General features: G+C 42.5%; 2 protein-coding genes and 1 non-coding gene across 4 annotated transcripts; all 3 read left to right on the top strand.

The window, feature by feature from the left end:
* Nucleotides 1-3,352: 3,352 nt before the first annotated feature.
* On the top strand, nucleotides 3,353-3,425 carry trnaa-agc (transfer RNA alanine (anticodon AGC)). Its single transcript has one exon. It is a non-coding gene; the product is annotated as a tRNA-Ala (tRNA).
* A 350-nt stretch (nucleotides 3,426-3,775) lies between these two features.
* Nucleotides 3,776-18,016, top strand: LOC139641474 (tRNA (carboxymethyluridine(34)-5-O)-methyltransferase alkbh8-like). The gene is given in 13 exon segments (XM_071515888.1): nucleotides 3,776-3,910; nucleotides 4,532-4,665; nucleotides 4,994-5,094; nucleotides 5,520-5,651; nucleotides 6,136-6,231; nucleotides 6,662-6,766; nucleotides 7,564-7,634; nucleotides 9,911-10,017; nucleotides 10,431-10,591; nucleotides 11,398-11,602; nucleotides 11,604-11,676; nucleotides 15,986-16,135; nucleotides 16,577-18,016. Coding segments are annotated over 13 exon segments (2,415 nt in total). The 3' UTR covers nucleotides 17,522-18,016.
* Nucleotides 18,017-21,338: 3,322 nt separating this feature from the next.
* On the top strand, nucleotides 21,339-54,444 carry cwf19l2 (CWF19 like cell cycle control factor 2). Of its 2 annotated transcripts, none has more exons than XM_071515887.1 (19): nucleotides 21,339-21,431; nucleotides 24,210-24,320; nucleotides 24,510-24,638; nucleotides 26,469-26,591; nucleotides 28,586-28,705; nucleotides 29,035-29,128; nucleotides 32,741-32,856; nucleotides 34,237-34,903; nucleotides 35,287-35,533; nucleotides 37,763-37,880; nucleotides 39,381-39,482; nucleotides 43,985-44,116; nucleotides 44,890-45,027; nucleotides 51,710-51,922; nucleotides 52,182-52,298; nucleotides 52,496-52,651; nucleotides 52,820-52,900; nucleotides 53,015-53,116; nucleotides 53,920-54,444. In XM_071515887.1, exons 1-19 carry the CDS (start codon nucleotides 21,423-21,425, stop codon nucleotides 54,058-54,060), a joined length of 2,916 nt encoding a protein of 971 aa, XP_071371988.1. In that variant the 5' UTR covers nucleotides 21,339-21,422; the 3' UTR covers nucleotides 54,061-54,444. The 2 variants fall into 2 exon arrangements, with proteins under 2 accessions (XP_071371988.1, XP_071371987.1); XM_071515886.1 differs by lacking the exon at nucleotides 21,339-21,431 and adding an exon at nucleotides 22,958-23,050.
* Nucleotides 54,445-55,301: the final 857 nt, after the last annotated feature.

Raw genomic sequence — 55,301 nt, forward strand, 5'->3', positions numbered from 1 at the left:
TTTCTGCACTCACCTGGCTGTTTCATCACCTCAGCTTTACACCGAGAACTTTCTCCAAGAACAGACGGATATCTGCTTACACCGAGCCCCTGGAGAGCGGTACAGATCAGAACCACTATTTTAAAAAGCGGGATCTGGTTTCTGCGGAGTGCTCTCTCTTGATCCCTCCGTCTCCGTCCCTCTGTCTCCAGCTAATTAGAATACAAAGATGTCAGCTGCAGGAGTTTGGCCCCCGGCTACCGGTCCTACATTTCAAACAGTGGTGGCATGCCTCAGGGCATACACATGGTTCCACTGCAGTTCTCACCACTGCGCTGCTTTTTTTAAAGCTTGGCTCTGTGTGGGCTGAGGCTGCCCTTGAGCACTGACAGGGGAAACATCTTCCAAATCCCCTGGTCGTAACCTTAAAGTGATATTTCCCTTTGGTCGAACATTTACATTCATTAGTGCATGTGCCTTCCCTAGGAGTTCATGAATGGTCAACTGCCATTGAACGCATAGTTTAAAAATATGTTTGCACTTAAGAATATATGGGAAACCTCCTGAATGTCTGTGGTGACACCAGATCTTCGGGGCAGTTCATTGAAGTTTGACTGCTCCTGAACTGCTAAGAAGATATACAGTACATGCTGAAAGGGGAAAGTATTCCACCAAAGTGAAATGTCATCTAAATCTCAACCTCAAATGGCCTCAAGCCATAAGTTTTCACTTTTTGAGATTTCAAAGAAGCTTGGAAATGTGAGTGGGGTGATGAGGTTATTAGTGCGGGCTGTTTAGAGAGGAGAGAGAAGTTGCATTGCATGGCAAATGTTTTTGTTGTGAATGCTAAGAATGGGTGGATGGGCTTTAATCAATTCCCAAAACCAAAGCAGAACAGTGTCCAGGGGCATCCGCTGCTCATAGAGGAGTGATTATGTGTTTAGACTGTTTTTAAAATCAAAATGGAATAGACTGTTATAATGGAGGAGAGGGCAGCCGCGTGCTCTCCTGTCCGAACAGCTGTTGTTTTGTCGACTGAACTAAGCATGCTGTTAAAACGAAGGGTTCCCACTGGCCGGCCCAGCTCTGCACTGTAATTACTGAGATGGCCGAGGACAGGTGAGGACTTTATTATACAACACACGCACATTTACATATGCATGCACACAAGCGTGCATGCGCACACACAAATACATACAGCCTGCACATGCACACTGGAAATACACACTCACACCCACAGGGCTGCAGAGTCATTAGTCTAGCAGTGGTGGAATCCAAACACAGGATCTGCACTAATTGGCTCCTTTGAGAGCGAGGAGGCCTAGACTGGGCAGCGACTACAGCACAGCACAACGGAAACAGAACGGCGGGAAGAATTGATCAGTTAAACCAAGGCCCATCAAGCTTTTCTGCTGATCACTGACATGCATGGACAGAGGAGGGGCACCCAGCCGAGGATTAGCAGTCTAACTTCACTGCTAGCAGGCTGTAGAAAGGCACCCTCTGATCTGCACCCCTACGACCCACCCAGCTTCCTTTCACCACCATCTCTCATTATAACTTACAGCCAAATATGTCTCCATTCCAACGAACTCATGCCTCCATGCAGACTAACACTTCCTTATCTAAGCATATCACTGCAGGACAGATGCAGGGTTTTACATGGCTTTATAGCCTAAATAATGGGTTCTCTAACTCTCTCAGAGTGGGACCCAAATGAGAGATTTAGGTTCTTACGCTGGCACCCAGAGTTATGCAATGCACCCAACCTGACCAATCGTTCAAAGAAATCAGGGCATGCCATTAAACTGTGCATTTGATGAGGAGCAGCTATCAGCAGTAATGGGAATTCTTTCCACTGCATTTACATATGGCAACAGTATTTTTCATCCTGCGTTAATGCAAAGTTATCCTCACTTGCCAGAATTTGAAGAGGGCCCGATGATGAATGAATGAATGAAATGGAAAACGGCAGGGCAAACAGTCTCCCCAGGATAGCAACCCCATATCCTTAAACTTCATGCCTTAGTATTGAGTTCACCAGGCCTACTGAATTCTCCATGGAGCATTTATATCTGTCTTTTGTTGGGAGATTAGGGAGGCATGCAGCGTGGATTTGCCATCAGGGTATAGGGCCTATACAGTGAAACCACATAGCGAAACAATGCTGTGACTTCAGCGAGGCATGGATGCCAGGTGAGAGATGGGTTGGTCAAAACAGAAGAGAGACAGAGAGCAGAAACCAAAAGCAGGGAACCTTTACAAGGAGAACAAGAGTAATCCTATAGGAATATTACCCATAAGAGATAAAAATACCATAAAGCTTTATAAGGTCACTATAAACACACTACTGAGTACCACAGACACACTATAAGTCCCTATAGGAGCATTATAGGTCCATATACCAGGAGTGTCAAACCAGAAGTCATGGAGGGCCGACAGTATGCAGATTGTTATTCAAACCAAAGACTTCAGCAGGGCCCAGTTTTTCAAAATTTATCGGTTAGGATTTCAGTAATCATATTGGATTAAACCTGAAAATTGGGTTTTTCAAAACAGGTAAATGATCTGATCATTCAGATTTGAATTTGGTAATCCAATCGTACATTTAATCCAATTTAAATGTTGTTTCTGCTTTTTTCAAAACTCAAAGGCAGAGATTAGGAGAATTTTGATGCCAGAAATCAGGATCATCTTGATCCCACTGAAAGGGTGGTTTCAGGATGGATTTAGAGACATCAAAGGCATTATACTGTATGTAACCAAGAAACTGTGATGTAACTGCCGAGGAATGCAGGCTATGCATGCTGAATATATATAAAAATTAGTATTCAGTGTTCTATTCATGAACAAAACCATCAAAACAACCATGATGATTAATGAGAGATTCTCTTGTGAACCATTATTTTTAAAAGGATCCTTGAATTAATTAATTCAAAACAGTTTGGAGAGAAAGTTTTTCTTTTCAAAATCTTTAATTATTTTTGACATCCAATGGGACATTGCATTTTGTCTCTATGTTTCTATGCATTGTATAGCCTACTTGTGCTGATAAATGAATGAATGTAACATAACTGCCTTTTACACTTGACTCGTGTCTTTTTGGCCTAACATGACGGTCTGTGGTTATAACATTAATTGTCCAACATGGCGAGATAGAGGTCTATTGAAAGACTGCAAATGTGGATTCTGTAATGTTGATTTTGAGGTAGGCCTATATGGATCAGAATGTCTGGCACATACACAACATTTATTATATCTTTAAAAATATGTTTTTCCCATCAATTCTAACCAGCCCTCAAATCTACTGAACAATAGCCCACCGTAAGAGACATCACCTAAGTTGATCCTGTCAGCCTTACTGGCGCCTAGAGGGGAATTAGCTCAAATGGTAGAGCGCTCGCTTAGCATGCGAGAGGTAGCGGGATCGATGCCCGCATTCTCCAGTGACCGTTTTTGCAGAGTAGACCCTTTGTGAACTGCTAAAACTAACAGACAGTTTGATAGATTGCAGAAAATACTAAAAATGACAAACAGTACAGTGGGAAGTCAGTGGCCAGAATGACCACTTTCGGAAAAATAGACTAACCCTTTTCCTAGAAATACGAAAGACGGTCAAAGAAAATATTTGAAAGGGGCACGCTCTTGCTAGTACAACACTTGATTCAAATCTGTGCCTGAAATAAACCCAGAGACTACTAAACTAAAAAGTTAAGGACCCTACTGTCCTAGCGTTTAATTAGGAACTATCAATCCGTACTTCTTGTTGCACCCGGACAAAATGTACTGAGGCACCATGGACACAAGTGTGGAAAACGTGAAGGCTGCTAAAAGGAGTAAAGAGGAGAGGAAACTTCTCCGCAAACAAATAAAAGCCAGTCACACTTTACTGAAACATGAGGGCATCAGTACAGCACCGCAGCCTACCAAGGTAAAGGAAAATAATATTTATAATCAGGAAGCTGGTAGCAGGCAGTGAAGCAAGCTAGCTAACAGCTAATGACAGCAACCCCTCTCCAGCTCCAAGTAGAGTTTAACCTTCCTGTATAATAGACGAGATAAAATCCGAAGCAGGGTTTTTGTCAGCCCAGGTGAGATAACTTTTAAAAGAAGACACGTTAGCCAGTTAGTTTCATGATAATACAATTATTGCTTTACTGTCAGCGTGCAGCAACTGACTGTGGAAAGATATTAATAGACATTAACAGCAGAGATGTTTTACTGGTGCTTGTGTGTGTTGGTTGGGTTAATTATGTTAATACATAACGGTAATGAATTTCCCAATTACATAGCCCAGTTGCCATGCTCCTTACCCAAATAACCCCCTGTTTTGTCACAACAGTTACATAATATTCAATGCAAGTCTCATCTCCTAAGACACAGTTTACTATCCTGGTGATGTTATTGGTTCAGATTGTTTTGGATGTCATCTTCTCTTCGTATAGTTCTTGTCTCTGTTCATTGTATATGGTCTAATAAAGTAGAAATGCCATTTATAAAATGAACCTGTCATCCTCTGTTAAAAGCCATATCTATCTGTTGTCCTCCACAGAGTTTGGTGGTGGCTAATGGCGGGCTGGGGAATGGGGTGAGTCGAGAGCAGCTGGCTGCAGTGCTGAAGGAGCTGGGAGAGCTGGAGACTCTGGTCATGCCTCCTCACAAACCCTATGCCTTTGTCACATACAGGTACGTATGATGGATGGGCAGTAGCTTCAGCCAAGGCGTGCTGTACTATCTTACTGACAAGGTCTCAGCTTTTCTGCAGCTCTTAGGTCAGGTGTATCCTCATTCTGAGGCTGCGTATTGAACCAAGGCTTGTTTGATGCCTTTAATCACAGTAGGAGATAATTCAAGAGCAGGGTTAACTCAGTTTTTGCCTTAAACCAAGGTTTGCCTACTTTAGAATGTCCTGGTATGAAACACAGCCTAATAATTCTTGTTCTTCTTCTTGCTACTGTTGTTGTTTCTTGAACTGTAAGTCCTGTGTGAGGTGTCATTGTTATTCTGTCTCCAGATCAGAGGAGAGCGCTCAGAAAGCCCACGTCCTTCTTAACGGCGAACAGCTGCAGTGTGGAGAGAATAGTGTCACACTCTACCTAAGCTTTGTCAACTCAGGTACCTGTCTGAAACATTGGCACACACACACACACACACACACACACATTGTATTGTAAATTGTTGATACCTTAGCTGCTATTGGTACCAGTCTGCCTGTATGTGCATGTGTCTCCAAAGGTTTGCCAGTGATGCTGAGGTGTGTAGCGTATGTGTGTATGTGTATTCCGATGCAGGACCCAAGAAACCTGACGCCAATGTGTGTGTGTGTGTGTGTGTGTGTGTGTGTGTGTGTCAAAAAAACAGGGTCACACTCACAGTGAGGGTATCTTAAATATTTATTTTATGACAGACAGATGTTTTTGGCAGACCCTCCTTAATCAGTGACTGTGAATAAGAGGTCCACCTCCATCTTAAATTTGACTGTGTGTATACTGTATCTCCATGCAGTAGCCAGTGAACCTTATTTACATGTGTTCATGCAGTAGCCTGTGAGGCGGATGCGTGCGTCTCTTTGCCGGAGGGCTTAGTCTTGGTGGAGGACTTTGTGTCTGCAGAGGAAGAGGCTTTGCTGCTGGCTGCTGTTGACTGGTCGTCCACTAATGGTGATGTCACTGGTGAGGGGCTACATAATGCGTTTTGTCAGATTATGTGTCGTTGTTATGTTCTGGTCAGGCTGCTATGCCAGAACCTCTTAATTATAATTATATATATATAATTCTAAATCATACCTTACCATCAGTGGAAAATAGAGTAGAATTGATGGGAAAAATATATTTTTAAAGATATAATACATTTTGTGTGTGTGCCAGACAGTGATGTTTCTTTTCATCGAGGCTATAATAATAATGAATTATAATTTCCAAAATGACAGTTATTATAGAAAATTATAGTAATTATATAAATTCAAAATTGCGAAACCAAACTCTCCCATTAAACAATAAGAAATACAAATCTTAATGAATCGTTAATAATCATGTTTCAGTCTGGATCATTTTGATGTTATATGAGATTAAATTATTCAGAGATGATAAGTAATAAATAATATAAGTTATCTGCCATTTTGTTGGTTTGTCACGTTCATCCTCTCATGTCTTTCAGCTCAGAAAGCTCTGAAGCATAGAAGAGTGAAACATTATGGCTATGAATTTCGCTACGACAACAACAATGTGGACAAAGACAAGCCATTATCCGCAGGTGAGTTGAGAAAAAAATCAGATCAGTTTTCACCTGCTTATTATATCAGAGAGAATGACCTGTTGTTTTCATTCTCTTTAACTCTACTGGTACATGGCATGCTAATATGCGTTTGGTTGAAAATGACACAAACGAAAGCAACTAAAATCTCAAAGATTGAATGAGTTTCTTTATTTCTCATAAAGAGAAGATTTCTCATTATTTCTGTTTTCACCTAAAATTCATTTTTAGCACAGAACATTGTTATTATAGATTATACATAGTCATTATCTCTCATTGTCTTTGTAGTAGTGGGGGTAATGGTACGTCATTGGGGAATGAATAGGAACAAATTGGCTGGAAATAATAGCGGCACTGTTTCATTTTGCAGATTGCGTCAGTGTAATATGTGTGTGTGTGTGTTTGCATGTTTGTGTGGCATTGTGTCCAGGTCTTCCCGAGGAGTGTATGCCTATATTGGAGCGGTGTGTGAGGAACAGACACATCGACATCATGCCAGACCAGCTGACTGTCAACCAGTACCAGTCAGGACAGGGTGTGTTATTTACATAATCTGAATGGGAGTGCTGGACTGGTTCCATTTCTATCAAACTTGTTAGAGTGGGAGTGTGAATCATTGACCAAGTCTCTTAGAGAGAAAGTTAAAAAAAAACAGTAGTACTCATTGGCACTTTGGACCAAATGATTTAAGTGTGGTCACAAAATTAATGATCAAATATGTAACCATATGTTTTCATACAGGACTCTCCTATGAGGGAATTTTTCTAACAAAATCAAGGAAGGCCTAGTAGGATGTACTGATTTTCACCACAAGGTGGCAGAAGAGTTTTACCTTCCCAACATGCCTTGATTAAGAGATGCAAATTCCTCTGTGCCTGTTAGAATCTGTTGATGATAGATCTAGTGCGGTGGTTATAAACCCTTTTCAGATTGGGACCCACATAAGAAATTTGTTCCTGCATCTGTGATCCAGGCTTATTGAAACATATTGCTACTACTGTCATGTTGGGATCTACTAAGACTAGCGGTAAGCTTCTGACCCATTTTGTGTCTTAACCCCCATAGTTAAAGCAACCAAGCTATACAGGAATGGTCATTTATTATGCTTGTTTTTTGATTATACAAATAAACTCATTCTCATTCTTTAATCTCAAGTGAGATTTTCACATCCCAAAAGGGACGAGGGCAACCAGCTGCACCGCAAAAAGAAAGCTGAACTTATTCTACTAAACGTACACAAATATATATTTACAAAAAAAAAAAAAAAACTTGATGCATTTTCGACTTTGCTGTAAAGTGTTTCATCTTATATGTGTGTTTTAATGTTTTCAGGTATTCCTCCTCATGTGGACACTCACTCTGCCTTTGAGGACACCATCCTCTCACTGAGCCTGGGGGCCAAGGTAAGGAGTCAGTCTGTCACAGTTAGTCAGGAACTTAAGGATTTTGGATATGTTTATTTGGGGCTCTATCTTTTTAACATCTACACCAACCTGATGGTGAAGATAATTTGGCCTGTGGGTTAGTAAAATATCCATCCAAGCAATTCATCAATCAGTTTGTATAGCGACTATTGAAGATAGTGCAGAGTGTAACTCAAGTTATTTTCAACAAGAAGAAACAAGAACAACATTAAGAACAACATCAGTAACACATTGAAAGATAAAAAAGTGATGATCTGATTAATACATTTCTTATAATACAGTGAAAAGGCAAAGAGGTGGATGCAAATGATGCAATGTGCAATGTTTTCAGGCACGTTTTTGTTTCTGTGTCAGGATTAAATCAATCAAATTAGTGTCACTTCACTGACCAGTGTGATTCATCCATCTCAGGGTGCACAACTGACAGAGATGAGTGTGTGTGTGTGTGTGTGTGTGTGTGTGTGTGTGTGTGTGTGTGTGTGTGTGTGTGTGTGTGTGTGTGTGTGTGTGTGTGTGTGTGTGTGTGTGTGTGTGTGTGTGTGTGTGTGTGTGTGTGTGTGTGTGTGTGTGTGTGTGTGTGTGTGTGTGTGTGTGTGTGTGTCAGTAAATTTGGATTTTGTGTCCTTGTGAATTTACTGAGAACATTTTGTCATCTTGCTTGCTACATCTTATTCTCTCTCTCTCTCTCTCCTCTCTCTCTCTCTCTCTCTCTCATACACACATAGTTACACTCTCTCTCACTTATTGTGGCCTTCCAGTTCATTCAGTATGTTGTTAATAAAAGAGAGAGACAGAGAGAGTGAGGGTGATGGGAGTGTGTGTGTGTAAACCATAAGTGGCTCATATTTTAGTTTCAGCGGGTATTACTGTGCCCTTGTGTGTTGTAGGTGTGACAAGGGGACTGATTTAGTCGCTGCAGAGTGATGTGGGACCGATTTAGATGAACACCCATCTGTCCCTGCTTGTCTGAAACACAGAGGCCCCATTAACAAAAGCCTGTCATCTGTCACGGCATCAGTCATACACACAGACTGACAGACAGCATGCGGGCGTGGCGCACATTATAGATCAGCTGTAGTGTTTTTCATGGCAGATTTTGTGTCATGGCAGGACGGTTTGGAATTTGTCAGTATGTGTCTCACTGAAATGTGTAAATGGACACGTCGCCTTTTCATATGGCAGAACAGAGTGAGAGAGTTGGCTTGTCATTATGATAAAAATGGGGGGAAAGAAGAGCGGGAAAGACGTGATTGTGTGTCCGCCTGTAGACGTATGTGTACATGTGTGTGTGTGCGTGAGAGTGAGAGGGAGAATGATGAATAGCGGAGTCTTGTAGCAAAGTGTAGCTGCCAGCATCACCATCGATTTGGTCACATTCCACCGGTTTCTTTGATTGGCTAATACTCCTCAGATGGGAACAGCGCAACCCTGCCATTACTGTATGTGTGTGTGTGTGTGTATAAGTGTGTGCGCAATTTCACTTCAGGAAAGATTTGATAATTCTCTGGTGTTGTATGTACATCTCTCTCTCTCTCTCTCTCTCTCTCACTCACACTCATACACAAACACATTTCTCTCTGTCCCTCTCATTCACTCACGCACACACACACACACACACACACACACACACACACACACACACACACACACACACACACACACACACACACACACTGTTCCAGTTCACAAAATCCAATTTTCCTGCTGTCAGGAGTGGGAGAGATACAGTTTGAAGTTGTGTAGATGTAATTTCCCAACAGGGCTCATGTTGTTATGCACTGTAAGGACACATTAGGATCAAACAAGAATGTTGGGATGCAGATGCCTCTGCTGGTTGTTGGTGAGATTGCAAGCAGAGGAAGTTTTCTCTCTGGGTGATGCCAGTCAAAACTGCTGAGCTAGCGGAAGAAACCTTCACGTTTCAAGTTGTTTTCAGTTCAGTTGTAAAGGAACAGGTTTGATAGTAAAGACAGATTGTCTGACTTTTGCTCAATAGCTAATTCAGTACAATTACTAATTCTGAATCCTACCTGAACAATAATAATGAATGTCTTACAATACACAGCTGACTGAGGAACATTAAAAATGCCTAATAATCGGTTATATGGCTGTATTATCCCTAGCTTCAATGCTGTGTTATTGTGCTGCTGTAGCCGGAAACAAAGGGCTTTCAGCACTTGGCCTTGACTTCTTCCTCCTGCCTTTTATTAAGAAGTAGATGTGTGAACCATGTGTGTGTGTCTGTGTTGTTACAGACGGTGATGGAGTTCCGTCACCCTGATGGTCGTATGGTTGCCGTAGTGTTGCCGGGGCGGAGCCTCCTGGTGATGAAGGGAGAGAGCAGATACCTCTGGACCCATGGGTGAGTGGGATTGTGTCAGGTGGATATGTTTCTCCCTCTAGGAGTCTGTTCTTTTATTGTGTGTGTGTTTTTTTGTTTTTTTTTAGATAATTTTTTGGCCTTTATTATATAGTCCAAAGTAGAGAGAGACAGGGAGAGAGAGGGGGATGGCATGTGACAAAAGGATAAGAATATACTCACCTTTCTCTGGGCTTTTTATATTGTACACCCAACTCTGTCTCTGGGCTTTTTTTTTTTAATCCATCATTTTCCTCTGGTGCATATAGAGTATACCCATGTCTTACTCAGGGTGTAATGACATCCGCACCTTCTGTCTGTTAACCACTTAAAGTATATACATACATTTTACAGCTTAATTGCTGTCAATTTGTATTTAATGATCGACTGCAACACAACTGCTCGTCTCTTCTCAGGATTACGCCTAGGAAGTTTGACATGGTGCCAGCCTGCGAACCACAATCCCCTACTTCCGCAACTTCTGACCTCAGTTACCATAGCAACCTCACCTTGAACAAGAGGGGCACCCGCACTTCTTTCACTTTCCGCAAGATCAGACATGCGCCCTGCCACTGTGGTGAGATTCTAGTATAGTAATAGTAATACAAAACTGTGTGTGTGTGTGAGAGAGAGAAGACGTTGGCATTGCTACTATCAGTAGAATAAATACTTTCGGTATCTGTGGTCCTTCTGGGAATTAAACCTCCAACTCTGCCACTGTTTGTTTCATGCTCTGCTCAGTGAGCTACACAAGAGCACATGCTCACTGTGTGAATCTATAATCTTACATAAATTACATCAGAAATTTCAGGAGGTGAACAGTTTGCGTTTTAGGCTATATTATGCAAATTAGCATGGTCAAGGCGCAAGACCCAGTCACATTCTGGCAAAAATCCAGTTCTCAAATACTCCTAGTTATTAAATTGTGTTCCTAGCATCACTTCATCAAATGGAGGAATTATTATGGTTTGATCAGCATTATTTTTTTGTTTACAACATGTAGCTAACTATATCCCATATCCCATCACATCCAAATAGCTGTAGCCACTTAATTTCAAGTTTAGGTTTTCCAGACATATGATTATGGATAATATTTAAGCAAAATAAAATGAAGAAAATGCTAAATACAAAATATGTTGACATAAACAAATAATGCTAAACAAACCGAATATTTGCTCTGATGCTTGACCACTGAAATACTGAAAGGACTTTTGATATTTTGAATCGATGTACAGCACAGTGGCCGTGCTTGGTCTGCATATGAGTGTTGGTGTATGAATGTGTACATGTATGTGTGTGATGCATTTGCTAACCTTTGTGAATGCCCCATTGACCATTCAACCCCCCTCCTCCTCCTCTCTTCCTCTTCCTCCCTCTCTCCAGCCTTCCCCTCTGCCTGCGACAGCCAGGGAGCTCCCTCAACCTCCTTGCCCTCTCCTCCATCTCCCCCCTCACTTCCACGTTGCCATGCCGACGCAGCCCGTCTGGAGGAGGTGTACGTGCACCGGGTGTACGACGCCATCGCCTCCCACTTCAGCAGCACCCGCCACTCCCCCTGGCCCCGCGTCTGCCACTTTCTGTCCTCGCTCCACCGGGGAGCGTACTGGCCGACGTGGCTGCGGGAACGGAAAATACCTGGGCGTCAACCCACAAGTGACTGCAGTGAGTATGCATTGTGTGTTATAGTAATAATATTGCGATATTCTCTTTTTTCTTTCACACCTCTAGAGGGAGGTCAGCGGTCAGGGTCAGGGTCAGCTACAGAACAGCAGCCCTTGAGCCGGTAGGGATTCAGTGTCTTGCTCAAGTACACTTCAGCAGGTTGGACTCTTGACAACACAGGAGCTTGAACCTGAGCCCTCCAGTTGAAGAGCAGTCTTTCTACTCGCTAAGCCACACTACTGCCCAATTTATCAGTGTTCCATGGTGATAAGAGACTGATTTGAATATGACAAGGTGATGGAAGGGCTCCTCTTGTCCACAGTCGTGCTCATGGCAGGTGTAATGAGTCGAGCCAGTGCTACTTGGATTATCGCCATTATGATATGAAATCCATGCATTGTCTAAAACACACAGCAGTCCTCCTTTTGCTCATAAAAAGACTAGGGAGGGCAAGACAGAGCTAGAAGCCTGTGGTGTTAACACAGAAAAAACCCCAAATAAACCTTGCTGAAGCCTGGACATACACATAGGCAAGCGCTAAGTACTGGCTTCGCATTCTCTTGTCCTACCAGGGGAAATTTAGGTTACAGCCAGGGTTGGAAACAATACAGTACACTCAACCACATCAAAATGTGACATGTCACTCGAGACGCATGGACAACAAAACATGTCAAGTGAATGAGTAGTAGCAGAACAGTGCAAGAGGAGTTGACGTACAAAAGGAGACGGCAGTGTGTCAAGTGTGTAGGGGAAATTTCATGTTCAGCAAATCTAGCCTGGTCAAAATTGTGTTTGTGGATTTTAGCAGTGCGTTCAACACCATCCAACCCCACCTGATGGTGGGCAAATTGGTGGATCTTGGAGTAAATCCCAAGATTATTTTGTGGATTAACAACTTCTTGACTGACTGCAGTCAGCAAGTCAGATTCAATTCTGCTACCTCATCCCCTAAAATCATCAACACAGGTGCCCCCCAAGGCTGCGTTTTGTCCCCCATCTTATACACTCTGTACACCGATGGCTGCCAGGCATCTGCTTCAGCTCACACTTATTTTAAATATGCAGATGACACAGCATTGGTAGGGTCCTAAAATCTGACAATCTGGTGGAGGGTTTTGAGAGGGAGACACAGGGTTTATTCAGTGGTGTTCAGATAATTTTCTTAAGGTCAACGTAAAGAAAACGAAAGAGATGGTCATAGATTTTAGAAGGAAACAGACAATATTTCCCCCCTCCAAGATTAATGGTGAATTAGTTGAGTGGGTCTCAATTTACAAGTATCTTGGAGTTGAAATTGATGATTGCTTAAGATTCAATGAATGTGCATGGAGTAAGTCTAAGAAACTACAACAGAGGCTGTTCTTTCTTAGGAAATTGAATCACTTTAGAGTAGACCGTTGCATCCTCCAGATGTTATACAAATCTGTTCTGCAGAGCGTTTTGTCCTTCGGCCTGATCTGCACCTTCGGAAATATGTGTGTTCAAGATCATGCCAAACTGCAGCGCAGGCTGAAGACAGCAAGTAGGATCATTGGGGTTGATCAGGTGTCTGCAGCACAGCTGTACAACGACCTTATTTTAAAAAAGGCTGATCAGATCCTCGATGATCCTACCCATCCTCTCCACCTGAAATTCCGAAGGAGTATCAGGTCAAACGACAGAATCCTGCAGCAGAAAATTAGAACAACAAGGTACAGCAAATCATTTGTGCCTACAGCAATTAGATTACTAAATGAGAGATAGATGTGCACCTATATTACTAGGTCTGGGTATCTGATTGTGTATATTGTACATTTAGATTGTATTTTGTTTGTGGGTATTTTGATTGTGTATATTGTATATTTAGATTATATATGATGTATATTTTGTATTGCCAGCATCGCTCAGGATATTCTGTTGGTGTGTGTGTGTGTGTGTGTGTTTGTTAGTGCATGTACAGTGTACCTCTGTGTTTTAAACGAGACGTGTGTGACCACATGAATTTCCCCTTATGGGATAATAAAGTTTACTTTGACCTTGACCTTGATGTTCAGCAAATCGGTAACAGCTGAGACAACAGAGACCCTGGATTTTCCTCCGAGCTAAAAGAAACGACAGCCTGAAAGCAGCGGCTCAAACAGCTTCTGGAGGGGTCAGGTCAGTCCAAGATGGCACCGGCCTTCTTCGGACCTGTCTGCTGTGAACATGAGCCTGACTCACCCCGATAACCCTAATAATAGCCTTACAAGTCACTCTGACAAGGCTACCAAGCCTGCTCTTGTCGACCAAGGTGAGGTTCCCAAACCTGCAATACTAAAAAACAGAGTTGTCATTGCAGGACACACATTAAAAGAATTCAGTTTCCTCAACAAACATAAATGTTGATGTTGATTATACATTTAGGCGTTTAGCTGATGCTGTTATCCAGAGTGACTTACAATTAGCTCAACAGTAGATTAAGCTTCGATTCCCATGTCACAAAAAGTACAAAGCAACCAAAAATAAGTGCAAATGTCAGGACCTCAGTGTCTTTACAAATATATAAAACGAAAAAGGTAACAGAGTTGCTGTGTGCAAGTCTTACAGATGTTATTGTAATCCAGGACTCTTTCTGTACCTGATATGCTAGATTTAAGTTTGCCACAGTGTTTATATCAGTATTGATTGATTGACAAAACCTTTCCCTCACCTCATTAGGCTAGGTTCTTAATTAAGTGAAGAAAAAGACAAAGGCTTGCATCGTTACATTTGCCTTGAACAAGAAGCTACTGTTTACATACTGATATGAGTCATCTTGGAGTTGGTGGTAATGCCTTGGTGAGTGTGTTTACATTGCACACAAATATCCATAATCAGTTATTACCTGTCCTGTTTTTGAGTTGGCTCATGTAAACATCATATCCCATTTAAAATAACTTGGATAAGCTGTTCCTCCTGTTATGAGATACACTGATAATATCCTGGATACGGAGGCATGTGTTCTTCTTATCCCAATTACTGTTGGTTGTCAATGTTTGCATTAGCTCAGTTTCCATGGCAATATTCTGAATATTCTGTTTACTTATGCATACCCGGATATTCATGGTTGGGATTTGGAGGTGCGTATAAGCAGCTTATCCCGACTTAGACCTTAACCGTGATAAATCATTATTGAGAATACTGTGTGCATGCAAGTCACTCAGTGGCTTTCTGAATTGAATTGGCCTGTCTCGCTCTCGCTCTCTCTCTCCCTCTCTCTCCCTCTTCCTCTCCCTCTCTGCCATATCTTCCTCCTTTCCTCTTCCCCCTTTCTCTCTCTCTCCTCATCCCACCCTTTACCTTTGCAGATTAACGCTATTAACCTTCACAGCTTGTAATTGAAATGAAAACACTTGACCTTTGTTTACATGAATGTAGCATGTGTGTGAGAGATTGAGAGAGTGTGTGTGTGAAAGAGAGAGAGACAGAGAGTGTGTGTGTGTTTGTCTGTTCAGATGTGTAGCATCTCTCTCACTACACCCCATCTGTTTTGGGAAGAGATCATATGATTCATGAAGCTTAATTGCATTTTTCCCTGAGACAAAATGTATTGAAATTATTACTACTGCCATCCATCCCCCTCTCCCTCCTTTTCTCTGTTCCCTGTTACATTTCTTCCCATAACGTCCGTAGTCCATACTTTGCTCTCTCTCTCCTGACTCCCCCTCCTTCCCTTCCCTTTCCCCTCTATTTTCCCCTCTATCGCTTTTTACCCTCCCCTGCCCTACCACAGTCCCCCTCTCCTCATTTTCCCTCCCCCCCGCGCTCCCTTCTCTCTGTCCACCTCCCTCTATCTTTCTTACATTCCTTATCGACTCTTTTTTCTGTCTTCTCTGTTCTTTCCCCTTCTACTCACTGGCTCGAGGAACTGTTGACTGCTATTTAAGTGGTTCTATATCACATTTTTAATGGGGTGAAATAATCTCAAAATGAGAATCAGCATTATTTTTCTGCTAAAATGTGTTTAACAGGAGGAAACTGGCTTCCTCAATTTCTTCTAATTTTTTTAAGTAGAGTTGGCAGTCCACTCAGCTTAAGCATGATTTAATTGAATTAGACAGTTGGAAAGTAGGGAGGTAGACAGAGTAGGGAGACACCAAGGGGTTGGAGACACAGGAGGGAAAGCTCTGCCAGGATTTGATGCTGGGCCAGTAAAGGCTCACATGTGGCTTCAGAGACGGCGGACTCAACCACTCAACACTCTGTGTGTGTGTCTGTATGTCTGTGTGTGTTGTGTGTGTGTGTGTGTGTGTGTGTGTGTGTGTGTGTGTGTGTGTGTGTGTGTGTGTGTGTGTATTCTGTCTCCCTTCAGGTGGGTTGTGACCGTAGCAGTGCCTTGGTCCAGATCTGTGCAGAGAGGGGTTACCAGGCGTTTGTGTCTGATGCCCTTGACGTCCCGCTACGAACAGCCACCTGCGACGCCTGTATATCTATAGCTGTCATACACCACTTTTCCACACAGGTACACACACACACACACACACACACACACACATATTCAGGACCTGTGATGCCCTTATCTCTATAGCTGTCACATACCATTTCTTCACACAGGGGCGCACACAGAAACACTCACACAGATTGACTGACAGAGAGAGACAGACGGACTGAAAGACACACACACGCACACATACACACAGAGTTACTGGCAGAGGTCATCCCACATCAAGACATAATGTACCACTTAATTGCTCATCATGAAAATTAATTGGCCTCATAAAAGACCCTGTGTGTGTGTGTGTGTGTGTGTGTGTGTGTGTGTGTGTGTGTGTGTGTGTGTGTGTGTGTGTGTGTGTGTGTGTGTGTGTGTGTGTGTGTGTGTGTGTGTGTGTGTGTGTGTGTGTGTGTGTGTGTGTGTGTGTGTGTGTGTGTGTGTGTGTGTGTGTGTGTGTGCGCATTGTAGGAGCGTCGGCTGGCTGCAGTGAGGGAGCTGGTGCGACTGCTGAAGCCTGGCGGTCGAGCGCTCATCTACGTCTGGGCCCTTGAGCAAGAATACAACAAGCAGAGGTCCAAGTACCTCAAAGACTACAACAAAGAGCCTCCTGGGAACCACCTCACTGCAGACAGCACATCAGAAGGCAGCCAGGTGCCTGATGGGAAATTGAGTGTCCACACCAGCGGAAATTTAAAAGACGACAGCAAAAAGCAGGCAGGGAGCCACAGCCCCTTAGACAACACATCAGATGGCAGCCAAGTGCCTGATGGGAAATTGAGTGTGCACACCAATCGCACGGCCTTCCACACCCAGGATCTTTTGGTTCCCTGGCATCTGAAAGGGGGGAAAGGAGGAGGAAGGGGAGAGGGAGAAACAGGAGAGGAAGGGAAGAAGGGTAAAAGGAAAGGCAGGTCCAAAAATACTTCAGAAAACTCCTCCACTGATGCCCACGCTTCTGTTCCTCCAATCCCCAATCCCGACTCCAACCCTAAATCCAGTTCAGGTTTGGATTCCAACAGAGCCACAAGTCCTTGCCCAGCCTCCATATCGGCTCCTAGTTCGACTTCCAAAACCAGTCTTGACCCCAAACAAGACCCCAGCTCCAGCCAAGACTCTAAACCTGACACCAGTTTAGGTTTTGACCCAGCTCCCGGTTCAAGCCTTGATCCCAGTGATACCACTCACAGATCAGATTCTACGTCTAAACCCAGTCCAGGTGCTGACACTAGTCAAGCCTCCAGCTCCAGTCTGCAGTCCGAGCCTAAATCCAGTGCAGCACCTGTGTTCCACCGCTATTACCATGTGTTCCAGCAGGGGGAGCTGGAGCAGCTGTGCCATCAGGTGGCCGGGGCTACAGTACAGACCAGCTACCATGACCAGGGCAACTGGTGTGTCATACTGGAGAAGGACTGAGGAACACACAGACAGACAGACAGAGTCACACACACACACACACACACACACACACACACACACACACACACATGCTAGGGCATAGCAGCCAGCTACCATCATTCAGGGAACTGGTGTCATAGGCTAACTATTTTTCTCTGATCTTACTTCATTGACTGTCTGCAGTGAAGTAAGATCAGTAAAAAAGTTTCATGCTTACACTTTATTACACTGTGTAATAAAGAATGTAGGAGATATGTGCTGGAGGCTCCAGGTTTTTTTTTTCTGGTTTGATTTTGGAACTAGATAACAAAACTGCAGTTGGAATGTTTATAGATTCGTTTTTGGGCAAAATGATTTACAAAGAAAATGCAATGACTGCAAACAAAGCAGATAATTTAGCTAGTAACACATTTATGGACAAAATATGAATGCTGTTAAGTCATGCAATGCAAGGTAATATTGAATTTTGTCATCTCTTATTAATGTAAATAAAAGAGAAACCTGAAAAAACAAGTGCCCTTCAAATAAATGAAGATTTTACTAAGTGCGAGGCATTGTTGTGCTCTTCTTCTTACTCGGTTGCTTGTCCATGATAGGTCAGTCAGTATGCTTAGAGTAAGGGTTAAAAGAAGACCCTGATTAAATGCTATTTGCAAATAATTGTTAGCATTTGTTTAAACTAGCCTATTTGGTGTACTGCGTTGGATGAGCCCTAGAAAGTTTAGACAATTACAGGAAATATTTCAAAGTCAATTCAGTTGACTTCTGACACAACTTACCCAACACTGTCTTAACTCTCCTGTTGCAGTAAATCCACCAATCTGGTACCCAAGCAGTTAAAAACAATTGCTATTTGCTGATGGAAAGTATTATTAGTGTATTTGAAAAGAAAGCCCAGCAAGATAATGACTTATTTTAGCAACAAGGGGCAGGAAGGAATCTAGAGATAATGTTTAGGGGGAAAATGAACAGCATAGGCAATAAGCACAGTCTGGAAACCAGGCTTTTTGGGTCTCTTTAAGATTCTCCAGAGTGCCGCCGTGTAGTTCAGCAGCATTAATCTTTGTGTCACTGCTTTGCTTCTCCCCTCTTCCATCCTCCTTATCCTGCCCTCAGTGTCTGCTCAAAATTCACTGAGCAGTGTCTAACCAGGCTGTAGGCCATGGGTGCCCAACCTTTTCCACTCAAAGGGCACAGATGTAACGTGGGTGGTGGGCTGTGGGGAATGTGCAGCAAGGGGAATTGTAGATGGTTATATGTTTTCCCTTTGTGTTAAAAATGTGTTAGACAAAGAGAGATTGCATTGTTCCTTTAATGAGGGGGAAGCCATTCTTTGTAATCTGTCTGATAGCACCCCATGGTGGTGGACCATGGGTCAAAACATTTGGACATTGGTTAATAATTAAAATATACTAAATATCTTGCCTGAAAATAGACCCAATATAGAGCATCTAACCCTAACCACTTTGTGGCTTTACTGAAGGCAAAGTTACTTGCTGTGGGCTTGTGTCCACAAGGTCAGAATACAAAGAAATCCTCTGGCCTGTGGCTGTTTTTTCTCCTGTTTTTATGTTTTGCAGTCAACTCGCTGGTGTTTTCTGCTGTTGTTCAGATAAAGTCATTGTAGAAGTCACCTTTACACACTTGATGCACTCTTAGCAGCACTGTTGCTTCTCACCTGAGTGATATTGTTTGGAAAATGTTGTAGTACAAACACAAGAGGATGTTTAATCAGAGGCTACCGCACTCAACTGTAAAAGTGGCTTATCCTTCCCCATATTATATCCCATGTTATACATTTTAAGTAGCTGAACAAGGAGCACTTCATTTATCATATTATGTGTCCACTCGTGAAGTGTCTCTCAATAAAAATCAAGGGAACCTCAAGTAGTAACAGTAGGCTGAGTTGAAACCACATTTAAATATGTTGTAGCCTGGGTTGGCTCTGAGCTGGTTGTTATGGTTACATGTGAACGGTTCTATCTGATGGCTTCGAACATATTGAAGTTGAACACCAGTAAGACAGAAAAGTGAACCAGTCTTGCAACGCAGTGTAGCCTACAAAACTACAGACTGTGAGCTTCGAATCATAAGTAGTATTATTTGTATTATACAGTGGTGGAAGAAGTACTCTGATCCTTTACTTAAGTAAAAGTACCAATACAGCAATGTAAAAATACTCCATTACAAGTAAAAGTCCTGCATGAAAAATCCTACTTAAGTAAAAGTACATAAGTATTAGCAGCAAAATGTAGTTAAAGTATTAAAGTCAAAGTAGTGGTTTGGTCCCGCATCAGTGTGTAAGCAGCATGTTACTGTTGTAGCTGCTGGAGGTGGAGCTAGTTTGAACTACAGTTAGCTAGTTTAGTCCAGTGGTTCCCAACCTAGGGGTCAGGCCCCTCCAAAGGGTCACCAGATCAATCTGAGGGGTCGTGAGATGATTAATGGGAGAGGAAAGAAGAAAAAACAAAGTTCTGATACACAAATCTGTTTTCAGTTTTTGGACTTTTTCTCTAATCTTTGATTTTTGCTGAAATATTGGATCATTTGAACATTTATTGAAATGAAACCATGTGAGGTTTAGAGGGAAAAATCACTATTTGGTGGAGCTGTTAACAACTCACAGACATCTGAAATGTGACCCCGACTACACACTGCTTTTTGTAAGACGTCAAAAGCCAAAAAGGTTGGAAACCACTGGTTTCATCTTTAACAATGTGTTGTATTTTAAAAGCTTGTTATATTATCCATTGTGTCAAATCTGCATCTAAAAAGTAACTAAAGCTGTCAAATAAATGTAGTGGCGTAGAAAGTACAATATTTCCCTCTGAAATGTAGTGGAGTGGAAGTATAAAGTAGCATCAAATGGAAATACTCAAGTAAAGTACAAGTATCTCAAAATTGTACTGAAGTACAGTACTTGAGTAAATGTACTTAGTTACTTTCCACCACTGGTATTATAGTAGTATTTTACTTTTCTTTAATCAAAATTGAGTTTTCCACATAATTCTCAGTCTTTCAGTCATTTTACTTTATAGCAAAGTAATATTGTATCAATGTAGAATCAGTGTTATTGCATCATTTTACATTGATGCAACATCAGCTTTTCACCCTGAAAGAATGTTGATCCAGCATTGACACTGACAATCAATGTTACTTCAGTTCAAATTCAATCATTGATTAAACATCAAATGTATCACATGTAACCAATATCAAACTAAACCTGCTTTATGTGCCGCAGTATGCTGTGTTGACTTGCCAGTAAAACACCATGTCAGTCTCAGCTAACAAGTCACTCAAGTAAAGGAAATAAAACCTCTTTCAACGGACATCCATTTAAATATAATCTCATTAATTCAATTATAGGCTATAATACGTATAATACAATGTATAAACAATGAAAAATAGAAAATGTTTTTTTTTCTAGAAAGAAGGCTTAATTTTAGTTTCAATGTTGATTGATGTTAAATCAATGATTTAATTTCAATTGAAATAGCATTGATTTTTGTGTCGGTTTTCGTGGATCAACATTATTGTAGGGTGCAAAATTGATTTCAACATTGTTAGTTTGCCATCTGGCCTCAAAGCATTGAAGTATGGTGAGGGAAGTAATCCAGATGGGATCACTACAATTTTACTCTGACATGGACCGCATTGGCCCGGGCACGGGAGTCTTAGCAGTGAAGATTGCACCTTATCCCTCATACACAGACAGACACCCACACACACACACACACACACACACACACACACACACACACACACACACACACACACACACACACACACACACACACACACTCTCTACAGCCTATTAAGAAGATACGTTTTACCAGACGGTTGTAAAGACAGAATGAATCCTAGGATAATGGGCTATTGATAGCGGCAGAGTGCAGCCCGGTTATTTGGTGTGGCCCTTATGTGGCAGGTAGGTAATTGGCCGGCGGCTCCCGGTAAATTACCCCTGTGGTTCCTCAATCCACCGGGACCCGCGGAGACAAACGGACCGTAATGTGAGCGACAGGACCGAGGCGGGGGTCTGACGGTTGTTTGGTGATTTTATCGGCGGTGGCTTATTGATTGTTGTGAAGCACACTGCTGTGTGTGTGTGTGTGTGTGTGTGTGTGTGTGTGTGAGAGAGAGAGAGAGAGAGAGAGATAATATGTATGCACAAGAGTATGCGTGAGGGAAAGAGACTGTGTTTGTGTGTGCGCGCGCGTGCCTGCTGGTGCTGTTGTGCGCGTGTTATTGTTGTTGTTGAGTCTGGCAGCAGATAGCCACTTGACATTTGGAGAGATAATTAAAGATTTCAAGATGTGTTTCCCCCAGGCGAAGCCCATTGATCTGGCTGGCTGCTAGTGAATTTAAAACCGTCAGCTCGCAGGAGCCAAGAGAGCTTTTTATTGAAATAGGCTAACTGTAATATTTATCAGTGGTTTCCCTGGTGGATTGTGCCTCTAATAATGACCTGAAACCCGTGTAATTATGAGTGTTGCATTTGACTTGAAATAAAACAAACAAAATAAAAAATCCCACTAGAGACAGATGCAGTAATGAACTGTGTGAATTTCTCCTGTAAATTCAGTTAAAAGTTTCCACAGCATGGCAGGGACACATTTAGCACAAGATCGAAAGCACAAGGCTGCTTTCCCCTCATTCATTTAAAGACCATTAGTAGCCTGATCCAGTGTCAAACCACGTTTGTCCTAAACTGGACAACAAGCTGTGCTGTTTATTCTCTTGACATGCTAAAGACTAGACACAAAATGATTTACAGGCCTGTTGCCTGTGGGTCCCCACACAGTCTACCAATATAATGTAGTCTAATGCACTGGTAGTAACTGATTAATGGACATATACCAAGCAAAAATAGGGTATTGACATCACAGAATAATAGCCTACAGAGTAATACAATATAGAATACCCAACACCAAAGTCCTTCACCATGTGCCTTGTATAATGGCAACCAGCAACTTCCATTTCCTGCCTCTCTTGCTTCTCACACATTGTTAGGTCTCTGCATAGGCTACTGTGCATGGATTCCACCTGTATTGATACATTGATTGATTGGTAGCCTATACTTGGTGTCCGCAAAATTTAGCATTTACACCAAGTCTCTTCACGCTGAAAATGTGGTATTGGTCCATCCTTGTGGATTTGCAGGCTACTAACGTTACTGTTTGTATATTGCACCTGTATGGAGTGGATATAGCCAAGTGAAAATATTATTTACACCTTTCACATTATTATCATGGGAGTGACCAGAGGGATGTATAATGTGTAACATTTTAGTTTAGTTTATTGGTTCAATTCTTTAATTTGAACGAGATTTGGCCAACCTCTTCATCTGTAATCTGTGTAGCGCAGCCTTTTGCACTACAATCACCAAGAGTCGTTGCTTGCTTGACGTAAACGCTTTACGACGTTTAACGAAAACATATTTACGGCAGTGTCATGGCTGCGTACGGAGGCAGTTTTGAAAGTACCAGCAGCATTGAAGACAGAAAGGAATATAAGCGGAAAGCACGCCAAGATGTGATAGAAAAGGTATGAGCTGTGCATGTTGTTTACAGCGACTCTATATGTGAAGTATGGTTCATCACGTCGGTCTCAGTTACGGTTTAAATCAATCCCGCTCAACCCAAACAAACGCTAACAAGCTAAGTAAGCTAACAGTGCAACAACTAAGCTAACCGAATATCCAGCTTGATTCAGATTGTTTACGAAAGCTTGACGTTACGTTAGCTGCAGATGCGCATCACTACGTAGTAGTGTAGTTTTTGCGGAGCCGTCATTAGGTAAACGGTGTATTTCAGGGCTGTGAATGGGCAGACTCTCTGTGGAAAATGTTTGTGTGTTCCTGTATGTGGACGGGTTGGTGGGATCCTGTTAGTCAGACTGCAGGCAGGAAATTGCAGAACAAACACTGCTGGAGGCGATAAGAGCCTTGAATCTGTTTTTTCAGAGGTTTTATTTAATGGCCACATCTACAGTCACGTCCAAGTGTGTGCCCAGTGTCCAATTATAAGATTAGCTCAGCCTCTTTGTTGTCATCACATAGGCACATGCCGCCTTAATTGTGCGTTATCTCTTTGCTGAGCATCTGTGTTTACACTGTTGCCACATGCCCCCCCCCTCCTATTCTGGAGATGAGCAATACAGAGGAGAGATACAAAGCGCTGAGGAGGAAAGTGTGTAAACACAATTTCTGTCCAGCTCACCTGTGGTTATTGCATTGGTTATATTGGTCATTAGCAAAGGTATACATGGGTCCAGTTTGTTCTGCTGAGTTTGAAGAGGAATTGACATATGAAGAACTCATAAACTTAACCAAAATAAACATTATATAGGCTAAACATTACTGCTATTGCATAAGACAGCAGATAGTAACCGTGAGACTGAAAAACTCTTTGGAAGTTAGGAGCCATAAAATCATGATTCTAATCTGCAATATCAGGCCGGTGTGCGGCCTGTATTGCTCCATTCACAAGTGTCTGCTTTTGTGGACTTGCTGTGGAATGTTTGTCTTTTATATCAACATGAGCCTCATATGATAAGTGTATCATATCAATCCTGAACAAAGGCACACTTACCCATTAAAAATCATTCTCTGAGCCATTTTACTTTTTCCATCTATTCCAATTGTCCCCTTCTCTCTCCTTCCCTTCCTCACTCTTCCTTATTCCTCTCCCATCCTCTTGCCCAGGCCAAGCAGCAGTATGAGAAAGAAGAGAAGAGGAAGGAGCTGAAGAGGCAGAGAGGAGAAGACACCTGGATGCTCCCTGATGTCAACCAGCGGCTGCAGCAGTTAGAAGAGGTAAGAGCCAAAGCTGTTTCACACATGCATGCGCATATCACAAAAAAACATGGTTGATGTGCCATCCTGGAGATGCATATTCCTGGATAAACTGACATAGATGAGGACTGGCTCTTGGAATTTACTGCATCTTAACAACAAGCTATAACCCCAGGTGTGAAACTTGTTTAAATCTGAATTCCCCCACAGGAGGTCTCTGTCACGGGCAAGAAGAAGAAAGAGAAGAAGTCTAAAAAGAGTAAGAAGGAGAAGAAGAAGAAGGCCAAGAAGGAGAAGAAGAAAGCAGCGGCAGGAGACGTCTCCAATGACAGCTCAGAGGTGGGAACATAAGCCATGTTGCACAGTATGTCCAATGCAAGCAGGGTCTGAAATTAACACCTGCTAAGTGACAAATGCTGATAAATCAATAAGGATCATCTGCCACACTGGCTGGTAACTTTTTGAGATGATAATGTTTTAATGCCTCAGTTCAGTTATATAGTACTTGCCCTTTACCTGTCCTCAAACTTTGAAACTGCACTTCAAAATGCTTTCTTGTAATTTGAATTCTGCTGCACTTGTTGATAAATTACAAACTTGATCCATTGTATAAGTGAATGAAAATGTTTTAAATTAAGACACAGTACCTGATTTTATACACAGAATGGCATTGAAATCAGGTAGGGCGACATATTTCTACGAAAAAATAATATTTATTATTTTGGCCGGTAAAATTGTTTGTGGCAGATAAATTATTTTAGTTTACCAGACCTTGGCAGGTGAGGCAAAAATTAAATTTCAGACACTTCATACAAGGAGATATAATGAATGTGTAATGAGCAAATGCTGGTCCATGAAATGTAGGAACCAGGTTGATGATGAGAAGAATGGAAGCAGGCCCAAACGCACTGAAAGCGTCTGACGCGCGCGTTTTGAAGTACACCTATTGTTTTAAATGGCCGAACGCGCACCAAAAGCGTTATGAGGCGCGTCCAAACTGCCTTGACGCCTCTACTCCGACCTTGTTTCGATTTTGGAGCGTCAAATGAGGAGTTTTTTCTGCAGCCGCAGTACCTGTTTGGAGAGTACTCCGGGACAGTAGGTGGTGTAGTCCGCCGGTAAAACCAAAGAAGAAGAAGTGATATGTAGCGGGGAGCTGACATCAGCGCTTGATCAAACTAGACGGCCACCAAAAAAAAAAAAAAAAAAAACTAACATTAGCCAGCCGACTTGAGGAGCAGCCAAAGCAGGACGAGGAGAAGCTCATCATTGAAGTCCAAAAACGACCTGTGATATATGACTGCAAACTACTGACTGTTTACTGTTACTATGGCAACAGGTGACAGCTACCGTTAGCTTAGCTTAAAACTTTATGAACAGTACAATTGTAATTCTGCAATGCTAAACGAAAACAACTACCACTGCCAACAGCTATACTGCTATAGATCTGAACTGCTGTGTTGTCACATGTCAGATAGCCTACTGAAAATAAGAAAAATAAAAGCTTAGAGCCTTGGTAGTTACGTTAGCATAACAGACCCACCCCATATCATCTGTCATGAACGTTTACTGACATCTACTGGTCATAAAACTTACTCGCTACATAAACCTAACAACAGCAATTAATTAACATAGTATAGAGTTATGATTAGCTGTGCTTTATGTGACTTTCACCCACCTGGAAGAAAAAATAAAAGATGAAATGAGATGGCTGGTCCCCAGTGGCTTTACCGTATTCTGCTGCCAACCAACTGAGGAAAGCAGCAGCACGCACCCAACAGTTGCCCTCCTGCCTTATGTAACGTAACGTTAAAGGCTACTCAAATAGAAATGTATAGAAAATGAACGGGGAGTATCTGTAAAGCATACAAACTTGTGCCTGCCTACATATAAATAGCGACCTTTTACCAAAATACTGCTGGTTCTGTGGTGTTGGCATTTCAAATCTGATGCCTGCAGTGCGCCATAGGAGCATCAATTGACGCGCGTCAAATGAGGCGCGTCAATTATCGCTTTCAGTGCGTTTGGGCCTTAGACCTCTTTCCTCCTTCCTTCATCTTTTCTTCCATTGCTCCTTTTTGACATCAGCGCTCATTCTCCTTTTCTCCTTCTTCATCTCTATTTTTCTCTATCTCTCGCTCTCTTTCTCATCCTCTCTCTGTCTTTCAGGACTCAGAGGGGGAGTGGGTTGAGGCCCAGCCAGAGGTGGAGACAAAAGCTGCTAAAGCCTGGCAGATTCCTGTTGAGGCCAAGCCTGCAGAGAGCAACTCTAGCCCGGCCCAAAATGCCCAGGTACCTCCCTCTACCCAGTCCCACAGATACATCGTATTTGAATCGTTTCCAGTGGCGAGTCAAGTTCAGTATTGCTCTCCTGCCAAGCTGCATGTAATCACTTATAAAATAATGATTACATCTTTTTTAATATTTTCTGTTCTATTTTCATCACAAATTTTCCTATTCCCACATCAGCAGCTTATGTGGACACAAATATTGTTATATATTTGAATCAAAGATAACACGATTGATAACAAATTAACGTTTGTGTGTGTGAGACGTGCAGACTGTGCACTTGCTACCACTGTGCGCTCAGTGGGAAAGCGGCTAATCAATAGACTCTGGCCTTAATGGGGCCTATTTAGTTTGCTGACTGTCTCCGATTGTTTATCAATCACCAGGCTCACAGAGGCTTACATGCATACAAAATACACACACACACACACACACACTAGAGACCATTAAAGTGTTGCTTTCCAGTTGAGCAGCCAATTTCATTGATCAGCAATTATTTGATGAAGATCCATATCCTGTTAAGAATTTACTGGCAATTGATTGAAGGAACAGCGAAAATTCACCCTGAAACAAAGAATTCACATTATTACAAAGATCATGGGCAGTTCATTCTTTATAGTTTATGTTCATTTGTGTACATGAATAATCATGAATCAGCTAGTGTCATGTCCATTCACAATGAAGGGGCATGTGCCCCGTTTGATGTTTGTTATCAGACTTAAAAATCAGATATCAAATAACCAACTTATTTTTCTAATTTTATCATAGTTCATACCTCAGTAAACCATCCTCGACCTTTCCCCATGTTGCTGGTTCCTTCCATGAGGAAGATCGCACAACCATAGTAAGACAGACAAGATTACCTTGTAGGGAAAAGCGTTGTATTCTGACCCACAGTACACATTGATGCCAACTAGTAACAGGATTTACAAACACATCTCAACTGTAGCAGAGCATCTTTGGTAGCTTGAGATAATTTGTCTAACAAGGCTGTTGCTAGACATGTTTGTATCAGCCTCTTGTGGGAAATGTGTTATATTAAAAGGACAATAAGTAATCTATGCGACTAATGAATTGCAACAACATTGACAGGTTTTTGGCACAGCTTGCGGTGGCCTGTGGTTGGCACAAATAAGTCACATTTTCACAACAGAGATGACTAAGCTCGCTAATTAGGCCTAGTGAAGAGGTAATGTATCACGACGCAAAATGCTGTAATGTTAATACCGCTTCATCATTTGCTTCTTTGGCTTGAGAACAAAATGTGGTGCCAGTCGCTCACTCGTAGCACCGTCCTCCATCGTTTAGATGTTGAGAATGCGAGTACATGGGGGAAGGAGATTGGAAGAGTCTTGAAATTCCAGTGGGCAGCGAGGTTTCATTCCAAAACAGTACGGGCTGGAAAGTGAGTGTTGAAAGGCAGAAATCTCAGCACCTAGTGAAGTAATTGTTGAGTCATTGGTATTAATCAACAACCCTATCAACCCCCCACGGATATATTGCTCATTTGGAGCTATGGGACAATAAAAATTGTACTTATTGTACCTTTTTAAAGGCTGAAAGTCTTAGACTACGGTTACACTTGAATTTTACTGTCATTGGTATCAGATCTTCAAAACCAGACATGTATGTATGGATAGGCTAGTTATTGAAAGGACTACAAAATGATTGATCTTTCTTGGAGAAATTGTTAGATGTTATATGTATGGGTTTTTGGCCAGGAATGGGTTTTCTTAAGTGTATAGAAAAGAAAATCACATCTCTAACCATTATCCCAGGTTTGACTCCAGAGTGTTTTGATTCAAATTTGTAATAGATGTAATAGTTGATTTTTTTCTTTGTGTATACACACTCTTTGTGCGTTTGTGTGCGTTTGTGTGCGTGTGTTCATGTCATGAAGTGTTCATTGACCTTCCCTCGATCTATACATTCTTCTTTCTCTTTGTCTGTCTTGTCTGTCACCCATCCACCCCTCCCTTGCTCTCTCCATCCTGTAGAGAGATGAGTGGATGACCTTTGACTTCTTGACGATGAGAACCACGTCCACAGCAGACAGGAGGGCTGAGAAAGAACGGCAGAAAGAGGAGGAGAGAGCCAAGGCTCAGGCCATTGAACAGGTGTGTGTGTGTGTGAGTGGGAGAGAGGGAGGGAGAAAAAGAGTGATTGTGTGTGTACATGTACTGTACACTTTATGAAAAGGTTGTGAAAGTCAATTTCCTCATTTTACCAACTCCATGGTTACCAAGGCAACAGAGGGCATCCCACTGAGAAGTGTTGGACAGAGAAACAGACAAAACCCGTGTGTGTGTGTGCGTGCATGCTCATGGGTGTCTGCAGGGTTTCTTTTTTTCTCTGTCTTTATAATACGTGCCCCTGTTGTGCTGTTGTGGATATACAGAAATGATTCAAATGTGTGTGTGTCTGTGTTTGTTTGTGGTTCCCTCAGGCTGGTCTGCACAAGCTCGAGCTGAACCCATACTGGAAGGATGGAGGGAGCGGTCTGCCCCCAGAGGAGAAGGCTGGTACTGCAGCAAAGAGAGGTGATAACAGACCCCAGTAGAACAGACATTTCCATTCAGATAAACCCCACTGAATGCTGATTCTACAGGCACAGTGTAGACGGCTTCAGTACAGTGTTTGAGGATATTCTCATGGAAATTAGCATTGATTTGATGGAGGAGACCCAGAAGGCAGAGAAGTGACCATAGAGGCAGCCGGGTGCCGTGATGAGGACGGTGACCGTTATTCAATCGGTAATCATCCACCCTGCTGAAGTGTCCTTGTGCAAGACACTGGTTCCCTATCAGCTCCTGGTTTGCTGTTCTATATCTGAACCCGACTTCTGACTTTCCTCTGGAGGGGAACAAGCAAAAAGAAAAAGAATTTCCCTACAGGAATCTATAAAATATCACAACGCAGCAAAGGCATCACTTCACAGAGCATTCAAGTGGCAGTTGTGTTGAACATTATAACTTTAAGCACTATGCGCTCATGAAACAAGGCTCATTTACATAGCAAAATTATAAATAGTCTTTGGCAGCCGTCCACGCTAGCCGTCCAGCTATCTAAAATATGAACCATAAACATTATGTTTTGGTGTCAGCCCCTCAGAATCAGAGCCAATGTACCTATCATGCAGGGAAAAATCCATCGTAGAAGCCATTAATTTATGTACACCTTAATTTGAATGTGTTGTATCAGGTGTAAGGTGAGATTGTGTTTTGAAGCTCATTTGGTCCTTTGCCTCATCTGCACTATTTGCCTCTTTGTGGGTGTTTATGTTGTGCAAACTAAACTACAGAGAAGGAGTTTTGCTTCTATTACTTGTCAGTAAGCCAGCAAGCTGATAACCCATAACTCAGATGATCCCCGAAGCCACGGGAGTCTCCAAAACAGTTGGATAAGGGAAGAAATTCTGTGCAAATGTTAATGTTATCGCAAGTGGAATTCATATACACATAACCAACTCTGCTTTTTTTCCGTTGCTTCAAAATGTTGCCCTAACTTTCAGACTTGGTTTCTAAACTTGTTATGTAACTGTTGCCTCACCATTCCCCTCCGGATAAGAAAATCGTCGTTTCAGATAGGTCAGCCGGCTCCTCCACATTCCCACACTTTACGTACACCCTCCCCCATTCTCTTACAGCGCTTTGCACTCTGTCTCTCCCACTCTCTCCCTCCTTTTCACCTCATCCCTTCTTTTCAGTCCTCCTTCAGTCCTTTCCTCTGTCTGTCCCCTCTCCTCTCCCAGGTGTTGGTACATGATAGACTTCTCGAATTAATTAATTTAATATTATATCCGCAGACTGGAATAGGTGATTGAAATGTTGCAAATGAAGTAAGGGAGATTAAACATGTGCATCTGTAATGTACTGGAATATTGTGTAATGTGCAATATAAATCACATAATAAATGTGATAGTTTGCTCATATACAGGAATATTGACATATAATATATGTATGTGTGTCTTGGTTTGCTACTGTCTTTTTAATTCATCCAGATGAGGCTTCTCAAACATCTGGCTTGTGCTCTAAAACAACAAACACCCTTCCTGCCATGTGAAATACTGGGACACTGACACTAATCACCCCACTTTAGCTTCTCATCATTCTTCCCTCTTTTTCTCCCTCTCTCTCTGTCTCTCTTCCTCCTTCTCTGTCTCATTCCCTCCATTTGCCTGTCAAGGATTTATATATGTATGAGTGTGTGTGTATGTGTCTCACATTGTGAACTCTTGGCCGTCTCCCTCACAGGCGCCCGCCCCAAGCAGACAGCACGGCTTATTGGTTTACACCAATAAATCTATTCTCTTTTTTTTTTTTTTTTTTAACATAGACAAGCGTAATCCCTCTTTCCTTTGGTGTTCCACTACCTCTGAGGCGCCACTGGGGTAGACCTCCAGTGACCTCATCTCCACGTTCACGTTTCTGAACTTCACTGAAAACACATCACATCAAAAAGAGATGTGTGGTTATCTCTACCAGTCATACCACTGCTCAAAATTAGATTCAGGTGTGTTGCAGGAGAACTAAGGTGGGGATGCACAGCTTTGTCTGTTTCAAATGGCAGTAGTTAGTTGAAGAGTTTAATTCCAAAATGAGATATCCACCATTTGAGAAAAATTACACCTCATTCCAAATGATTGTGGACATGAAAGTAAAGCACATTATAGATTACTGTTAAAGTCATGAGTCATCTTAAGACCTTTGCTTACATTTTGTTTTTAATGATAGATGCATCTGTGTTTTTGAAATATTAAGTTAGAAACAAGAAATAGTTAGATGTCAAATAAAGTAGGCAGAAGGCTGAACATAGAGGACTGACAGAAGAGAGAGAGGACAGATAGAGCAAGAGACAGATTCTGAGTCAGGGATTTTATGAGAGAGAGAGAGAGAGAGAGACGGACAGAGAGACAAACAGAAAGACAGACAGACAGAGGCAGAGAGAGAGGGACTAAGCTCTTTTAAGCTGACAAGCAAATGCAGGTGTGTGTGTGTGTGTGTCTCTTATCTCCACATAGTAAGTACACTTCCCTCTGGAGTTGGTGTGGCCTGTCCCTAGTAAGCCTCGTTTTAACAGCATGGCAGAATAAGCTGACAGAAGCACATCAGTCACACACACACACACACTTGCTTTTCCCGTTCAAACTGTGTGCAAGAAGGGAATGTAGTTTTCCTTATCTTGGGTTTGAATTATGGGGTCAGGGGAAGTACGTAGAGTGGTGTGTGTGTGTGTGTGTGAGTATGTATTTGTGCGTTTGAAACATTGGCTGCACTTTGATCTTGTGCCTCTCATCCCAACTGCTTTACATCTTCACTAATGGGCGAACTCGCTTCCCATTCTGTAGAAGGGATTTAGGGTGAAAAGCTTAAGAATGGAGTGCAGCGAACGGTTCACACTGACTCAGTAGTGACCTTGACCACCCAGACTGACCTGTGGTTTTGGCCAGTATCTCTGGCATGTCCCATTTCTCTGGGAAGTTGTTGTGAAAAAACATTGATTTCCCACAGATTAAAAACTCCTGAGTGTCTTCAACCTTTTCTCACCCGCCTTTTCCTTACCTCTATTTTGCCTCCCTTCTTCTCCTGTTTCTGTCTCCTGCTCTCTTTTCCTACATCTGCTTGATGTGTTTTTCAGGATTTTTTTTATTTTCAGGTTCTCAGGAAAAACAACATTAATTCCTGTCCTCCAACTTTCTCACCTCTTCTTTCTTTTATTTTTTTGTGACACCCCTGTTCCTTTCCTGCTCTAATCTAAAATGTGAATTTTCAAATGATGCCAAGAACCTACAGTATGTTCTGAATTTCAGGTTGCTACATCCCTCCCTGTCTCCCATTACCTTCCTCTCTTCATCTCTTTTTTTAATCCGGGGCGGGCACTTCATGGCACTTCATGCCTGTTAGTATTACTGACTATTGACTGGAGAGACAGACAAATATGTAAATACAAACATGGCTTGCAATGGACATCAGAGACAGACTCACAAAAATACAAAATGGAGGTTTAGACTTGGTTTCTTTGACAATCTAAAAATCTGTGGATGGGAATTTTTTGGATGGGAATGAACAAATATGCACTTCTCCGTGTGTATTAATTCAAATTCACACATTTCCACTCTCTTCCTCCCTCCCTCCCTCCCTCCCTCCCCCCAGGGGCAGTGGTAGATGACGGTGGTCTGAGCTGGCTGAGGAAGAGCTTCCAGAGGATGAAGGAGCAGGCAGAGAGGGAGCAGCGCAGCCTCAACGATGTGGTGGCCCAGAGATATGGAGTGAGATCTGATGACACACCAGCAGCACTCACACATGACACATGCACACATGCTATATATACAGGCATACACCGATACACACACAAGCCAGCGCACACGTTCGAATATTGAGTAAATTTCAGTGTATTGTAAATGGAAAGATTAATTCATACTCATTCTGACTTACTTACATGTCTAGGCAAATGCAATCGCCGATCAAGGATTTACACACACTGACAGATACATACACCATATATATTTATAGACTGTATTTGTAAATACACGCATACTCTTTGACTTGCTGACATCTCAGATACTCTCATAAATCTGTAGTTTACACACATACACACTCACTGTGGGAGGAATGTGTGTTTAGATACTTTGTTTTATTCTTCATCTATCTGTCCTTGCTGTCTGTCATCACAACCACACACATATGCACATATAGTACCCAGTGTCCTTTGTTAAGTCCCTTGCTGTGGTGTCAGCATTTGTGTCTCCAGTAGACAGCAGAGAAGCTGTCACTGTCAGAACTGTGTGTGTGTGTGTGTGTGTGTATTTTTCCCTCTATCAGTACCAACTCTCACACAGCTCTGCACCTCATTTGTGTGTATGTGTGTGTGTGCGCGCATGCATGTTTCTTCTGATAAAACAGAGACAGCTCTCAAACTGTCTTTGCACCACATCACTCATGATGTGTGTTTTTGAATAAGTGCATGCGTATTTCTGTGTGTGTGTGTGAATTTCTTAAGCATTTATGTCTTTTAGCAACAACATCTGAGAACATCTTTGGCAATCTCAACAGAATTGAATAGACATGGTTGATTTTTGTTCTGTTTTTGACAGATCATTTTGTCACTGATAGATCTGGTTGATTTGTGTCATCATGTCAGCTTGTTAGTTAGCTAGCTAACCATAGTATGTGGTCAGCTAAATAACTCTCTCTTGTTGTCAACAGATTTGACTTGGCACAATTATATGACTAGTAGCTAGTAGCTAACAAAACCAAAAAAAACAACTGTTTGTTTAGTTTAACTGAGCTGACTGTTGTTAAGCTACAACATGCTGCAGTAGAGACTGGGACCAGAAGGCTAAAGACAAAACAGTTTACTGTGTCACAGTAACCTACTGTCACTTTGGAAGCACATCTCATCTACTTTATTCCACCATTAACTTTTACGTATCACATTAATGTAATGAACCTGCACCCACACCACCACCATGTTGTTCAGATATCTGTTTTTTTCTAGCCTGGTTGTGATACATTTATTTGCGCACAGCTAATTCTCCAATGGGCCTCTATGATGGCACCAGATGTGGTTGCTAGGAGATTTGTGACGCAACTGCAAAGCCTCTTTAGTGTTAATGTTTGTTAATATGTCATGTATTTCTCCTTTGTAGTCCATGGAGCAATTTCAGAAGCGACTGGCAGATGCTGAGAAAGCTGCATATGGAGAGAGGAGAGGAGGAGAAGGGGCCGGCATGGCAGGAGCGGGGTGGAGGAAAGGAGAGGAGGCCAGGGAGCGATGGAGGAGAAAAGAGGGAGACGGGGAAGAGAGAGAGAGGTGGAGAAGAAATGAGAAGGAAAGAGACTCTTCACCCAGAGACAGAGAGAGACACCGTATTGGAAGAGAGGAGGAGAGGGAGAAGGAAAAGAGAGGCCAAGATGGAGACAGGTATAGGGAAAGGGACAGAGAGAGAGAGAGGGATAGAGATAGAGACGGAACGAGGGATAGAGATGGTGAAAGAGACAGAAACAGGGATAGAGACAGAGAGAGAGACAGGGAAAGAGACAGAGGGAGAGATAGGGAAAGAGACAGGGATAGAGACAGAGAGAGAGACAGGGAGAGAGACAGGGATAGAGATGGAGAGAGAGACAGAGAGAGAGACAGGGATAGAGACAGAGAAAGAGACAGGCCCAGAGCTCCAGACAGGCCCCAGCGAGACGACTGTCAACCCTACAGTGAGAGCTCCTCCTCTGGACACAGTCGGAGCCAACCTTCCCTCTCTCTTGGATCACTGAAAAGCCGCTTCCTCAAGCCCACAGAGGATGAAGACAGCGATGGAGGTGGGTTGACGTCAAGTAGACGACCGAGTCAAGTTTTGCAGAAGTAAACAGCTTTGTGGGTCACATGGCAGTTCATGTGGGTTCTACTTTGTTTTTGCTCTATTTCCTTATGGTTGAAAAATAACAACAACAATGTTCTGTTCCCAATCCCATGCTGTTCCCATTCCGCTTACTTGAACAGTCAATTTTCACTGTAAATGAAATGCACAAAACTGATTTCAGCCATGAAACATGTACCAAATATTAAAGGATATATCCTGTTCTAATGTACTATATTGTGACACAAAACAATCCTTCTCTTAAATGTCTTGAGAATAGAATTTAAATTTCAAATAGTTCCTCTAAAGTCTGAATGAATTCCCTATTCACTCTTCCCTGTTCAGGCCGAGAGTGTCTCCCAGCTCCAGTTCCGGTTCGGCCATCCACGGGATTCCTGAAACCCAGCTCCGATGACGAGGACTCGGATCACAGGAATACCAGCGTTCCGGCCTGGAAGAAGAGCAGCGTTCCAGCTCAGGAATCCGAGGTGCGGGGAAAACCAGAGCAGAAGAAAGAGAAGGATGCTGGGAAAACTGCAACCATTCCTCAAGAAGGTCCGTGTGGTGACGAAGCTGCAGCGACGTCATCAAGGTCTGGGATTTTTAACCTTTTATTGTGTTGCCTTAAAAAGATCATTTTTTCCTGTACCGAGCTAACTATAAAAAATCACTGTATAGCAATAGTTATTCCCTTAGGAATAACCGTAGGCTATGCAACTCTGTGTGGGAACTTTTGTTTTTGTTGCATGCAGGAGAAAATTTGTCTCATTCCGGAAAAATGTCCAAAATAGGCATACTTAAGCAGAAACTGGAATACATCATTGATATGGTTGTGTATTTCACGGCTGTGTACTTGGGTTAGGGTTAGGGTTAAAATGCAAGAAAAAAAAAACAGTGTGGACACAAACAGAGGTCTGGTATGTGTTGCTGACATGCTGCTGACGTGCTGCTGGCACAACGCAACCGGTGTATACAGATATACACATTACAGCCTTTATCAGATATTTTCTCCCAGTAACCTGTTCCATAAAACTTGGCTATGACTCCAAATTATGTACTCGATTCCTTTCAAGGAATCTGCAAGATTTCTCAAAGTGCTTATCTGCTTTTAGTTTTAGTGTTCCCAACAAAACTCCCTAGGTATCTGAACTCTCAGCCTTCAACTCATTTATACTCCATACTGTTTCTGTCTGAGGAGCTATGTTTAGTACACCCACACTTGACCTTGTCCTTTGTCTGGAAGTTTTCGGTCCCTCCATCCAAAATTTCAAATGACTCCCCACAGGGCAATTCTCTCAGTCTTTCTTCTCTCCTCCTGACATAGTGCTGTTAAAGCAGAATTATTTTTTTGACTTCATCTATCAGTCAGTGGACAGTGGATTTTCAATCCTTACAAAGCACCATTGATCAGTTCTCAATCTCTCTCACTCACACAGTGCCACTAGCATACCTCATTTCACTACACCTCCCATTCCCCCTCTCCTTGCTTGTAATTGTCTTCGTCTTTGTATCTCTCTCTTTTTCTCCTTGTCATGTTAACCTTCTCCATCGTTACCTATGTAAGTCTGCTGCCTCAGAAATGCATGCATTTTCACTAGCAATGCTGTGTGCGGGAGTTTGAGATTTTGTTTCATAGGAAAGGGAAATTGGACAGTGAGAAGTGTAATAGCCTAGGACAGTCGTCGTCACCAACCTCCATTTTGACTCCCCACCCTCCCCAATGGTCTTTTAGGGGGAGAAACTGAATTTGAATCAAAGGAATATATCTTAAGCTTTTGCTGCACCCCACTACATAGCAGTGCAGTAGTCCAGATGTCAGAGCACTAATACTGGGTACAGCCTTCTTAGTTGTTCTGTGATTTGCGTCATTAGGCTAACTTGTTTAGGTAAACCAGCATCTAAAACCCCAGCAGCATGAAATGAGACTGCTGTCTCGTAGCTAAAGGAAATGAGGCTATGAGAAGTGTAATAGCCCGGAACAACGCTTCCCCGGCTGCAGTTCAGGTCCTCCCAGGCAGTGTTTCAGTGATCTCCTGGGGCACAAAGACACTCTGAGAGTTTGAGTCAAATGAATCATAACAGATAAACAGTGTGAGAACCCAGAACAAAATGGCCAAACGGTTACATTTAAGGTCGCCATTAAATGCTTTTTAGGTATTATTGGGGTGGAATAATTAAATCATTTTTATTACATCCTGCTAATGAAGGTGAGGTAAGGGAAAAGAGATGGACAGTCACTGGACAAGTGGTCACTGCAGGGCTAGGTGTATGTTGCATGTCTTGTACCATATTAAATACCCATACCCAGTCAAATTGTTTACACATTGTTTACACCCAAACTAATACCATGAAATGTACAGTTATACTGTATATAGAGCAATGAAAAGCTGGAACATAAATAAACTTAAGTATTATTTGATGTCAAGCTATTGTGGGAAAATTTGAGTTGGAATGTGGCTATAGTACAATGAAACAATGGAAGTAAATTAATACATTATTGTTGTATCATTATTATTACCTGTTGTAATTGTATGTGATATTTATGTGTGGACACCAGGAAGAATAGTGGCTTTTTGCACAGCAGCTAATGGAGATCCTATCCGATAAATCCAATGCGGTGTAAATGTGGTTGAGGAATAATCATGAACTAATTTGGCAGATACATTTGATTTTGAATGTTTTCCTGTTAAGAATGCAGGGGGGGAAGCATTTGTTTCTCGAACTTGACTTGACTCTCTCCCTTTCTGTCTCTTTGTTTCTCCCTTCCGTCACGTCTCTCCCCCCTTCCGTCTCCTACCACTTACTCTTACTTCATACCTAGGAGTGAGAGTGAGAGTGACAGTGAAGAAGAGGAGGAAGAGGAGGTTCCACTGCTGACAGATGAGGAGATGAACAGGCTGGGAGCCAAGCTGGTGAAGGCAGAGATCATGGGAAACACGGTGAGTTGGTCGTCACTGCTACCCCTTGGTGCCCCAATTTACTTTGCATCTTATAACTTGTAACCCTACCAAACCTCAATGAAACATGGCCAATCGCACACACACATACACACACAAACACACACACACACACAAGTCTTTTTGGTACAGTAGGTTTTTGAAATTACTGTCATGTTATATTTACTGATCTCTTGCATTTGAACACACTGGGAGAATTTTGGATGATTTGTCAGATACAAGCATGTCAAGCTTGTAAAAGAATCACAGATTCAATCCACAGTGCCCGAAGAGAAAGTCCAATTTAAAACAGAATTAATATGTTTTACCCCTATGATACAAGTATTTCTCAGCATGAACAGCTCTCTACGAACCAAAGAACCAAAACTATGAATGTTTTTAGTGCTTTTATTTTTAGCCTTTACATCCAAGTGAGCTTTAAGTTCTGATATTGCTCCCATTCACTTTCAGTAGAGCAGCATCTTTTTAACATCGTCAAAGGAGTCGTGATTCTCTCGTCTTCAACTGTGGGTGAGAATTGGTCACCCTTAAATTCTGTTTTAGGGTGGAATCTCTCTTCACCAGCCTCGGCTTTATCGGGAAGTCTCAGCGCACTTGCATCTACCTTTTTTTTTTTGCTTTGATCAAAAACACATCAAGGGGTTTATTCATTTTATAGTGTTCATTGATCTGTCCACTCCACTCCCCCTCTATCTGTCTTTCTTATGTGTCAATGCCAAGAGTGCCATTGGGATCTTTTATAGAGAGTATTAAAGAGCTATCTGTTACACAACACACACACACGCACACACATCTATAATGCTAAGGGTATTAACTTGACATCCAGCAGCTCACTACATAACAAAGCAATAAAACTGATATTTCCTCGACCTCTTTGTGTGTGTGTGTGTGTGTGTATGTTAGATAAGTGCCTTTAACAGAGATGCGCTTGGCTTTTATGCCCTATAGAGTAAAGGCATCGACATCTGTCACTGCAGAAAGGCTTAAGAGGTTTGTGTGTGTCTGTGTGTGTGTGTCTGTGTGTGTGTGTGTGTGTGTGTGACAGATGTTTTTCTCTCAGTCTTAGATAGTGTCTCCCTTGACAGTGTAGTGTCCAGTCTCAGAGCCTTTTAGCTGACAGATGTCTGGTAGATATCACACACGTATGCTCACACACACTATGTACAGGATCTGTATTCACCAGCACTCACTACTATATAGTCCTATTCTAAATTTTGACACAGGAAAGAAAATCTGCCGCCAAAAAAATCTTTGTTGTTTTTCATTGTTTTCACTATTTTGTTTGGCATTACTGTCTTCATTGTGTGATGCAAAAGACCCTGTAGAACACCACTATTAACTTCATATTGAATGACTCTGGACTGTTAAACCCATGAACTTATGATGGGATGTGCATGCTAAAAGAGGTGTAGAAATGTACAGTTTTTTTGGGGGGTTTTTGTATTTTGAACCTCTTACATTTTGAATGTGTGTGTATGTCAGGCCCTGGTTGAGAAGCTGAAATCCCAGATGGAGGCCGCTCGTAAAGCCAAGGAGAACCACGCCGCCCGACAGAAGCAGACAGAAACAGCTAAATCAAACCAGGTAGGTGGATGCTGTATGTGGGTGTGTCTCACACACTCATTATTGGGGATGGGACGATATGCTTATCTCATGATACATTTCGATACGCAATTTGGGGTTCACGATACGATGCAGTAAATAAAAGCATATGTGCAGAATTTGGTTTATTTTTGAGTCACAAATCTTTCTAGTGATGGCATTGGCTTGCTAGAATGTAAACAACATTTTAATAATGTCATTAAGAGCTAATAATATAATTTCGATGGAGAGCTTGTGAAATTGTGACGAGCAAGTTGTCATCTACAGCAGAATAAATTGTAGCTAATATTGCGATTAATTTTCCCAGCCCACACTGCGTATTGTACAATTTTTGTATTATGATATATTGAATTTCAATATATCGTCCCATCCCTATTCATTATATCAGTTTATGAAGTACGCCACTCCTTTACCGACATAGACAACATAGACATGGTTTGCTATATAAACATCATCATGATGCATCACTTCTTTACTCAAGTTTGGTAAAAATCTGATTAGTAGTGTGAGATATTACGTGTAATGGATGGACGAACGAACAATGGATAGAGACCAATCCATAGTTTTCAAAAAGAGGAATAAAAATAACAATTGATTAGGTTGATTAGATGGAAGAATGGAGAGGCGGTTGTACTACCTGGAAAATAGAGATTTTCTCTGCCCCCCTCCCACCTTTGCACCCCTCTCTCTCCTCTTTATCTGTCTCTCTCCCTCTCTAAATACCTGCTGTCTTTCCTGAGTTATTTTCCCCTCTGTTGATATCTGCGCAAGAACACAGTGCCGTTTCCCACAGATTTATATCCAACACACACAGACTGATACACGCTTCACTGACACACACTTCAGATTTTCATACACACAATCCTAAATCAGATGCATATCTACACACTCTCAAATCACACAGATATAAACACATACGCACGCACATGAATAAATAGATGCATGTTGGGAGTGTATGAATACATGCTAATACACTCCCACCCCAGCACACACACACACACACACACACACACACACACACACACACAGAGAATCCCTTTGTCAGATTTATCTGCTGGCTGCTTCTTTTTCCTTTCCCCTAGTCTGAATCCTAATCCAAACACCCAAAGCTATATCTCTCCTTTACTTAATACACACACACACAGACACACACAGACACATACAGACACATACACACACACACACACACACACACACACACACACACACACACACACACAGAGCAGGTTACTGCAGCATCCATCTCTCTCGCCATGCGGGCAAGAAAAGTGACTCGCACACACTCATCTTCAAATGAAACTAAATAACTTGCTGCTGTTATGTCTTATTGCTTTTAAAAGGAATTTGTTTGTTTGAAGTCTCTTTTCCACTCAGCTCTTACATCTGACTGTCAGTATAAAAGCCGCTCCTGCTCGGTATTTCAGCAGACCCTAATGGGAAACAAATGTCTTCTAGTGTGTTGACGACACTGCCCTACCTGGGGTCATTCAGAGTGTGCCCCTGTGTGTGTGTGTGTGTGTGTATGTGTAGCAGAAAGAGACAGAGTGAGAGGGATACAGAGAGATTATGTGTGCCATCCTGTATGGCTCAGTAGTACAGATAATTAACAGAGAGTTATGGCTGCGCCCTGACACCTCAGCACTGGTGTATCTCTGCTCACTGGCACAGCTAATGCCTTTTATGGCTTCACACAGGCTCACAAATGGCGGCTCATTTCCGACATGAGCAGCGTCCAATGAACTTTATAAAAAGCAGGCTGTGATCATTTGGCTATCAGCGGTTCATACATACACATACGATTCAGGCCTGATTTATCCCCTGTAAGGCCGTCCTGCTCAAATTCAAAGACTAGGATGAGATCCTCATGGCAGATTTCAAGTCATCATTTTGTACTGTCATGTGCTTATCAGCTGAGAGGTTCTGCCCCCCTCGTAGAGTTGGAGTGCTGTTGATACACACTCCAGTCTATCGTCGTATGGAAACAGACTTTTGGTTTGCCTCCACTGTTCACAGAGTTTAACTGTGCTGTTGCCTGTCTGTCTCATAGCTAGAGTCTTAAATGTCTGTAGAGCCTTGCATGGCCAAACCCTGGCCAGTGGAGTGAAGGCAGGATTCTATTTGTCTCTTTTTTTTCTGGCAATCTCCCTCATTGTCTCTGTTTCTTTCTATTATGCCACTACCTTACCTTTTCTGTTTTATTTTTTATTTTTGTCTGTCTGTCTCTACCTTGTCAGATTGGACTTCAGTCTTCATGTAGGCAGTCTAAAAGCCAGAACATTGACTCTGTCCTGACAGCCCCAGCAAAAATCACTCTCCACTGTTCTCTTTCTGCCTCCCCTCTCCTCCTCCGTTTTTCTCCTCTCTCCCTCTGAATACCTGAGATTGTGGCACGTCAGCTCTCATGAATCCAAAATGCTGCCAAATGAATGATGTTGTTCAAGTCATCCTCATTCACTGTAACATTTAAACAAGAATCTCCTCCTCCTCAGTGTCAATTCATTTCTTTCAGTTAGCTTGCTTCTCCCCTCCGCTCTTCTCGCTATCTAGCCATCACTGCCTCTCTGGCTTCTGACTGGTTAACAACTGGTAAGGAGTATTCTTATTGGCCAACAAGTCAGTGGTAAACTGTGAAGAAGAGTTTTTATTATAAAAATCACAGCTTGTTTTTAGATATATTTCAGTACACACCAAAATACATCTGTGTGTGCTGCATTACCTGCATTTTGTTCTGTGTATTTTATCACCTGTTGTATAAATTTCATGTCCAAGTTTCACGGTGCCATGATGCTTGCTGGTGTGTCAAATGAGCACAAGGTTGAAGCAGCGGGGTTTCAACCATGTCCAGGCAACCAACATGATGTGAATTTATGCTTACGTCAGATAGACTGCTGGCAGTGGGTTTATGTTTTAATAATCCTGTTCATTTCTGATAGAAATTAATTTTTCTGATGGAAAGGGTTTTCAACTGGAATTTGTTGGAGTTAGTGTAATATTTGAGGCATTTGTTGGGGTTTTTTCACAATATCCTGGATGTTGCGTAACATTATTATCAAGGTCTAATCTTTTTTTGACTCTTTTTTTTTTTGACAATAGCCAGTAAGCCCACCCACCCATGGGAAAACAGTTGTGTTTGTGTGAATATCTGTATTTGCTGAGTTTGTGTGTGTGTGTGTGTGTGTATGATGTTTGTTTATTCAGTGGGTTCACTGTCCCAGGCTTGCAATAGGTTAGATTTGTATATTTACAGAGAAGTATGGATTGGGTGCATTCTTACATGCTGACATTCTGTATATGAGAAAGTCAATACATTGTATAAGGTCAAATAACAGCTAAGTTTAACTGCAGTAATCCAGTTCTGCGATCACGGGACCAGCAGTTTTTTGTTGAACATTTATACTCAAGTATCAACACAGTGGAACAAAAAGAATGAACAAGATATAGGCAAAGCATCTGTGCATTTAGTTATTGTTGTAGAGTTCTAGTCCCATGTCAGCTCACTGACACTAGGGACTAGAACTAGTACTTTTTGAGTATTTTTCCTCCCCAAAACTTGACTCAGTGTGACAAAACATTACTTGAGCCTTTGACTTTGACTGCAATTCATTTTCTCAGCTGCTGAGTGGGCCGTTTCAAGCCTGGAGGGCCAGACATCATCATCTTGAATCTATTGTTGAGACCAAAGGCGAGGGTAAAAACGATTGGATATAATGCTATGTGCAAACGTAAGCACTGAAAAAGAGTGGATGAGTATATTTGGAGAGCGGCTGTGGACGGGTGGGGGTGCCAAGAATTGTCCACTTGATAACCAGTTACATAACCACATTCTCACCAGCCCCTCTGTCATCCAAGCTGCCTTTCTGCATAGATGCTCATGCAAACTGGGTTGCATCAGAACCTGTGTGTTGGTGAACAGGAAAATCTGTCTGGGTTATTCAAAACTCCAGTCGAGTTTAAAATATTACAGTTGGTGTGTAGCCTTAAAAATGTTTACAGAGAACATGCTTTTCTGTAAAACACCTCAAATTGAAACTTTTGGGCTGCCATCTGTAGATTCGTGCTGACAAAGATCAAAGGAAAGAGCCGTTTCTGTTTTGGTTGTGTTGTCGCGATTATTACTAGCTACCTGCTGGTCATCATGCAGCTAAATGCTTTGTCCGTCTGGGAGATGGGCCTTTCACAAATGTCAAGCTTTATGTTTTTTAGTGTGTGTGGTCTGACCTTGACACCAGATTTGTAAAGTGCAAAGTGGGGCAGAGTAATGTTCTATGATGACAAGCCTTTGACACAGGAGCTTTCACTGATAGCTCTTGATTCACGATAACATTTTAGAGATGTTTCATATATTTATTATTACATTTTAGAGATATTTGGGCAACAGGGTGGCCTAGAGGTTACAGAGACCCGTACATGATTTGCGTTTGTATTTATAAATACTGAAGACAAACCTAAACTGATAATGACCTGTCTTTGTTTTGGTTATTCAGGTCCCAGGACGCTCCAACGACCAGGAGCAGGAAGTGCTACTGTTCAGAACGGACCACTCAGGTCGCGCCTGGCCAGTCAACGCCCCCTCCGGACCTCAGGAGCCCCACGGAGGACGACGGAAAAAGAAAGCGGTACAGAGAGAGAAAGTGATGAAGGGTGGGAGGGAAGGAGAGAAGGAAATGGGAGGACAGGAGGAATGGGATTTTTTTTTTTTTTTTTTTGGTAAATCTCCCGAGGGTTTGTAGGATTTTTGGAGGCACATCTCCCATTAATTTCTAATGCAGATCAGTGTTATCCTTCTATCCTTCCTGCTATAGTATTTCTAGTAGAGAGAAGAGACAGAGATTTGCTTCCCGCTCTTTATTCCTTGTCTTTTGGTATTCATCAGTGTGTGTAATGAGAGCAGGCGCTCCACCTGACATTGAGATTATATGAGTGTAATGTAAACAGCTCTCCAGTCCATTCTCTGTTTATGGTTATAATAAATTAATGAAGTGGCCTTTTCTCCTTTACACTCTCACCATCTGTCTGTCTCTCCTTCTCTCTTTTTCTGACTCTCACTCTCACTTTCTTTCTCTCTGTCTGACTGTCTCTCTCTGTCTTGTCTTTGTCTGTCTCTCTCAGATTGTCTGTTGGTCTGTGTCTTTCTCTCTCTCCTCTTAATCTCTCCTCTGTCTCCGTTCTCTTCCTCCCTCCCTTTCTTTTGCTTCTCCTCTTCTCATTTCCTCTCTCTAGGATGATTTTGTTTTTTAGGACAGTTTTTTTTTGACACACTGACTTGTTTCCAGTGAATGTACTCCTATTTTCCTGATTACCACTTTGCCTATCTTCCTCTTTCTTTTTTGTGTCTTTCAGTCTTGATCACATCCTTCTCTCTCTCCCTCTCTCTGTGTGTCTGCTGCAGATTGAGACCCATGTGGACGGGGAGCGTGTGCGGTACTTCCAGGATGATGACAGTGTGGGCCTGAAGGAGATGGTCAGGAGGGAGAAGATGAGCTCAGCACAGGACCAGAACGCCCTCTACTCCCGCATGGCTGCCAAAGTAAGAAAGACTAGTTTTAACACAACCTGGCAACCACTGGGCTGCACCGAATACAACTGGGCAACACAAGTTACACTGTAAACGGCTGTGATAATCATTACCAAAATAAATGGTTTATCATGGAATTAAACTTGGTAACACCAAAGCTGGAGAAATTGCAAACTGGGAACTCGGTGCTCAACTCAGTCAGTCTCAATCTGGCAAACCCAGGACTGGATTTTCCACAGCTTGGCAAAACAGCAGCTGGATTTTCCACAGCCTGGCAACACAGTGGCTGGATTTTCCACAATCTGGCAATTTAAAGGCTGGTGTTATCTCAAGATGGCAACTTAAAACTGGAATTAACACCCAGAGGCTGAGTTTCGTAATTCTTGTTTTGTCTGGATGTAACACTAGGGCCAAAATTGAATGCATCATAATCAGCGCTCCTAGATTGCATTCATATGCAAGAATACTGCGATTGCTAGGTAATTTAATTGATTTTTATTTATTTATTTATTTATTTTTTCATTTGAATCTTGAATCAGAAATTGAGCCAGTGCTCTAGTTTCTGGTCTTACTATTTGTCACCCAGTGATAAGGCTGCTATCTTTTCCTTTCTGTTCTGCCATTGGCCCGCTCTTCTCTGTTGTGCTTTGTCTGGCCAGTCAGATTGGATGCCACCTCAGAGTTAGTCAGAGTCGTGTGGAGTGGACATAGTGGCAGCTACTTCAAATTACAAAGCGACAAGGGATGTTTCATTCATTGTGGAAGTAACAGTTTCCTTGGGCTGCAAATAATGAATCAGTCCTGTACTGTTTGTACCTTTGGTCGGCAGTCTGAGTAAGGCGGACCAAGCTGGCTTATTTTATTTAATATTTTTTTGAAGACACAGACAATTACTGCAAACACACACAGTCGGTGCCCGCGGCAAGAGCCGGCAGAACCAAACCTGTACGTTGTGTAAAGCATATTGGCAAAATGGATGAATGGAGAGACTTACCAACCTCATGAGCTTGGCTTTTGTTTTGTTTTTCATGTTACTGCTGGTCACATTTACAGAAAAGCTTCAGTTGGTTATGATGGCTCATATATGAATACAATAAGTGCAACAAGGGACAATTTATCCTGAGTCAAAAATCATGTATTTAAAATTAATTCACAATCAATCAAGCACTTGCTTTTTTTTTTTTTTTGTGACATTTTGCTGCTGTATATTAAGAACTTTCGATATCCATTTTGTAGCATTGAATTACCTGAATGTATTTCGTTTTTTGTCTGCTGGGCCAGTGAAATGGCGCTTTTCCACTGCATGGTACCGGCTCGACTCGACTCGACTCTACTTGCCTTTTTTGGTTTTCCACTGGCCAAGTACCAGGTACCAGGTACCAGGTACCATATTACCTAGTACCTGGTACTTTTTTTCGTAGCACCTCCGTCGAGGTTCCAAGCGAGCTGAGGCGATACCAAAAAGTGACGTGAAAACACTGCAGACCACTGATTGGTCAGAGAGAATCGTCATCGCGACACGGGACGTATATGCTAACGTTAGCTACCAGGCTAGCTTACCCTCTTGCGTCGCCTTGAGCAGCCAGAGAGCAGTCTGCTGTCTCGCTGCCTTCAGCCTCTTCTGAAATAAAATCTGTCTCCTTGCTGTGACAACAGGCACATACCGAGAATCAAGAACACCATCGCTTCGATATCCTCCATAGTAGCTGTGTGTCGAGTTTCATGCAGCGTCGCAGCGTCGCTATGACGACCAGTTTGGGGGGTGGGGCACATTAAGGGGGTACTATCTGCGGTGGAAAACCAAAGTGGTACTATCAAAAGCGAGTCGAGGCGAGTCGAGGCGAGGCGAGTTGAGCCGGTACTATGCAGTGGAAAAGCGGCAAAAATATAGTAGGGTGAAATAGAGCTCTGACCTACTGGCCTGACTGGACAAGGAGAAAAAAATCGTAATAGTTGAACCCTGCACTTGGATCCCAAATTTTGACTTGATTTGCCTAAATGTTTTGATACAAAATTTTCCAGAATAATTAATGGGCTCATATCCACTGATGCGGGTACCAATTTGTTTCGAATAATTTGAACATTTTAATCCTCCTGCGACGCACCTGCTGTTTCAGAGCCACCGCTCTAGGCAGCCCTGCAGGGATGTGAGCAGAGGTAGATGAAGACAGACAAGGGTATCAGTCTGGTGGCGGTTCTGCGCTGAGCGAGGATGTGTGTGTTTGTGTGAAAGATCACCTAGATGAAACCTGTCATGCTTCCCTGAGGGGGAGCAGAGGACGACAGCTTTTTTGGGGGGATTTGTAGTGTCAGACTGGCAGACATTTGGTTCTCTCTCTGTAACCATTTCTCTCTTACTGTCTCCCCGTTTCCGTCTCCATCTCTCCAACTCCCTAACTCTCTCATTCTTTCTTTTATTAGGTTTTCTCTCTTCTATTCTTATCTCCGTCTCTGTTTCTCTCTCTCTTCCCCTGTGTGTTTGAAAGAGAGGCGCAGGAACAGATGGGTACTGCCAGGTTGTGGTGCGTGTGTCAATCTATCAGCAGTTTCACAGACTGCACTTTTCGATGAGCGGAGACACATTTTTCTTGTTCCCTGCCTCTCCTCCTTTCTTGTTTACTCTTCCCTCCTTGTACATTCCATGTCAGGAATTAGACAACATGTAATATGAAAATCCTACTGACAGCTAGGTGAGTGTATGTATGTGTGTTTGTGTGTGTGTGTGTGTGTGTGAGAAGCAAGTATTAATAAACAATGAGATGGCAGAGTTGCCATGGCAATTTAAAAAAAAAAAAGAGACCAACGCTTTAGCTCTGTCCATGTTTTCCCATGTCTCTCTCTCACTTTCTCTGCCATCATTCACTCGCTCAGTCATTCATTCACTCACTCTCTCACTCCTTCACTCTCTCACTCAGTCACACACACACGCACACACACACACACACACACACAGACACACACAACCACTCGCCCTCACTCATACACATTACACATACACACACACACACACACATAAAAATACACACACATGCTGCACCTTCAAAGAGTGACACTAAAAATACATCCACAGTTACCATGGCAGGGCTTCTATAAATACCACCACTAATCACAGCTATAGATTTATGATTTGCAAGGGAGAGAGAAAACTCTATTCTCCCAGCGGCTCCCTCCCATCTCTCCATCACGCTATCCTTCCTTCACTGGCCCTCCCTCCTTCCCTTTCTACCTCCCTCCCTCCCTCCCTCCCTCTCCACCTCCCTCCCTACCTCTTTCCCTCCTCCCATACTTATCTGAATAATCCCTCTATCAATTTGTCCATCTATCCCTTTCTCTCCATCTATCCTTCCTTCTCTACCCCTCTCTCTCTCTGTCTCTGTCTCTCTCTCTCTCTCTCTCTCTCTCTCTCTCTCTCTCTCTCTCTCTCTCTCTCTCTCTCTCGCCATCCCTGTCTCCTTCCGTCTTCCTCTCTTGTCCTTCACCCCTCCCTCTCTCCTTTCCTCCTGGGTATGGTGTCTTTATTTAGTCTTTATTTTTAGGGCGGGAGAGAAGGCTGTGGCGCTATTCGATCCCACGCCACAGTGTTTAACCTGTTGTTCTAAATCATGTCATAACAACAATAATAATATGATACTCTATTGATTCCTGTAGGGAAATTCCCCCATCCCTCCTCCAGCTGACTCACAGTTAGTGAGAGGATTTGCCTACTATTGCTGTTATATTAAATAACACACTTTACTTTGTCACACCTCGAGAGATGTGACACAGTACCAACAATGTATTAAGTATAGTTATGTATATATCATGAAACAACAGATCAGGGTTTATCTGCAGACTTTAATGTTGTCAGTGATGTTGGTGGTAGAGAGTAAAGGTCACATCATCGAAGGATCTTTTTAAAAACTCTTTCCTTTTCTTCCAGTCAGGTGTGGCGTTTTGTTTGTTTTTGGACGCTTGTTGTATAGTCTGTGGTAATGATGTAATGCTCTTCAGGAGTCAGTATAGCAGTGTCAACAAAACGCTGACGTCACTGCAAGTCACGGATACTCTGTACACTCGCTGTTTTCCTCTATTTTTCCTTTTTCCACCGTTCCTCTATTTCATCTTTCCTTCTTCTCCTCTCATTCTCTTTCCATGTCTCTCTTCATCCCTCCCCCCTTCAGTCTCCATTTCTCTCTGTTCCTTTCTGCACTACCTAAACACCCTCCCTCCTAACCTCCACACTTTCTTTGGTCCTTGTTTGTAGATCTGTTGTATTTCTTCTATCCCTCTTCTTTTCCATCCCTCCCTTCATCTCTCTCCCCTTTCCTCCTTAATGATTTTGGCATCTGTATTCTCCATCGTTACTTCTCCCTCCTTTCTCTGTCCTTGCTTTGTCTTTCTCTGTTTCTTCCAGCCCTACCTCTACCAGTGACTCTGTCTATCCTTATTCCTCCTCTACTCCCCCCTTCTCTCCTGACTGATTCTGGCCACAATCGGTTGTACGGTTATTTCCCCTGCGCATAATGGGGGAATGTTTGGCTGTAGTTTTAATTTGATGTATGTGTGCACACGCACGTGTTTTGATGTGGCTAAATTAACATTTGCTACATCTACTAGGCCATATCATTAAGAAGAGAGCCGGTTAACTGGTCCGTAACTGGTAATCCACTGAGATTTGCCATTAAAGGCTCCATTAAGTGGTCTGCCTGTTATTGATGTAAGATGAAAAACCCACCTAGTCCATGTGTGTGCGTACGTATGGGTGTGAGTGTGTTTGTGTGTGCGTGTATTAAAGTGAGAGTAGGAGGAGAGAATTTGAGAGAGAGAGAGAGATTGACTGTTAGAGCTTGGATTACAGAACGTAAGAGCAGATTACATGCAGACGCGTCACACACAGCACACTCTCACACTTTGCTTTTTGCCAGTCTCCATCCCTCGCAGCTTTTTCTCAATTGGCCAAAACACTGACATTTATCAATTATGAATGTGTATCCAGAAATGGAAAGGGGGGCGTGTATGTGCCTCCACTGACCAAGGACTGAGTCCTGCAAGAGCTTTCTCTCCTGTGTCTCCCCTATTGTGTTTCCCTCTGTGTAAATAAAGAATAATGATATTAAAGGTGACTGCACTGCCCATTCTCCTTTTGTTAAAGGAATACATCCAGTTTTTTACATCCAGTGCTTGGTTGGTCAGCTTACCCTTTAAGCGAGAACATAGACACCAAAATGATCCCCGGTGTATCATTTGCTATGTTGAGTGATAGCTTATCAGCATTATCAAGTGTCACTGGTAAGTTGAACAAGGGACAATCTCCCAAAAACTTCTATTCCTTTAAGAAAAAGAAAGTAGTGTACCAGACATACATTTATATTCACATAGGTACATTTATTTTGTCCCAGCTGTTATTTCCTCCCCCTCCCCTGCTGTTGGCAGAATTCCGAATCTAAAATTGCCCTAAATTGCCCTATTTGTCCGTATATCCTCAGTTAATTCCTGTGTCAAAGCAGCAGCAGGGAACCTGGAGGCTGACAGTATGGAAATTACTCTACTACTGCCATATAATGGCTAATTAATCTGTATGGGAGTGTGTGTGTGTCTGTGTGTGCATGTGTGCACGTACATTTATGACAGGACTCTCAGTTGCTGTTGTCCACATGCAGTATGTACTGATGCACACTTACATGCAGTCTTTTGCACACACCCACTCCTACATACACACACACACACACACACACACACACCCTCCCACACACTCACTAAACTAATCCAATTTTCGCTCTCACTCACACACTCACTCCTACACACCCAGTCATGCACACACACTTCAGCCATGCTTGTCTCTCTCTCTCTCACTCACTCACTCATTCACGCGCGCACACACACATACACACACACACACAGATTCAGACCTGTTGCCTGGTCACCATGGTGATAAGACTCCGACGTAGAAACACCACAGAGTCGATACTCTGTGTCCTGCCTCGCACTGTTGACACACACAGAGACCAGCTCGTACATAGGGCAGTTCATGCATAGGAACACAGACACACACACACACACACACACACACACAGACACACACACACACACACACGCACACACAGAGTATGGCATGGAAGCGGCACAGACGGTAGTATTGCGTCAGCACTTACATATTCAATAATCAGTGAAGCCACTGGACAGTTTCTAAGGACAGTCAATTAATGTATGTACAGCAGTAGTTCTTAAAGGTGTACCATGACATTTTTCTTTTTTCTCTGTTATTTTGGTGACCTTGGTGACCTTGGTGTGGATTTCTAGTAATGCTAACAAGCTGTTTTTCCAATTTCAGAAAGTGCCAATGGAGACTGAAATATAAAATGAGATGGGATCTTTTACATGTTTTAAGGGTGTGATCCAAAAGAGAATTTTAGCTAAATTTAGTTTCCATATTCATAATCGACACTGCAAAAAATACTTGTGTACTGTCTGAATATGTACATTTCTGTTTGTATTTCCCTATCACATATTTTGTTGGAACTCGACAGAGAATTATCACACACTGTATGACACAGCTCACCGTCTCTCTCCCTCTCCATCTCTTCTCCCTCTCGTCTCCTGCTCCTCTCCATCTCCATTTCTTCTCTCTCTCCTCTCTCCATCTCCTCTTCATCTCCTCTCCATCTCCCCTCTCCCTGCCGTGCCCATCACCGTCTCTTCTCCATCACCTCTCCAGATGATGGGGAAGACAGACGGCGATAACTACACGCTGGATGACATGTTTGTGTCGAGCGCAGCGCAGCGGGAGGGCGAGGGGAGGGAGGAGGAGAGGATGAGGAGCAGAGCCATCGGAGAACATAAGAAGCTGGCTGCCTCCATGGAGAAATGCCAGCATTGTTTCAGCAGCCAGGAGCTCCAGAAGCACCTCATAGTGGCAATCGGGAGCAAGGTACGGTGGAATAAGAAAGGATGGAAGTAGTGTTGGGAGGGAGAGGGAGTCTCTGTGAGTGTGTAGAACTAAACACCTTCTAATCGCTGTAGGGAGCAGGTTATGTACGTTATGTTAGGGTTATGTACGCACATTGCCTCAGAAACTCTAAGCTGTCACCGTAAATGTCACTGTAATCACTATCGGACCTGTCACTGTCTCAACTATTTGTGTTTTGTCTGTATTGTGTGTGTGTGTGTGTGTGTGTGTGTGTGTCTAGGTGTATCTCAGCCTGCCGGTGGGAGTGTCCATGACAGAAGGCCACTGTCTCATCTCTCCTCTCCAACATCACTGCTCTGCCACCGGATTGGACGAGGACGTCTGGTCAGAAATGCAGGTTAGCCAAGCAGTGTCCTGAGTCCCATCACTCCTGAGCCAAGCCCCAGCTTCAGTTGTAGTCGTTTAACAACAGCCAGCTACATGTTATATATCCCTGTATTTCATATACTCAAAATTAAATTCCGCTAGCAGTTTCAGTGTTTACTTCAAGCAAGAATGATTAAATTGAATTCAGTTGAGTTTTGCTGTCCGCAGCTATTCCGGCGGACCTTGGTGCGAATGTTTGAGTCCCAGGAGCTGGACTGTGTGTTCATGGAGACTCACATGAACCCACGCAGAAGACAGCACATGGTGCTGGAGTGTATCCCACTACCTCGAGAACTGGGAGATATGGCACCCATATACTTTAAGGTTTGTGTGTGTATGTGGTGTGCTGTACTTCTATCTTTCAAACTGAATTTAACTTGTAAGGTACTCACATTGAAAAGGGGCTATTTTAGGGTGGGGGTTGAGTTTAATGAAGAGTCAGTGGATTGTCCCCACAAGTGCAGTAATACTAATGTGTCTGTGTTTCTTCAGAAAGCTATCATGGAGTGTGACGAAGAGTGGGCCATGAACAAGAAGATAGTCGACCTCTCTAAAAAAGACATCCGCCAAGCTGTGCGTTTTCTTTCTTTATTTTTCTTTAGTTTAGTTTCTTTAGTTTCTTCCTGCCTTTCTTATAAATATTGAATCGTTCCTACTGGTATTAATTGTTTGTGTGTTCTCCCTTAGGTGCCTAGAGCTCTCCCCTACTTTGCTGTAGACTTTGGACTCCAGGGGGGGTTCGCCCATGTCATTGAGAATGAACAGAAGTTCCCCTACTACTTTGGCAAGGTCAGTGTGTGAACTAAGGTTATTGTACCTTGTGCATTAAGTTTTTTTTTTTTTTTTTTAGCTATCAAACCCATGAATCTATGTTCTGTATTTGCATTAGAACTATTTAAGTTAACCTGTGAAGGATTTTCTGATAGAGTAATTGTTCCAATCCTGGCTGTGTCTGAAATGTTTTCAAAGATTTCATAGTAAATTGAGTCTGAGAATCAGAATTTGAATTAGGAGAATTGGTTTTATTTGGCAAACGTATCTGCATGGACGAGGAATTTGACCTGGTTAGTTGGTGCTTAGCTTAACACAGTACAAGATAGTTGCACAATAAAGAACTGGCAAACTAGGTGTAGGACAAAATGTTACAAATCCTCGCATATAGTGCAGACACAACATACTGTATGACAGTAGACTTGACAAGGCACACTGCAAGTATACACACATTGAAAGTTGAAGAAGTGTTCCAGTGTTGCAGCATTGGCATAATTGGTAGCAACATTTGCATAGTCACAGATGTGCAAAGTACAACTAGGTTGACAAATGGCAAAATATGCAATATATGCAATATATGTTGTGGAAAAATACATTCAAGCATTTTTTGCTTTTCATCAACCTAGTTGTACTTAGGACATGTGTGCCTATCCCAGTGCTATGAATTATGCCAACACTGCTCCACGGGAACAGTTCCGTGCCTTGAGAGTATACTTTGTGTTTTTCTGCCATTAGAATGTGTCATCTCAGCTAATTTCATAGTAATATTTGAATGTGACCAGTCTCTCTAATTTCTTCCTTTTCTCTCTCTCTATATTCAGGAAGTGGTAGGAGGCATGATGGACTTGGAGCCTCGTCGTTGGAGGAAGCCGATCAGAGAGAACTTTGATGATCAGAGGAAAAAAGTCCTGCAGTTCGCACAGTGGTGGAAACCATACGACTGTACCAAGACTAATGGCTAGCTGGACACACACACACACACACACACACACACACACACACACTGCATTTTGCTGAGTAGAAAAAACATACGACTGCACCAAGGCAGACAGCTAAATACAGATAGATACACACACACACACACACACACACACACTGACAAACACACATGCATTGCAAGTACCAGCGCAGCAATCAAATTTGTTCCTTCAACATTTGGACATTACTGAACATGATGGAGATCTTTTACATGCAAACTGCCCTATCTAGATGCCTCAGATTGGATATGCACATAAACAAATACATACACAGACTATTATACAGGTATATACACACACACTTGCACACACACATTTGCACAGCATTTCAAATTTAATGTAAAATTCTCATTTACGATGAATAAAATGACAACGTTTTTACTTTGTTTAAAAATTAAAAATTAAATGAACTGGATTATCATGTTTGGTTTTATTTGTGCAGCACATGATCACGCAGGAAGTGGATTGAGCAGTTTCCTAGAAGCGAGAGGTTGTGAGCTCGTGCTGTGTGTGTCATAACCCCCATTTCTAGCTCCTCTTGACGATACTGCCCTTTCCTGCTCTCGAGCCCCAGGATTTAATTTCTTACTCTGTGGCCTCATGATCCTTTGCAGCTGTCACTTAATACTGAGGGGTTTCAGTGTCATCACTGCCAAATACACGAGCCAGTGGACACACACACACACACACCACAGCACTTGCATTCTCTCAGTCTTACACACACACACACACACACACACACACACACACACTCTCCTCCTGGGCAATCAACCACCCTGCCCCAGCATGTGACCTCATCATTCACTCCCTAGATTGGTCAAGATTTTCTGAGCTATGCCATTGGCTCTTTCATTAGCTCATCACTTCAGATACCTACCTTAATTCCAGGATTCATTTCACGTGTCATCCGGCGCATGGCCGCCACTGGTTAGTGCTGAATTTGTTTCCATCACAAAGCATGAAGATTTTGATTGGCTTTTTATTTCACCATTTTGTACATGGGAGAACTTGAGGAAAAAAGCCCTCAAGTCCAGAATCAGAATCACCCATAGTCTAGCAGTCATTCTCAGTTTGTGCTTTTCTATCTGTCTATTTCTGTCTCTCTCTCTCTCTCTCTCTCTAACTACTCTCCAGTGCACTCTGTCTCCTACTCAGTAAATAGAGGCCGGGCTCTCCTGGATGAATCATTCTCTGTTATTAGAAACCTAGAGGAGACACTGTCTGGG

The sequence above is a fragment of the Centroberyx affinis genome, unplaced genomic scaffold, assembly GCF_046629955.1.
Source record: "Centroberyx affinis isolate AG114_WGS23_722 - 3 ecotype Tasmania unplaced genomic scaffold, CSIRO-AGI_Caff_v1 ptg000376l_1, whole genome shotgun sequence".
Taxonomy (NCBI): Eukaryota; Metazoa; Chordata; class Actinopteri; order Beryciformes; family Berycidae; genus Centroberyx; species Centroberyx affinis.

Bases quoted from the DNA above. Each gene is read 5' to 3' on its own strand.
- cwf19l2 (XM_071515886.1), top strand. From the start codon at position 22,958: ATGGCTGCGTACGGAGGCAGTTTTGAAAGTACCAGCAGCATTGAAGAC. The intron at 35,534-37,762 runs GTCTGGGATTTT...CTTCATACCTAG, and splicing joins GCTGCAGCGACGTCATCAAG to GAGTGAGAGTGAGAGTGACA. The intron at 52,299-52,495 runs GTTAGCCAAGCA...TGCTGTCCGCAG, and splicing joins ACGTCTGGTCAGAAATGCAG to CTATTCCGGCGGACCTTGGT.